This window comes from Poromitra crassiceps (assembly GCF_964638095.1).
Source record: "Poromitra crassiceps genome assembly, chromosome: 17".
NCBI classification, from domain to species: domain Eukaryota; kingdom Metazoa; phylum Chordata; class Actinopteri; order Beryciformes; family Melamphaidae; genus Poromitra; species Poromitra crassiceps.
The window spans coordinates 31,378,259-31,445,477 of record NC_139635.1 but is presented as its reverse complement, the minus strand read 5'-3'; the positions used below and the strand labels follow the sequence as shown (position 1 = coordinate 31,445,477).

The following is a 67,219-nucleotide window of genomic DNA, read 5'->3' as shown; positions in this document are numbered from 1 at the left end:
AGCATATCCTATTTTCAACACATGGGGACAGGAATACTAAATCAACTTAGGGCGGATTTGCTTCCCCTCGCAGAGTTGGTTATTTACATCACAGTCTTTGAGCGGTTACAAGTGCTGCTGCTGTGTGTTCTTTTAGAGGAGCTCCCAGTTCAAAAGGGAAAAAGCCACTTCTCCCACGACGATGCGCAAAAAAAAAAAAAAAGGCGCCGATCATCGGGAGGCAAAACGGTAATTACACCAGATTTCGCTGCATTCACTTGGGTCTCGTCGTGGGGAGAAACAGTGCGGGAGGGAAGAGGATGTATTGTTGAAACAGTGCTGTTTAAGAGAAGGGGGCCTGGTGGTGTGCTGAACAGAGCCAGTCACTTCTGCTCCATTTGAAGGTCGTTTAGAGAGAGAGAGAGAGAGAGAGAGAGAGAGAGAGATGAGAGAGAGAGAGAGGAGAGAGAGAGAGAGGCAGCGGCACCAGAGGAACGCTGCCTAGCGAGGGGAGTGACTGGTGATGGGGATCAGCAGCGACGCTGACTGACAGTCCCTACAGTGCCAGGAAGAAAAGAGACATCAAATACACTGGTGAGCAGGACGCCGTACACATACACACACCACCACCCCCCCCCCCCCGCCCCTCCCCTTTTCCTTAATTATATGCAAAGATGACATGAAGGTAGCACGGTGGGGGGGGGGGGGGGGGGGGGGGGAGGAAATGAAGGGAAAAGCTGCGTTCACATGAGAGGTAGGTTCAATTAAAAGTGCTAGCTAGAAATGCACTCATGCAATTTGTGTGCAACACCCTCCCACCCGCTGTGTGGACTTATATATCATGGCAGCTTTAGCCGAGCACCTCTTTGGACTCATCCATTATCTCTCGCCCCCGAAACCCCCGTCAGTGTGTGTGGCGTAGATGTATTGTGTAGTAATGTCGGCCGGGTACACAATGTACCATCACAGAGCAATAGAGCAGAGACAGTGAAGGGAACACTTCTAACCTTGATTAACCCTGAAGAATCGTGCGGGGCATATCTTTGAACTGCGACAAAAGAAGGCGGCCCGCGTTCGCCCTGATTTCGACATGGCTGAACAGCGCCCGCCCGAATATTGATGCACCTAACGCGAGGTGAACAGGGTCTAGTACAGGGCGGGGAGGGAAACGGGGTCTAGTACGGCACAGTGGGGGGTCATAGCCTGCGCAATCAGTGAAATGAGTGAACTATTTAACGGAGAAAAGGAAGAGGAGCAAGCACAACCTGCTTAGGGCTGAACCTATAGCCCGTCTCCCCTCCTTCTGGAGTCATAAAAGGAGGACATCATCAGCACAGCCTCTAGAGGGAGGCAGAGAGAGGAGAGTGAGGCAGGGGGCAGCACCTCTGTGCGGACAGAGAGCCGCGTACAGCTGCCTGCCGTACTGCAGTGATGAACAGCGCAGCACGCTGATCCCGGGCTCTCTCTCTCACTCGCTTTCTCTCTCCCTGCCTCTCATAAGGCTCTCTCTCTTTCGCTCGCTTTCTCTCTCTCTGCCTCTCATCAGGCTCTCTCTCTCTCTCTCTCTCCCGGCCCCATCAGGCTCTCTCTCTCTCTCTCTTTCTGCTCTCATCAGGCTCTCTCTCTCTCTTTCTCTCTGCCTCTCATCAGGCTCTCTCTCTCTCTCTCTCTGCCTCTCATCAGGCGCTCTCTCTCTCTCTCTCTCTCTCTCTGCCTCTCATCAGGCTCTCTCTCTCTCTCTCTCTCTCTCTCTCTGCCTCTCATCAGGCTCTCTCTCTCTCTCTCTCTGCCTCTCATCAGGCTCTCTCTCTCTCTCTCTCTCTCTCCCGGGCCGGCCCCCATCAGGCTCTCTCTCTCTCTCTCTTTCTGCCTCTCATCAGGCTCTCTCTCTCTCTTTCTCTCTGCCTCTCATCAGGCTCTCTCTCTTCTCTCTCTCTGCCTCTCATCAGGCGCTCTCTCTCTCTCTCTCTCTCTCTCTCTGCCTCTCATCAGGCTCTCTCTCTCTCTCTCTCTCTCTCTCTGCCTCTCATCAGGCTCTCTCTCCTCTCTCTCTCTGCCTCTCATCAGGCTCTCTCTCTCTCTCTCTCTCTCTCTCTCTGCCTCTCATCAGGCTCTCTCTCTCTCTCTCTCTGCCTCTCATCAGGCTCTCTCTCCTCTCTCTCTCTCTGCCTCTCATCAGGCTCTCTCTCTCTCTGCCTCATCAGGCTCTCTCTCTCTCTCTCTGCCTCTCATCAGGCTCTCTCTCTCTCTCTCTGCCTCTCATCAGGCTCTCTCTCCTCTCTATCTCTGCCTCTCATCAGGCTCTCTCTCCTCTCTCTCTGCCTCTCATCAGGCTCTCTCTCTCTCTCTCTCTGCCTCTCATCAGGCTCTCTCTCTCTCTCTCTCTCTCTGCCTCTCATCAGGCTCTCTCTCTCTCTCTCTCTCTCTCATCAGGCTCTCTCTCTCTCTCTCTCTCTCTGCCTCTCATCAGGCTCTCTCTCTCTCTCTCTGCCTCTCATCAGGCTCTCTCTCTCTCTCTCTCTCTGCCTCTCATCAGGCTCTCTCTCTCTCTCTCTCTCTGCCTCTCATCAGGCTCTCTCTCTCTCTCTCTCTCTCTCTGCCTCTCATCAGGCTCTCTCTCTCTCTCTCTCTGCCTCATCAGGCTCTCTCTCTCTCTCTCTGCCTCTCATCAGGCTCTCTCTCTCTCTGCCTCTCATCAGGCTCTCTCTCTCTCTCTCTCTGCCTCTCATCAGGCTCTCTCTCTCTCTCTCTCTCTCTCTGCCTCTCATCAGGCTCTCTCTCTCTCTCTCTCTGCCTCTCATCAGGCTCTCTCTCTCTCTCTCTCTGCCTCTCATCAGGCTCTCTCTCTCTCTCTCTGCCTCTCATCAGGCTCTCTCTCTCTCTCTCTGCCTCTCATCAGGCTCTCTCTCTCTCTCTCTCTCTCTGCCTCTCATCAGGCTCTCTCTCTCTCTCTCTCTGCCTCTCATCAGGCTCTCTCTCTCTCTCTCTCTGCCTCATCAGGCTCTCTCTCTCTCTCTCTCTCTGCCTCTCATCAGGCTCTCTCTCTCTCTCTCTCTCTCTCTCTCTCTGCCTCTCATCAGGCTCTCTCTCTCTCTCTCTCTCTCTCTCTCTCTCTCTCTCTCTCTGCCTCTCATCAGGCTCTCTCGCTCACTCTCTCTCTGCCTCTCATTGCACAGAACAGAGGCTTACGCACACACCTGCATTGCTTGCAGCTATCTCCAAGCACTTAATGCAGAGGAGCGCTGCTTAAATGTGATAGCAACCGCGCCCATTCCGCCTATTCTCACATTGGTAAAGTGTCGTCTTCTGTATAAAGAACTATTTGCTGGCGTAGTGTAGATGTATCATCTGTGGTGTGGTGCTCCCTCCGCCTGGCAGTTGAGACTTAAATAAGTGCATTAGTGTTCAGAGAAGACGTCGCCACATCAGATTGTTGCCTGAAACGATAACGTGAAATAGATCCCCCAACATACTCCTCACTCTCAAGTTCCTACAACACTGACTACACAGACAATCCTGGAACACACTTTCTTTGCTTAACCTACACCAGTTTCCACCAGAGCCAAGGGCAGGTGTCCCATGTAAAGCCTTTGTTCTTCTCCTCCCCACTGTTCCTCCTATTGGTGCATTAACTCACCATTTTGGGCAATCTGGATTGGCTGGAAATATCTCCTATATGTTGTACAACTGGGCCAATGAGTGCACACTCGCTACACTACTACCACATGGACTACTCTTTGAGGGCAGACTGGCGCCTCCTAGTGTCCGAGCCAGGCAGTGCAAGTGAACGGCCAAGGTGCTTGCTGGAGTGGAGAGAGCCCCTCCAGTACGAGTCTGGATTGACAGGCTCCCTTGCCACGCTGGGCGAAATGGGCGGACATTAATATTAATGCCCCACGCTGGCACACTGCTGCATTGCAGTTACGCTATTTGCTGTAAAGGCGGAAAAAAAGAGAATGAATGAAGAACCAATATATAAATCCTTGTTATATATATATATATATATATATATATATATATATTTTTTTTTTTATCTCTTGCGTAAGTGTTCGCACTGACTGAGAGCGAATGAGAAAAGGCGTGTGTGTAGTAGGGCCTTGAGGTAGGGCGTTTTGGGCGGGATGGAGAGAGAGAGAGAGAGAGAGAGAGAGAGAGAGAGAGAGAGAGAGAGAGGGGGGAGACTGGTCAGTTCAAACTGCAAGCCTTTTACTGTGCAAGAAGGTAGCGACTTGGCCTGGGAGTTAACACTGAGCCCACTGAGACAGAGAGGTATCTGCGATGTAGAGAGAGAGATATTTAGAGTGAAGCGCGGAGCTCATTATCGCACCTGAACCTTAAAACCAAAGCCATCACTCTCTGCTGCGTGTGAATGCAGGAAGGGCGTTGCAGCTGAGGAGAGGAGAGAGAGAGCAGAGAGGAGGAGGGAGCGGGAGAGGAGGAGGAGGAGGAGAAACGGCGAGAGAAGGGGAGACATGATGGAACTGGGTCACCCTGTGAGAGATCTCAGGAGTCCCTCAGGAGAGCTACACCGGGGCCTGTTGTCTTGGGCTGCAATTTGTCATTGACCGGGAGGACGCACGCTGACGCCCTGAGCTCTGCGTACGTGTCGGTGGGAGTCGTGCGTGCGTGCGTGTGTGTGTGTGTGTGTGTGTGTGTGTGTCAGTGTGCGGGGAAAACGTTGTGTGTGTGTGTGTGTGTGTGTTTTTCTAAGGGGTCGACAGGGCCCTTCTGCTGCCCTCGCCTGGCTGACAGCCATCTGTGTGGTGTGGTCAGTGGCTGTTACTGCAACAGGGGAAGCTGAGAGTCGGGGGACAGTAGCGTGCGTAGGACAGGGCAGAGCGGGAACAGTCCAACATCCAGCAGAGATTAATGGCTGCGCACAAACATATGGTTACTCTGATGTAGGAGACGTGTTTGGCATACATCGGCCCATTAACTAAGCAGAGCCAACGCTTCAGCGGAAGAACAGGAGATCCAAATGATGCATTTTGAAATTAGCCGGCAAAGGCACCACCTGCCTTTGGGGAGAATAAAAAGGCAGAGTAAAAAAAACTGATGCTGATCCTTATGAGTCTTGGTGAAAGATCCGACGTGGTCAAACGTGCAGAGCACAGCTCGTGGTCGTGGGCTTTGTGCCGTCCCGGATTGGAACAGCTTTTCCAGCTGACACGACGCCGGACGATACATGAGGTGTCAGTCTCATCGGAGGCGGGATCAATACCTTCAGGCCTTTTGAAATAGTGAAGCCTGCTGGAACCCAACAAATCATTCACACATGCACATGGCGGACCCTCCCCCCCCTCCCCAGAATGAAAGCCCCACCTCCCACTGTGTGCAGGGAGGCCCTCTTCATCATGTGAGAGGGGTTTGGATTGGAAGGGACAGAGCAGGTCCCTAACTCAGTGGCTTGTTGTGGGTTGGGGGGGGGGGGGGGTCAAAGTCGTAAAACTGCTCAGGATTTCAATGAGCTTAACCAAACGTGCTGCTGTGAATTAAAACTCAGGCTTACTTACACACGGTGCCTCCTCTCTGCATCGTGCGTGAAGATGAAATTGCGCAGAGAGGACGTGGCAGAAACAGTTTGCGTAGTCTTATAAACCCTATGCAGATCAAATAGGGTGAAATTTCAGATGTCTAAAAGTCCATCCTGGCCCATCGCCCCCCCACGCCCCAGCAGCACTGGGTCACTGCTCGGGCTGTGTCCGGGCCCGGTCCCCACAGCGGCCATCGGCGGTCGTGCGGGGGCAGAGTAAATAAACGGCTGGTAGCATGTTAGCGTCCAGGCCAGCAGCAGTGTGCAGCAGAGAGGGGCTGTAGCATGTAGCGTCCAGGCCAGCAGCAGCAGTGCAGCAGAGAGGGGCTGTGGACAAGAAGCTACATGTAACTGGCCCCGCTCGATAAAAGCGCCTTTCATTATTAGCATGCCGTGAAGAGAATAATTTCCTCCACAATGTGACCTTCCCCTGCCTTTGTCTACCTGAGGCCCCTGAGTGAGCACGCTGTTTTTTATTAAGCATTATTTGCATAAACTGGGGCGAGAGGGAGAAGTGAGTGACTTGTGCATTTTCTATGCTGTTTTTTGGTTAGCGGCGGTGTACGCTACAATGCTAAGCTATTGCTCGTGGATGGAAGGTTTGCTCAGGAGACAGGTGCAGGTGCATTTTCAAACATCTCAGGTACATTCCTCTGTCCGTTTTGGGGGGGGGGGGGGGGGGGGGGTGTCGGTGTGGGCCCTGTAACGCCTCAGCTTTAATTAGCCTTAAATCACCTGGCATTATGGGCTGTCCTGATTCCTGGCGATTTTGTGAAGATAGAGGCAGGCAGACAGTGAGAGGAGCCCAATGGCACGTTAATGTCCCATTGGTTCTAGATGACCCAATTATTTTCCCCACACGCTCATCTTCCTTTGCACTTTATTCCCCTCAGCACCTTGAAAAAGGCTCATTCTCATTTCCTCACCGCCATAATAGTCATAATATACATCCTTTTAGCGCGGGAAGTGAAGACTGGGAGGGGAAGGCAAGGACATACAGATTACATTGGAATTGAGAGAGACGACTAAATCACGCGTGCCGTATATATAACAATTAGTCAATAGCATCGTTACACTCCGTCTGTGTAACAACCATGTAATTACGGGACTGCGTTTGTCATACAGGCCTGGATAGTCACAACATCGTCATGTAATAGCTTCTAAATGAGTCTTTACTCTAATAACTACCTCTAATTGAAATATGAGGCCAGTTGCATAAAGAAAAGCTTGAAGTGAAATTCACCTTCTGTCTATATAAGAATGGACTTATTGGTATCACTAGTACCTAAGACGGACACACTTACATACACTAACAGGAATCCACCTTGAAAGGTTAAAAAAGAAAAGAAAAAATAGAAATTTGATGATAGTATTTTATCAATATATAATAACACATAGTATCTTGTCATTTTTTCATAGGAATGAGCCAAAATGATAATTGATGTGATATTTGACGTAGCTAACTGGCCCTTATAGGCTGCCAGATGACGGCAGTGGTGATTTGAGGCATAGCCGTTCCCAGGTGTAACGGCGCCTGAACGAGCCCTTATCCACGCCGCTGCAGCAGCCGACTTTTCCTTTCGTCGCCGACTCTGACTCATCATGTTTGGAGTTACGGAGCATTTTTTTCCCTCATCACAAACTTCCCTTCTCTGTGGAGCATAGAAACATCGTGCTCTGCTCCTGCCTGCTGCTCTTAACTGGCAGCGTTTACACACACAGGCGGTAAACAGAAGCCAGGGATTGACCCGGGGGGGGGGGGAGGGGCTTTGAGAATTCAGCCTGCCACACTGTCAACATATGGCCAGAGGACCTGAGAGAGAGAGAGAGAGAGAGGGTCCTCCTCCCATCATCGACAGTCTCACTGTAAAATCTGCCACTCTCCATCTCCCTGCACTCCCTTGGCCCAACCCTCCCGCTTCACTGTCCCCCACACACACACACAACACTCTCCATCTCCCTGCACTCCCTTGGCCCACCCTCCCGCTTCACTGTCCCCCACACACACACACAACACTCTTTGCACTCCTCTGCCTGGATCCTCTCTCTCTGTAGGTGTGCAAAAAATAATACGCCATCAGAATTCTCCACCAAAGTAATTGGCAGCAACGAGATCCAAAAGGGAGACTCCCAGGTTGCCGTGCAGCAGCTGCTGAGTCTGACTTCTTCGTCCGCCTTCTTCGCGCACGCGTCGAGGAGGAGGAGGAGGAGGAGGAGGAGGAGGAGGAGGAGGAGGAGGAGGAGGAGGCTGCGACGGAAAGAGCCTATTGGTAATTAAAAGGCGGTGTTTGCACAGAGAAATAATGGGGAGCAAAGGGCCTTGTATCAGCTATTGTCTCCCCTCAGCGCTGGAATAACAGGCCGGATGCCCCCAGAGCAGCACACCAAATGTCTAACAGCCAACTTGTTCATGGCAGGGGAGTGGAGCTTGTAGGAACGTACAATACAGTCAAAGGTTTATAGAAACATGACCGCAGCCCACGCACATCTCCATTGGACTACAGATGGTACGACCAGGAAGCTACCGTGACCAATAATAATGTAAATTTTTTTCTTTTCTTGTGTACTATGGAATTTGCCGTTTTCTTCAAGCTTGTTGGCGTGTGCAAGCACAAACACACACACACACACGCACGCACACACACACCCTTATCCTCTCTGACCGGTCATACGGATTTGCATAGGAGGCCATTGACTTCACAGCGTCCGAACGGGTTACCGCGGTAACCTGGCCTGCATTATTCAACAGCTACGCCTGGTTTAGATGCGAACATGGGCCCGCTGTGTACGAGAGGGCTACTACTAATATACTGGACCGACACATATAGGCAAACTGCTATCTAAAGCTGCAGTGTAACATGTCCCCTTGGTTCTTGTGTGAACGCATTACGCACACACACTAACTGACGCTGTATGCAGTCATGACAGCCAGGAAATACTCGGCACGCTTCCCCCCCCCGTGTTTCACAACAACACAAAGTGCCATCGCTGATGCTAAAGTAGCATCAGACGCACAGATAAATCCCAGCACTTGTTCCCATACATCAAGTAAACAGATAAACTACATTTGTTTTTAAATGGGAGTGGGAAATATGAAACATGCCTGACAGCTGTGTGGCGGAGGTATATTACCTTGCTCCGTCATATTTATTACCTGCATTGCCGAGGCACTTAAAGTGCCACAAATAAATCTGCCTCTTTCTAGGTTTGGTAAGTGGAGCGAAAACGTAACATCGCTGCTTCTAGCGAGCAGGGTTTTCACCATGCAGGCTTCTCTCATTGTATCTGCCATGCTATAGTCACTTTCCCAAAAGCTCTTTATGTCCTTGAGTCCGTCAGTATGTTACCCCTCCCTCCCTCTCTCTCTCTCTCTCTCTCCATTGCTGGTTTGCTCTCCCTCTCTCCATCCATACTTCCCTCGCTCCGCTTCCCCCCCCTCCCCGCCCTCTCTCTCACTGCATGTGCTATAGCAGCACAGCGCTTCAGCGTGCCACAGACAGACAGACAGAGCATTACAGCACGGTCGGGCTTATCTATTGGCTGGGAGCCACTGCTGGGCCGGCCCTCGTTGGGAAGCGCGGGCGCTCCGATTGGTCACGGGGGGATTGGGGGCTTGTATCAGCTTGTCCTCTGGCTGATCTGTTGGACTGGGCCCAGCTCGTAGAGGAGGTGGGCACTAGGAGGGGCTGCCGGTGGACTGTGGGGGATGTTTCAATTATGTCATTCTGCACGCTACGGCAAACCGGTCCGCGGCCTCGCCGAAGGGGGGCTGATCACTGAGCTACATCTTTCAACGGTTTGGCCCCTTCAAACTGTCATTTAAGTCGAATACGCTACTGCAACATGGCAAGTCTAATTGGAAAAACTGAAGATAATATCAGACAGATGGTATTAGGAGAGACATTGTCCTGACACCATGTTCTAATGATATTGCCCAAAATAAGGATAAACGCCTCCCGTTGCGGCCTATAGAACAGTATCAAGACATTGGCCCACAGAACTCAATAAGCATAGCTCATCTGAATTCCAAAGGTTACTTGGACGTATCTGTGCAATCACTTATCTTTTAATGAATTACAGCAGAGCACTTATCCCTTTGACGAAGCGTATCATCTCTAGCATCCCACCATCAGGAATTAGCCTATATGACTCTGTAAAGAGGACACGATCATACACACAGCAGATCAACATTCTGTGTGGCGTGTGTGTGTGTCTGTCTGCATGTGAACTAGGGCTGCACGATATGAGGAAAAGCTGCGATGTGCGATAACACTGTTCAATATTGCGATGACGATATGACCTGCGATAAATAAAAAAAATGCTATAAACAAAAATATTAATGGGTAGGGGTGCTCCGATCCGGCTAAGCCACGATCCGATCCGATTCCGATTCCTGGGGTCACGATCCGATTCCAGAATCGATTCTCGATTCCAGAATCGAGAATCGATTCTCAATTATGTAGTTTTATATTGTAATAACACACAAAGGTACCGTAAATTCCGGACTATAAGCCGCACCTGCAAAGTTGACTATTTTTTTCTTATATAAGCCGCACCGGACTATAAGCCGCGGGTGTTTTAATGGGTTTTTTTTTTTTTTTGTGTTTTAATGTTTAATTACCATATGTAAGGGTTCATGCACAGAGGGGATTGTCGGGAAAGAGATGGCTGTTTGAGGAAGCTCCCATTTATTAACATTTCAACAAAACAACATAACACAACACCACCTGTGTTGTTTTTTACAGTGCACACAGTGTCATACAGTGTGGTGAAAAGAGGGCAAGAGAGGAAATTAAAACTTATTATAGTTATATAGGATTTATAGTTAGAAAGAGTGCTAAAAAAGAGAGATTTTTTTTTTTTTTTTTTTGAAAAAATCCATAGATAAGCCGCACCGTTATATAAGCCGCAGTGGCCAAAAAAGCCCAAAAAACGGGAAAAAAGGTGCGGCTTATAGTCCGGAATTTACGGTAAATCTAAGACAAAAAATGACAAATGTATTAATGCTGAACTTCAAATTCAACTTCTGAAGTATTACAGTGAGGGCCTAAATTCATTTTGCAATATGAGTGTGTGTTAATTTAAGCATACGTATCAGTAAGTGGCACGGGATTCTCAAAGCCTGTGTTGAGGGTCATACGAACAAAAATGCACTCTTGAAGCTAAAAAAAAATCCAAAACCAACAAGTTAATTATTTACATTTTTACTTCAATGTAGAACAGTCATTTCTTACACATGAGATTACTTTTAGCCTTTTAGTCATAACGATTATTGAAAGATATTCCATATTCCAGACTGAAATGTTATAACAGAAGTGGAGTATTGGCCAGAATGACATGAACATTTGGACACTTATTCAGCTGGTATCTTGCATGTTGCGTTCAGGTGCACTGTAATTTTTTTTATTTTTTTTTATGGCGATAACACGTGACTTTTGCGATGTGTTCATCGCGCATTTTCATATCGCGATGACGATGAAAATACGATTAATCGTGCAGCCCTAATGTGAACATATGGCAACGAGGAGGAAGTCCTACATTGTCCTCATCAAACACACACCTTCCCTGTCGCCTCGCTTTAATGTATCGGCAGTGTCTTCCTGTAGCCGTCTGTCCTCAACTGTCCTCTGTCCTCACCTGTTCTAACTTGTCAAATCAGGGGAACAGCGCCACCTGTACAGGAATATGTATGCATGAGAGGAGGCACTTAGCTGAATGGCCAATTGCGCATAACCGTAAACAGTCATTTGTAAATGTGAAGGGGTGTAGGAGTGTGTGCAGGGCCGGGTGATGTGGGGGTGGGAAGAATCATATTTCAGTATTTTTAGGCTGAATGGCAATATATATATATATATATATATATATATATATATATATATATATATATATATACACACATATATATATACACATATATATATATAATAATAATAATACATTTTATTTATATAGCGCTTTTCAAGACACTCAAAGTCGCTTTACAGATTAAGATTAGTAACATTATTACTAGTTTGAAAAGTAATAAAGGCACACTTCAATATTATACAATACATATACGGTACATTTGTTGTTATATGTACAGGAATTACCAGCGAGATTAAGATTAGTAACATACTAAAAATCTTGCGGGCTACACGACGCGCTTGATTCCTAGGCTCGCCCACTGCGTTCTATCATCGCCCACCCTGCACTCGCATACACAGCTCAGCTGGTGCGTAGCCTTCGCATCACATCATCAGTGACATCACACAATTGCTTGAGTGACATCACTGATGATGTCTGACACATTGTGACATCGTCAGCGACATCACAATTGCTCAAGTTACATCACTGATGACATCACTTCCAGTTGAGTGACATCAATTCCAGGACAAAGATTTAGGCAAACAAACAGAGCCTACTTACTCCCTTTTATGATGATGATGATGCTGGTATAGATAAGTGGGTAAAGGCAAATAAACAGCTAGAGCAGTGTGGTAAGTTCAGAAAATGACATCACTTCACTGTAATGCAGCCCTTAAAAGCAGGAAAAGACAACACTCGCGCGATCGAAAGTCGAAGACGATATCAAGTCTCATCTCACAATATGGATATAAGATGTGAGATGAGACTAGCGCATGTGTGCGCTAACTTGCGCACACACTGGGCCCTGCCTGCCTGCCTGCATGGGTATTAGTCTAGTTTGTGAGTCACTTAACAGCAGCAAACACACACACACACACACACACATGCGGCTGCAGCAGGAACAGATCAGAGGAGCTTCCCCTGCAGTGAGGCTGGAGGGAACAATGGGGCTGCTGGATCACAGAGCCGCGCTGCTGCTGCTGCTGCTGCCACCGGCTTCCCCCTCCAGCACCCAGGTAGCTCGGCCCATTCATAAATCACTTTTATTCCGGCTAGCGCTCAACAACCTCAGCCCCTTCAAATGATGCACAGTGTAAAGGGATGAGGAGGAGGGAGGAGGGATGGAGGAGGGAGGAGAGGAGAAGAACTGACAAGGGAACCATAAAGTAAGCAGGGAGGAGAGCCAGGCTGATGGAAGAGACGAGGAGCATGGAGATTTACTCCAAAAGCACAAACTGGACTCATTAGACGTGGCGTTAATCCCTCTATGAAGTTGACTGGCGGGCGGGCAGATAGACTCCAAGCCTTCTGCAGACAGTCTGGAAGCTCAAAGACAGAAAGCTTCATCACCATCTGAAGCTCGCACACAGAATTCCCTATACAGAACATTGCACTCGCTCTTTGGGGTTTTCGAGAGGAAGGCTGCCTCTCAAGTCAAACAAATGGTCGAGACGTGCTCAGCGTCGCGCTTTATCGTTTAGACTCAGCGCTCGGTCTCCATCCGCTTTGCTCGACTAGAGAGGGAGAACTTTCTGCTGGCTTTCCTCATTCAAACTTGGTGGAAACAATTTGAGAGTTTAAAAAGTGGAGAGTCTTTAGGTTGGCCGTTTTGTGCAGAAGGTGCGGTGACATGAAGAAGTCGTGTGCTTGTAAACGGATGACATGGAATCAAAGAATGTAACGTGTACAAAGTGACTCGCTGTATCTCCAGTGGAGAGCATCACTTCCTGTCACGTGACAAAGGGGCGTAGGCTTGTTAGCGGACGTTCAAGCGACTACTTTTGACAAGAAGTTTCCCGGCGATTGATGGGCGGAGATCTCTCATTGGCTGGACTACTTTATCATAATGAAAATGCTCAAATGATCCACCTATATTAGTCCTTGGCCTTGCCGAGAATTAAAATGACTTGAACAATGACTTCAGATAGCCCAACTTATTTTCAAATATTAACCATTCTGAAATAATGGCTAGAAAAAGTATCATCATTATCATCAGTGGAGCTGCTCAGTGGCCAGCAGATCAGACGGGGCTTCTGTGGCTCAGGAGGTAGATAGAGCGCGTCGTCCACTAACCAGAAAGGTCGGTGGTTCGATCCCCGGCTCCTCCAGTCCGCATGTCGAAGTGTCCTTGGGCAAGACACTGAACCCCAAATTGCTCCCGATGGCTGTGCCAGCACCCTGCGTGGCAGCTGGCTGCCTTCGGTGTGTGAATGGGTGAATGTAGGCACATTGTAAAGCACTTTGGATAAAAGCGCTATATAAATGCAGTCCATTTACCATTAGACTGTGGTTGTACTGGGCAGCTTCCAGGCATGAATGTGTGTGAATGTGAACAGGGCGCTACTGAAAAAGAGAGCATTGCTCTCAGTGAGACTCCCCCTGTATAAATAAAGGTAAAAGAAATCATCATCATCATCATCATCATCATCATCATCATCATCATACAAAGGGAGGAAGTGGGCTCTGTGTCTCCGTTTCAATTTTTGTCCCACATTGTGAGATTTGTGATGATTTTGGTCAGTGATGATGTCACAATGTCTATGACATGCGAAGTCGAGCAATGTTGAGCGATGCCACTCGACCCGAGCACTCCGTGATGTGATCAGTGATGGTCACTCGAGCAACTGTGATGTCATCAGTGAGTGATGTCATCAGTGATGCGAAATTGGGCAATTGTGCGCTGCCAATAGGGCAGGCAAGGCCACGCCAAGGCCGAGGCCTGGGAAGCGTAGCGCGCGATATGCCTTCAAATCGACACTGTTGTGCGAGTGTAACTAAGTTTGTAAAAGTGACCCCAGAAATATTGGGATGGGGGAACAGACGTTTCTATTCAGCTAATTAAATGATACATTTGTTGCCCTCCCACAACACATCTGGGCAATACAAAGCAACATGAAGACATACAGTACATCGACACATGGACTGATTTCATTCTAATCTTTTGTGAATGAGATAGCAGAGTCTTGAGCAGGACTCAGGGGGAAAACAAGCAGCCCCGCCCCTTCATCCAGTGAAACAAAGCACATCATCCATTAGTGGCCCCTTCTCTTATTGATCGATTAACTGCTCAGCTAAACATTCAGCCTCGTACTATTCATCATGGAGGGAGGATGGAAGCCGTGCTGCGCATGGTGCTGCGGGCTTTCAGGCTGTAATTGAGATTAAACTGGTGGGTTGGGTGGTTGGAACGGGCAGGGCAGAAACCCAGAAGGGACGCACGCAACATAGGAGGGCGCCACCAACATCAACACAGATTGTTACAGGGAAGAAAGTTTGTAACAGCTTTTAAAACATTTTGATGGTACACTGACTTCTAACAGGGAGAATGGTGGCTATTGTTCCCACTCTGCGCCCTGAACGCCTGTGTTACTGCACCATGGAAGTTGCCTGGATGTAACTCCCGTTTCCTGCTGCAGCTCCTTCATATTAAACGCTTCCCGCTGATGGGCGTCCGGGTAGTGTAGCGGTAGATTCCCTGCCTACCAACACGAGGGTCGCAGGTTCGCGGCCCCGTGTTACTGCCGGCTTGGTCGGACGTCCGTACAGGCACAATAGAGAGCCGCAGTAACGAGTCCGGAAATCATCGATGCTACCAGCCCTGGTTCTTCACAGTTTTCGCCTATGGGAGTTTTGAATGGGTTTTTGGCGCGATGCTTCTAATAAGCTCTCTGGGCAACGCTGGCTTAATCAAACGCGAACCAGTGTTTAGTAATATCATCTTCACACACGAGGACCACTTTTACGAGTTTTGAAGCTTTTACGTGCCGTTAAAAGGACGGCTAGCTAGCAAACGGCTAAATGAGACTACACTTTTGAGTCGATGGGGATATATACGTCAATAACGTCACCACTTCAAAGCACGAACACAGAAATTCTCTTTCCCTCACCTGGTTCAGCCCGTTCATCCCGGGGTAATCAGTGCACACATCAACAACAGTCCAGGTTGAGTGCTGACGTGACGTGGAAGCCTATGCGACAGTGTGTAGTTCTGGATTAGCTTAGCTCGAGCATTTTACTTCTAGGGCTCGCATTTACGCTACAAAACTCATGAAAGTGGTCCTCATGTGTGAAGATGATCCAACGGACTCTGGTTCGCGTTTGATTAATCTTGCGTTGCCCAGAGACCGTATTTGAAGCATCGCGGCAAAAACCCATTCAAAAATCCCATAGACAGAAACAGTGAAGAACCAGGAAGTTCGGGACTTCCGCATTCTGCCTACAAAAATACGTCATCCCTGCGGCTCTCTATTGGCTGCATCTGTGGGTGGGAAGCAGGAATGACGGTATGTGTCCTGATCGCTGCACTAGCGCCTCCTCTGGTTGGTCGGGGCGCCTGTTCGGGGAGAAAGGGAACTGGTGGGAATAGCGTGATGCTCCCCACGTGCTACGTCCTCCCAGTGAAGCTCCACACTGTCAGGTGGAATGCACATGTATCGGAGGAAGCATGTGTGTGCCTACGGCTCTCCCCAGATCGGCAGAGGGGGTGGGCTGCGACCGGGGCAGCAGGGGGAATTGGCCAAGTACAATTGGGGGGGAAATCAGAAAACATAATAATAAAGAAGCTTTCCGCTGACAAACTAACAGGACTTTTATTGTGAAGTGCGTATAGGAAGTGGAATGTGTTTATCACTAGCTAGGATGACAACGGTGACAACATTATTTGGGGTTATGAGCAATTTATTTTTTCTCTCCCAGCAAATCACTTTATCACAAAAATAAACACTGCAGGATGGTCAACAAAGTAAGAGGACACGCAGAACCGGTAAAATAAGGCTGATATCTGAACGTACAAACAGGGAACTAAGTAGCATAGCATAGGTAGCACCTGTAATTACCAGTTGTGGCAGCAGAGGCCGCTGTTGCTGCTGCTCAACACAAAGCGACATATAGGGGCTTTAACTCAACCCACTATGTAGCGAATAAACACACAAAGCACTCGGCGCAAAGTGCCACTGTGAGGAAATGATGGCTCGCTGGAACGTTAATGGCCAGTTTAATTTCGAGCGGTCTGCAGAAGTAGAGACTGTGCAGGAGCCCGATAACAGGTGGACGACGTTCACGGCTGCCATTTACGCCGCTGCAATTCTGCACTTTCATTGGCCGTGTAAGGTCAAGTTTTGAGCAGACACATTAGCCTGGAATCCATTTCAGCTGGCAAATGGTCAAATCTTGTAACAGTCGTAAAGATAATGTAATCGAATGGCTATAAATTGCAGTGGCAATACATTAATTGAATTGCGTTGCTTAAATCTGCGCTGAATTCTCCCCGCCCATAAAAAGGCTTGGAGTAACCGTGAGTAGTGGGGGGGAGGAAGGGGGGGTATGGCAGTGAAGGCATATCCAATCTACCGCCAGAGAATGACATGAAGACGCTATCCTGTCTGGTGAGAATGCACGTTATGTTGTATCTAGGGTGCTTGTGAGCACCATTTCCTCCATTACGAGAAAACCGCTATAGTCGGGTTTCCATATGACGGCTTAAGAGAGGACATAACAGTATATTGGTGACGTGCGAAGCCATTAACGTACACATCCTGGGGCACTGTGCAGTTAGGATGCAGGTGGGGTGTGGGCGAGAGGGACTCGTGCGCTGTCACCGAGGTATAAGAGGAGGAGAGAGAGAGAGAGAGAGAGAGAGAGAGAGAGAGAGAGAGGGCACAGAGGACATTGCTGGCGTACAGTATAGATGTTCCCCGTGATGATGAGAGCGACTAATTAAACAGATTGTTCAGTGGCCGTGCCGCCTCGGGAAAGCTTGAAAAAGACACTCGAAAATTAATGTCGGCCCCAAAAAAGGAGCGACATCGGCCAGAACCGATCGGAGCCTCAGAGGTGAGGTAGCCACTTCACTTCACAGTGCCAAAAAGGAAAAAATAAAAAATAAATAAAGAGAAAACCAGAACAATATTTCAAACCGCCTCGACACCCTGCTCACTTCTTCTACACTAGACGTTCACTCACGCCCTCTCCTCCATTTCTCAAAGACGCACTTATTCTATGTATAGAGTGCAGCTAGACGGAAGCTCCACCATAAGCAGTGTGTTCCAGCTCTATTTTAGAAGAGCAGAATGAGAGAGACGGGGTGTGTGTGTGTGTGTGTGTGTGTGTGGGGGGGGGGGGGGGGGGGTCAAAAGGACATGGAGTGTGAGGGGGTGGTAGTGGAGGAGGCGGTGGTGTCGGTGGTGGTGGATGTAAAACAGGGGGAGGGGAGGGGAGGGGAGGGGGGGGGAATCAAGAATACACAAGTGGAACCATGAGAGACCACTTTATTTGGAGCTACTAAAAATAGCGCGGCAAATGGTAGCAGGGGCTAGCCGGGCGCTAACGCTCCTCTCTCCTTCCAGGCCGGTGGAATCGATAGGCAGGGAGCCGTAGGGGAAGGCTTCCTGGAGCCTGTGGCCAACAGCTGCTGAAGGGTGGGGGCTGGGGGTGGGGGTGGGGGTGGGGGTGGGGGTATGGAACAGGGATGGGTGGGGTGGGGTGAAGCAGGGAGAAGAGCAGAGCGGAGCACTGCTTGACTAAATATGGTCAGCGAGGTGGTGGAGAGACAAGACACAGGAGCGGCCCAGCAACAGGGGCCGACGGCATGTTTCAAATGCTTGGCTGCCCAGAAACAGTGCTAACCGTTTAGCTTAGCTCTCACTGCGCGGGCAGGGAAGCCACTGGGCTGGCTGGCCTCTCGTCAATGTCCTCTGCCCACTCGGTGGCACAAGCGGGGGGGGGGGGGGGGGGACCCCTTCCTTGATCTTCTCCCACTAAGATGGTGACCGCTTTTGCTGCGCTGGCAGAAAGGAATAAGCATGAGGAGTCTAGAGAGATACCAAAAAGATCCGAAAGAAATCACAGCATCCTCTCTGCCTCTAGTGTCTGGCAATGGTCATCAAATTTGTATCGAACCGCAAGGGGCTATTAAAAGTACAGCTGTCTGCTCCCGTGGTGGAACAGCCACCCCCCCTCCCCCTCCTCGTTTTCCTTCTTCTCATGCCTCTGTCACAATTGTGCTCTCAAACATTCCGTAAAAACTCCCTCTTCTAAGCTGCTGTATAAAGTTCCACTGAATAATAAACATGCATTTTAGGAGCGGGAGAGCGCTCGGGGGCTGTGTGTGTTGTCGGAATACGAAGGAGGCGAGGGTGTGTGGAAGGCTTTCTGCCTCCTCCAGAGACCAGGGCATCCTCCCATCTCCCCCCTCAGAACACACATGATGGAGAGACCAGGGCATCCTCCCATCTCCCCCCCTCAGAACACACATGATGGAGAGGAGAGACCAGGGCATCCTCCCATCTCCCCCTCAGAACACACATGATGGAGAGACCAGGGCATCCTCCCATCTCCCCCTCAGAACACACATGATGGAGAGACCAGGGCATCCTCCCATCTCCCCCCTCAGAACACACATGATGGAGAGACCAGGGCATCCTCCCATCTCCCCCTCAGAACACACATGATGGAGAGACCAGGGCATCCTCCCATCTCCCCCCTCAGAACACACATGATGGAGACCAGGGCATCCTCCCATCTCCCCCCCTCAGAACACACATGATGGAGAGACCAGGGCATCCTCCCATCTCCCCCTCAGAACACACATGATGGAGACCAGGGCATCCTCCCATCTCCCCCCTCAGAACACACATGATGGAGAGACCAGGGCATCCTCCCATCTCCCCCCCTCAGAACACACATGATGGAGAGACCAGGGCATCCTCCCATCTCCCCCTCAGAACACACATGATGGAGAGACCAGGGCATCCTCCCATCTCCCCCTCAGAACACACATGATGGAGACCAGGGCATCCTCCCATCTCCCCCCTCAGAACACACATGATGGAGAGACCAGGGCATCCTCCCATCTCCCCCCCTCAGAACACACATGATGGAGACCAGGGCATCCTCCCATCTCCCCCCTCAGAACACACATGATGGAGAGACCAGGGCATCCTCCCATCTCCCCCCCTCAGAACACACATGATGGAGACCAGGGCATCCTCCCATCTCCCCCTCAGAACACACATGATGGAGAGACCAGGGCATCCTCCCATCTCCCCCCCTCAGAACACACATGATGGAGACCAGGGCATCCTCCCATCTCCCCCCTCAGAACACACATGATGGAGAGACCAGGGCATCCTCCCATCTCCCCCCCTCAGAACACACATGATGGAGACCAGGGCATCCTCCCATCTCCCCCCTCAGAACACACATGATGGAGACCAGGGCATCCTCCCATCTCCCCCCTCAGGGAGAACACACATGATGGAGACCAGGGCATCCTCCCATCTCCCCCCTCAGAACACACATGATGGAGACCAGGGCATCCTCCCATCTCCCCCTCAGAACACACATGATGGAGAGACCAGGGCATCCTCCCATCTCCCCCCTCAGAACACACATGATGGAGAGACCAGGGCATCCTCCCATCTCCCCCCTCAGAACAGACATGATGGAGAGACCAGGGCATCCTCCCATCTCCCCCCTCAGGGAGAACACACATGATGGAGACCAGGGCATCCTCCCATCTCCCCCCCCCCTCAGAACACACATGATGGAGAGACCAGGGCATCCTCCCATCTCCCCCCTCAGAACACACATGATGGAGAGACCAGGGCATCCTCCCATCTCCCCCCTCAGAACACACATGATGGAGACCAGGGCATCCTCCCATCTCCCCCCTCAGAACACACATGATGGAGACCAGGGCATCCTCCCATCTCCCCCCTCAGAACACACATGATGGAGACCAGGGCATCCTCCCATCTCCCCCCTCAGAACACACATGATGGAGAGACCAGGGCATCCTCCCATCTCCCCCCTCAGAACACACATGATGGAGAGACCAGGGCATCCTCCCATCTCCCCCCTCAGAGAGAACACACATGATGGAGAGACCAGGGCATCCTCCCATCTCCCCCCTCAGAACACACATGATGGAGAGGAGAGTGCTGCAGAGTTCCCCTCCCTCCTCCCCGCCTTCTCTACCCTCTCTCTCTCTCTCTCTCTCTCTCTGCCTCCCTTTTTCAAACGGCATGTCAGCTCAACGTCTTCCCCTTCTAAAGGTATGGCTTGTGTTTGTGTGGGAATGTGTGTGTGTGTGTGTGTGTGTGTGTGTGCGCACGCGTTTCTCTCCTCCCCTCCCTGACTCTGGCACTCAACCCCCCACCACCACCACCCCCCCCAATCGGAGAAGCTGATTCAGCGAGTCAGGCGTGCACCCAGCGCTACGCGATGGCTGCAGCAGCTGGAGCGCTCTCTAGGTCATTACGGCTCTCTTGACTACGGGAAGAGGAGGAGAGGAGAGGAGAGGAGGAGAGGAGGAGAGGAGAGGGGGAGAGGAGAGGAGAGGAGGAGAGGAGAGGAGAGGAGAAGAGGAGAGGAGAGGAGAGGAGAGGGGGAGCGGCCCCACATAAGAAACTGATCTGACAGGTAATATATGCTCTTCCTCTTGCTTTGGGACGGGAGTTTACCCACCGACTGGCCCTGACTCTCTCTGACTCTCTCTCTCTCTCTCTCTCTCTCTCTCTCTCTCTCTCTCTCTCTCTCTCTCTCTCTCTCTCTCTCTCTCTCTCTCTCTCTCTCTCTCTCTCTCTCTCTCTCGATGCGATCGGTTATTAACCGCATGGCTCGCCCGACAGTCGTGTAGTCGGCAGGGGGGAGTGGAATGTAGCGTTCTGCAGCAGCAGCAGCAGCAGCGAGCGGCACCGGGACAGAACTTAACCAGGGAACACCTCTGGGCTCTCCCCCCCCCCCCCCCCCCTCTCTCTCTCTCTCTCTCTCTCTCTCTCTCCTTTTCCTCTATTTGGTTCTTCTCGTCTTTGTGGGGGGAAAGTATGAAGAGGAAGACAGAAGATGCAGGTGGAGGTGAAGAGGGAGAAGGCAGGCTGGGGAGTTGCTATGGTCCACATGGATTTTAGCCTGGCTTCTTTTTTTTGCACCCTCCACTCTATCTCTCTCATCTTGTTCTCTCTCTCTCTCTCGCTCCCTCCCTCCCTCTCTATCTATCTCGTGTCTCTCTCTCTCTCGTGTTCCTGGCACTGGCCGGACATGCTGCAGCAGCACAGCTCTTTGGCTCATTAGGCTCCATGGTAGCAGCCCTGCCGCTATCTAATGACGGACTCGTTAAGTCAAACCCGCACTGGTGTGGAGAGAGAGAGGGAGAGAGAGAGAGATGAGAGCGAGAGAGAGAGACCTTCCCTTCTGCACAGCTCGCCCTCTGCGTCGGACACCCCTCCAAGCTCCTTCTCTCTGTGTGCGTGCGTGGCCGTTACAAAAGGATACAATCATTACTGGGACTTTTTTTTTTTACACGTTGTCTTTTTTCTTTTTTTAAACGCCTTTTTTGGGGCTCTTTTCTGAAACCGGTGCGTTTTTTGAAGTGAAGTGTGAAGGTGTGTGTGTGTGTGTGGGGGGGGGGGGGGGGGGGTCACGTGTCTTTCTTAACTGACGGGAGGTAAGTTTGAGGACATGTCGCACTTTGAAGTCGGAGAGGACGGCCCGGACGGGGCGGAAGGACGGAATGTCGGGATGACGAAGCATCGGCGTAACGGACGCGGGCGGGCCGGGAGTTCTGACCGGTTTGACGGCACACAGCTGTGAGAAGTGTATTAACACAGATGTAGAGGTGTGTGTGTGGGGGGGGGGGGGGGTGTTGGCTGAGTAGATGTGTGTCACTGGCTGAAGCCATAGCTCTTAGGATAGGGTAGTAACCCACTTCCTCTCTCTCTGTAATGGTTTGCTATAGGATAGATATGCAGGGCATGCAGGGCACACAGACAGTGCTGCAGTGCTATATCGCCCCAAAGCAGAACAGACACCACACGGCCACCCGGCTCATTCGCTCGCTCGCCCCCCCCAACCTCTCCAGCCCCGCTGTCGGGCGGGGAGGAATTTCACCCCCCCCCCCCCTCTCTCTCTCTCTCTCTCTCTCCTGTTTGCTCGCCCTCTCGGGTGGCTGTGACATTTCCTAAATGGGACGTCACACCTTTAGAACCGGGCCGGCGTCCACCTGCCAACCCCCCTATCTCTGTGCTGCTGAGAACAACTGTCAGCTCCGCTCCAACTTCCCCTCATCGCTATTCTAAACCCTTCTCCGCTAAACACGTTGCACCACCTCCCCCCCCCCCCCCCCCTTCCCATTTATACAGTTATACACCGCCCATACTCCAACACCACCTAACAGCAACACCCGTCCCCATTCATTCTCTCTTTACACCCGTTGCCTCAGCGTTCAGCCTGTTCGTTGGCAAAGCGGTGTGCAGTGTTTGACTTGTGGAATGTGTTGGTCTGGGGCAAAGATTCATTAGAGACCTACTGAACATTTCACACCGCCATGCAAATTTGATCTATTCCGCCCACTGTCCAAGAGAACAGCTGCCCTCACGGTTAAACACAGACAGGTGAAGCTACATCAGGGAAAGAGGGGGAGAGGAAATAGTGAACTGTGTGTTGGGGGGAGAGGGAGGGAGGGAGAGAGAGAGAGAGAGAGAGAGAGAGAGGAAGGGGGGGGGGGTGCTGAGTGGGCATTAGCGCCTGCATGTGACCTATGGCCTGCCTCTACGCCTAAAGCCCAAAGCCTGCTCACAATAGCTTCCTGTTCCACTTGGATCACCCTCGTTTTCAAACATCAGCAGGCGCTCCAACAGGCCACTGGGGACAGCGCTGACACAGGAGAGACACATGCGAGGGGACAGACAGGCGAGAGGGAGGGACCTTCTGCTAGAAGTGAGACCCCCCCCCCCACCCCACCCCACCCCCCTGTAAGTAGGAAGGAGGAAGCGTAGATATTTCAGGAGAGAGAGATGATGATGGTGAGGGAGACAGACTGAGAGAGAAGTGGGTGGAGAGAGAGAGAGAGAGAGAGAGAGAGAGGGGTGAGAATGTGTAGTATGTCAGTAGGGCCATGAGGCTTGTAGGGTGCACCCTTGATCCCGGGACACTGCAACCGATCCTGGGCAGAAGACGAAGGTGCAGGAGGGGGCACGCGACGCAAGGACGCTCCGTCAAGGAGAAAACTCCTCTCGTCTTTGCTGCTGCTGCTCCTGACCAACCTTTAAATCAACCTCCTGCCCGCTTTTTTTCCCCCTGGAAGAAGAAAAAGGACCACCCCTGTCTAACTGCTGTAAAAAGGGAGGCTGTATTCCTCCCCCCCACCCCCTTTCCTGATCCTCATGGTTTCTCCCAGTTCTCTAGAGGACAGCGGGGGTCACTGGGACAGCCGGCTATGATATGGACTGCAACACTTCTGATATGTTCGGGGGGGGGGGGGTGGTGGGGGGGTCTGGACTGGTGGTTCAGCCTTACATGGCAACTAAAGGAAAAGCCTTGAAGCGTTGAACTGAATTTACACTCAAAGTCACCTTACGGTGCAGACTGCCATACTTGGGAGAGAGAACAGAACGGTGAGGGGGAAACTTCCCCTGACCTTGGAGAAAGGTGAGAAAAGGTTGTATCTGAGATGACCTCCTTGGTGTACGTACTTCTCTATGTGCCCATATGAACATATGACAGCTATGGAATGTAAAGAAGTATGTATTCCTGGTGAGGTGTGAGTCCTCGCACTGGGAACATGATTGTGTCTGAGGATACGTCTCACGCTATGGAGATGGTACATATGGCTGTGATCATGCTGTGAGTGAAAATAGCAGGCACAGTGGAGCGAGAGAGAGAGAGAGAGAGAGAGAGAGAGAGAGTGTGTGCGTGTGTGTGTGTGTGTGTGTGTGTGTGTGAGTGTGTGTGTGAGTGGTAGGGCTCATACATTAGCTATACTGTCTCTGGGCAGTCTCACACTGCAGCAGTAATCGCTGTAGGGAACTTGCTGCCTTCTCAAACTGGCTGACTTGGCCAATAGAAAGCTCTCCTCCAGGAGGTGTCCAACACTTCTTAGGACAATTATGTAGGTTACCATAAAAAGACGGCCGTCGTGTGTTTCCGTCTTGCTCTGTTTAACTGATGGCGCTAAGCGGTGGTGAATTTAGCATGGCACCTCCGCTAACAGTCGCCCTGCGACATCGCCATACCAAACGGGGGCCCTGCTCTCATTATTGGCCGATTTGACTGCATTAACAGCCCCTTGAAATGCGGGCCAGCTGCAACTTTAGCCTTAACTTCAGCTGCCGGAGCCGAGCGGAGCCCCTGACCATGAATAGGCTAATCTGCTCCGATGGTCCCACACGGCTCAGGCCGGCAGGGGGAAGAAGGGGAGGTGAATTGGGCCAAAACTCTGCCGTCGCTGCTGCTGCTGCTGCTGCCTGTGCCCCCCCCCCCCCTCCTCCTCCCCTCCCTCCCTCTCGTGCTACTGAAAGAGCTGCAGAGAGTTGCTGAGGAGGCAGATCAGTGCTGCTGCTGCCACAAGCTGGCTGTAGCCCAGTGCTGTATCATATGGCTGCCGTGTTAACCATCCTGTGTGTCTAACTATGACCCACTACCCCCCCCCCTCCTCCTCCTCCCCCCCTCCATCAACCCCACTGCCCCCTCACTCTCCCCCCCCTCCCTCCCCCCCCCCCCCCTCTGTTTCCCCTTGATTCCTGCTCTCATTGTTCACGTTTGCTATGCTTGCCAAATGCTTTGCCGGCCCGCACGCCAGTCAGATTAGGCCATCGAAAAGTGACAATGCAGGATCAGGGTCCACTCTGGCCTGTCAGCTGATTGTGATTGTGTGGACTGCTTCAAACAAATAAAGGCAACAGAGGCAGGGACAGAGGGGACAGAGAGAGAGAGAGAGAGAGAGAGAGAGAGGGGTGGGGTGGGGGGGGGGGGGGTTGCATGGCCAGCTATTCATATCTAGCACTTTCACCTTTTCTAAATACCTTTCACTCTGTCGCTGTCACCGTCCCCGGACCACATGGACAAGGTCAGGCCAGCACCAGTTTAGGCGAGCGTTTACCCTCTTTTAACACATTTGCGTTCGATGCACTGCTTCGCTTGAGCTCTCCCCCCCCCCCCAATTGCATTTTTGGCTCCAGTTTTGAAAAGATTTTTTTTTAACATTGAATAAATCAGACTTTTAATCGGACAAAATAGCCTGTGTGGGCGATGCGATAATTATTTGACGTCTGCATGGACAAATTAGCTAATTAGTGGCTCCACAAAATTGATTTACATTTACACCAGTGATTTCGCCTACGACTGACAAACCGTGTAAGGCTGATCTATGAAACTGTCAAACCCAAACACCTATATCTTGCTATATCTATATAAAATTATATGATATATTATAATACATCTATATAAAACTGTTCCTTCAAAACCGCTCTCTTCTGTTCAACGGCGATGTTATTTGCTAGAGAGGCTGCAGGATGGGTTCTGTCAGGCCAGTGCAGTGGAGCAGTGGAAAAGCAGACGCATGCTGCCACTTTAGTACTACAGCCCTGTTCTAATCAAATATACAACACTTCATTCTGAATGGATTCATATGCCAAGTCTACTGCTGATGTCTTCCATTCACCGTGGATGAGACAAGTGCCAAGCGAAAGTAAGATGCTTCATGTCGACAGTCGGCACTCCTCATCTGGGCAAAGGTTAAAAAAAGAAAGAAAGATTTAAGTCCTAAACAGAAAGACGTGGGGGGTTTGTAACCTATGCGCGCGTGCGTCCCCTTTCCAACTTTCCATGCTTTGCTTGGGTAAAGTCCCAGCTGATGCGTGGAGGAGACCAAAATGGAGGCAGCACTGCATTTTTCACTGAGCTGAAGGCGAAGGGGCCTATATAGGCTTTGAAGGCGGAACCTTACAAGACGTGATTTGTAAAAAAAAGTGAACTATTTTGTCTCTTCAACAGACGCTAAACGGGATTAAAGCAGCCGGTAATATTAACTCAACTTGAAAACGGAGAAAAGGTCACCTCATTCAACCAAAAAGAGACTCCAATTAAAAAGTCCTATTCATGAATAAGAAATATGAGGATGAGCGCTCTTTGAAAGACACTTAGGGCTCTTATTTCTCCATTTGGGCCCATCGGCATGTGTCTCTCCGTTTGTTTGTCTGATTCTCTTGGCTGCCAAGACATTGGTTGTGACTGGGTTGTGTGTGTGTGTGTGTGTGTGTGTGTGTGTGTGTGTGTGTGTGTGTGTGTGTGTGTGTGTGTGTGTGTGTGTATTTAAGGTGTGTGCGTGTGCATGGCTTGCACTGCATGGTCCTCCTCGGCCCTTGGGCAGCAGTGACCTGCTGTCTGTGTGTGTGTGTGTGTGTGTGTGTGTGTGTGTGTGTGTGTGTGTGTGTGTGTGTATTTAAGGTGTGTGCGTGTGCATGGCTTGCACTGCATGGTCCTCCTCGGCCCTTGGGCAGCAGTGACCTGCTGTCTGTGTGTGTGAGTGACACACACAGCAGATGCTGACATTATCAAACGCTCGCTTGCCTGTCGTCTCTGCTTTTGCCCTGTTATGGCGAGGTGAGCAGCCCCGGCCACCTGACTCTGCTCTGAGAGACTGTGTGTGTGTGTGTGTGTGTGTGTGTGTGTGTGTGTGTGTGTGTGTGTGTTTGTGTGCGTGCGCGCGCGCGCGTGTGTTTAAGAGCAAGCATGTGTGTGTGTGCATGTTACAAATAGACCTGCCTCTGGTGTGCCATATCAAGGCTGGCCCTGCATTGACCTCCAGCCTGTCGACCAGCAGCAGCTCAGTAGATCCCTCAGCTGTCCCCCGGCCGCTCGGAGAGAAACTGGCCCGTGTGCCTCGGTACACAACAGAACCCAGTCGATAATTAGAACAGCTGACTTTGCATCCAATCCCTCTCTCGCAAAAATAGTACCGAGAAACATTAGCGATGATGAAAGAGAGACGCCGTGAGGACCGAGGGGGGGGGACAGAAACAACAAGCCATAAACGGCGTTTATTCTACTGTGCATGAAAGCAAAGAGACATAAAACAATCTGGCCCCCACTCAGTCATTGTTTATATTGTCGTCGCATCTAAAAAAATACGTCTCGAGGACTTCAATGAGCGTTCTTAATTTAACGTAGTGACTTGACAGCGCAGAGTGCTGCCGCTGGAGTGTGAGTGGGCAGAGAGAGAGAGAGAGAGAGAGGGAGAGAGAGAGAGAGAGAGAGAGACAGAGAGAGAGAGAGAGAGAGAGAGAGAGAGAGAGAGAGAGAGAGAGACAGAGAGAGAGAGAGACAGAGAGAGAGAGAGAGAGAGACAGAGAGAGAGAGAGAGAGAGAGAGAGAGAGAGAGAGAGAGTGGGCGTGCGTCTGTGTTTGTCTGACGGCCCGTCGTCGTCGTCTCGCTGACCGGAGAGCGGCGTGGCGCGGCGCTGGCGGCGGCGCTCATCTGTCACAGCCTGTAATTGCTACATGACTCCAGGACATTTGACTCAAGTGCACCGCCACCCATTATTATGATCCTTTTCTCAGGGAGCCATTTCTCTGCCGCTCTGGGAGGGAGGGGGGGCGGGGCTAGCGAGGAGAAAGAAAACTCAAACAGATAGCAAAGCAGGACAAATAGGCTGCCTGTGGGAGGCGGCAGAGGAGAGAAGTTAGCCGGGGTTAAACAACCACGGCACCTATGTGTTTTGCTGGTGTGGCGGACTATGGTGTGATGGAGTGTGTGTGTGTGTGTGTGTGTGTGTGTGTGTGTGTGTGTGTGAGAGATGTCCATTTCAGCGACCGGGTGGCGGCGGGGGGCCCGCGCCACACCTCGGCTGTCGACGAGACGGTTCCCCAAATGCGACATTTCCGTCCGCGAAAATGGCGACTCCACAATGCTTTGCTAAAGCTGGTAAAATGGAACCAAATCACCTCTCGAATGGATTTGGTCCCCTTCAACCAGCTGTAGCTATGCTTTGATGACGACGGGAGATCCCTGCCGCTGCCACGACTTCCCACATCTGTGTAACGACGCAATGATGACGACTTAGCCCGTGATGCTCTGCAACATCTGGAGAGGAGTTGATTGATTCTGTGTCAATGTGTTTCATGCTAAACCTGTCTCTCTCTCTCTTTATTTCTTTTTTTTTTGACTAATAAAAAGACCAATCCCAGCTTCAAACCTTTGCTATGGTCCCCGTTTTTTCTGAGTTGTGTTGCCTCTCTCTCTCTCTGCCCCCAGAGGGATTGATATTCTGACCACAGCATCAGCGGCTGCTTCCAAAATAGCAGGGGGGAGACATACTGTATGGCTGCTATTTCAGAAGCACAGCGCTCACACGTCTGTGTGAGAATGGGACGGCTGCCTAGCTAAGACACCTCCTAAACTGACTGTCACTGGATGAGAACAGTCAATTATACTGTGTGTGTGTGTGTGTGTGGGGGGTGGGGTGGAGGGGGGGGGGTTGGCAAAAAAGCAAGGGAGAGAGCCAATGCAGCATAGCAGGAAACAATGACATTGTAAAGCGATCTTAGCAAGAACTAAAGAGTGCTGCTACCGCCCCGCCCTATCTATCTATCTCTACAGCCATATGAAATACGCGATCGCGGAAACGCAGGCGGAATCGGGAAAAATGTAATCAACTGTAAAAGGTGGAATACTGCAGAATTTGCCATAATTGCCAATTCAACAGGCTAAACCGTAACAAGTTACATCGGCAGCAAGCAACGTACCATTCATGCTGTAGTGGTAGTAGCCATCTTAACTCTTCTTCTACTGTCACGTCTGTCAGTCATTCTACTGTCGTTCATTCACAGCATCTCGACAGCGACTACTTTATGATAGTGTCCCTAGTGGTGGACTAAAAACTCTGAAGTGAATGTTTTGTTCACAGTGGTTTTTTTCTTTACTTGAAGCACACAATGAGAAGCTTATAAGCACTTTACAAACACAAAGTTAAATAATTTGAATAGAATGTTTTGCAATTTGCACAGTCATCTACGGTACTGTATTTCTGACTTGAAGCACTTGTTAAAAATAGTGCACTGTTGTGTTGCAACATTAAATTGACTGTTATATCTTATTAAATTGTGGACATTTATTAATTCCCACTTATTAGACATTATTTCTGATGGTAAAATGAGCGTAAAAAGCAAAACCCAGAATTCAGAAGAATTAAAACGGATTTCATATTGCTCTACCTATCTAGCCCAATAGTATCGTTTATCATCTTTCAGTGGAATCATATCGTGATGATATGTCCATATTTTAATATCGTGACACATTTCTGCCATCTAAATTGATGATGAAAAGCAAATTTGACGTAATAACCCTTATTAAAAAATATTATTGAATTATTGAATGTGATTTTGCATATGAACAATGATACAGTATTGATAGAGACTAATCCTTATGATTATCATGATATTGATTTCAACCATATCGCCCAGCCCTAGGGGTAGATAATCAGTTGTGTGGTTAGTGTGCGTGTGTGCACACACACACACACACACACACACACACACACACACACACTTTGGCCCCTTTCCCCAACTGCCTCCTGTAGTGAGGTTGGACAAGGCAGGGTAGATAAGAGCCAGATGTTCTAGAGGACCGCTCACAGACAGTTTACAGTCTCACACACTCACTCACTGCTGCATGCCGGAGCAGACCCTCACAGACAGCTACAGTCTCACACACACACACACACACTCACTCACTGCTGCCTGCCGCAGTATCAAACTAAACTCCCCCTCCCCTCCCCTCCCCTCCCTCCTCTTCCGTCTCGCTCCACCTCCCTCTTCCTAATTTGGGCGTCACTTAGCCTAAGCCTGTGTCAAACTGACCTGCTCTCTCACTCAGACAACACCAAACCATAGCTAGAGGCAACACGACAAAATGTTGCATGGAGTTCAACTTCAAACAACGATCTGAGATCACTATTTGTACATCCGATTATTCAAACTCATTCGTGGACAGGGCGGGGGTGGAGAATCAGAATCAGAATTAGAATTATTTTCTTTGCCAAGGCATGTTTTCACATACTAGGAAATTGTCTTGGTGTGGTTGGTGCTCATGTAACATTGATAAGAGCAAATATACGAGGCATAAACAAATAAAATATAAAGAATCTAAAAATACGATAAAATATTATGAAAGGATTCAGATATTAACAGATATATAGACAGTATCAACAGATATAAACAGTATCAACAGATACAGACAGTCTTGACAGCGAGGTGAGGTAGCCTAAGTTTGCTCTTTACAAAATATGTACTGGGTGGGTGCATCAAAGGTAGCAGCAGCAATGAGCTTTGTGTCAACATGGTTTTACAGATCTTGACAGAGTAATAAGATAATGTACAAGTGAAATATGTACAATGAGCAGTGGTTTCAAACTCCAGTCCTCACGACACCCTAAGTACTGCTGGTTTTCATTCTAGCTTTCATTCAGTCTAGGGATCTGCAGTAGATTGACACTTTTCAAGACGTTTTTAACGCATCTGTCGAGACGTTTTAATGCCACACGAGCCCTAAGTGGTCACAGCATTAAGGATACAGTAAAGCGGAATGTGGGAGTAAAACCCAGGCAGTCTTGATGGGTGAGATGAAGAAGTCCACCACCCGTGTGTTAACAATGGGAGGGCCACAGTAGCACAGAACAACAATGTGATGACAAATGTCTATGATGATGCTCATAGTGCATGGCTAGATTTCTTACACACCGTGTAGTCGCCTTCGCAGTTATTTACGTCAATGCAACCCACGCCTGGGAAGACTTTGCGAGGTAACAGTGGAGTGACTGGCGATCGACGACACTTGCAAACCCACACTGATATAGTATGGTTATTTTGTGCACCAAGCCAGTAAAATATTACTGACTATTGTTAAAATGATAAAAGACAAATATTTAAGACCTCTGGGGGCATTCATTTTCAGACTTTTTAATGCCATTTAAGGCTTTAATTTTCCCACAAAAGTGATGTAATGCTTTCTCATAGCTTTTAATGACCCGCAGATAACCTGTTGGAGGGCTGATTTAGAGCAGGGAGGCCAGGTGAATGCGATTAAATACCTGGCAGGGTAGAGAACCAGCAGCACTCTGGGTCTCAAGGAGTCGGGAACCCTTGGTCTAGATAGAGCAGTGGGCTTCAGTACCCCCTTTCCCTGATTTCTGAATCCAAGTACCCCCTTTAGCCGACTACAACATTTTGCTTAGAAAACTCAAAGGGAAAACTATAGCATACTGTATGATGCAATGAATAAATGATAACCCACCATTTGAAGAATATGGATTATAAAAATGGAGTGAAAGAGTTGCAATTAGTGCCTCCTGAGCAGATTTAGTTTATTTTATTTTCACGATTTACCCTCACATTTTCCCATTTCTCTGTAGTACCTCCACATACCCCTAGGGGTATGCGTTCCCCAGTGTGGGAACCACTGGTCTAGAGCAGGGCTGGCCAACCCGAGGCTCGTGTGCCAGATGCGGCTCTTCAATTCACATCAAATTGTGTGTGTGTGTGTGTGTGTTTTTAATACTGCCTGTTACAGGCCATGCTTATGTATACACTGCTCCAGTGTGAGAGCCAATCACATCAAACCAATTAACCAATCATATACCTTGGAAATGGAAAGGCAGCTAAAAGGCAGCTAACCCTAAGCAATAATCACCTTGTAAATGTGGGGGGGGGGGGGGTGATTGTGATTTCGCTGTTGAGCGTTCCGACCTGGTACCGACATTTTCTTTTAAGGCAAGATCACTTTAAAAATGGGAGGAAAATGTAAAAGTATGCACAAATATGAAGACGAACACAAAGACATTTTTAGAACAGTGGGAGATTTACTATTTGTTTTTATGTAATTCAGTCATTCTGCCTGATATGCCAGACGTCATTAGCACATTTCAAGGTTTCAAATCTACAGCGCCATTTCAGCTCACTCCATGCTAACGTCGAACAGGAATTGCCTAAAGGAAGCACAAATGAAACACCTTGAAAAGTCGAGCAGAAGCACAGACTCAGTTCTTCCGATCATTGGTCAAGCTGTCAGAGACAGTGACACTTGCATTATATCAGGTGGCGTGGTACACTGTGCTAAAAGCCACGTTAGCTTATTGGTTAAATAAGAAAAAGTTGAATGTGACTTCCGGTTGAAATGAGAACAGCCTGATACATGATGTGGCTCTTTGCAGTACCACAGCCATTTCATCTCTGACTGGGTGGCCACCCATGGTCTAGACTAGAGGATGAAGGCGTTCGGCGAATCAAAACGCCTTCGTAGACGTCAGGTGTTTGATTATTGTAATCCTCACATCACCTTCAAAGAGACATTTCTCGTTCTACATTTGGAAAAATGGCCTTGTGTTTGACCAATAACTACGACACCTTATGTAGACTAGCACAATTGCGGTAGCCCAATCAAGCCTTTCCGATTCAGCTAATTGAGTGAGCGAGAGAGGGTGATAAACTCCTAATTCAGCTAATCTGAGTGAGCGAGAGAGGGTGATAAACCCCTAATTCAGCTAATCTGAGTGAGCGAGAGAGGGTGATAAACTCATAATTCAGCTAATCTGAGTGAGCGAGAGAGGGTGATAAACCCCTAATTCAGCTAATCTGAGTGAGCGAGAGAGGGTGATAAACCCCTAATTCAGCTAATCTGAGTGAGCGAGAGAGGGTGATAAACTCATAATTCAGCTAATCTGAGTGAGCGAGAGAGGGTGATAAACCCCTAATTCAGCTAATCTGAGTGAGCGAGAGAGGGTGATAATCTCCTAATTCAGATCATCTGAGTGAGCGAGAGAGGGTGATAATCTCCTAATTCAGATCATCTGAGTGAGCGAGAGAGGGTGATAAACCCCTAATTCAGCTAATCTGAGTGAGCGAGAGAGGGTGATAAACTCATAATTCAGCTAATCTGAGTGAGCGAGAGAGGGTGATAAACCCCTAATTCAGCTAATCTGAGTGAGCGAGAGGGTGATAAACCCCTAATTCAGATCATCTGAGTGAGCGAGAGAGGGTGATAAACTCATAATTCAGATCATCTGAGTGAGCGAGAGAGGGTGATAAACCCCTAATTCAGCTAATCTGAGTGAGCGAGAGAGGGTGATAAACTCATAATTCAGATCATCTGAGTGAGTGAGAGAGGGTGATAAACCCCTAATTCAGATCATCTGAGTGAGTGAGAGAGGGTGATAAACCCCTAATTCAGATCATCTGAGTGAGCGAGAGAGGGTGATAATCTCCTAATTCAGATCATCTGAGTGAGCGAGAGAGGGTGATAAACCCCTAATTCCATCAATGCCAGCAGCGGCCAACAGTGGAACACAGGCAGCGACGAGTCCCCAGAAATACAAACATTTGACCCATTTTGCACAGCTGTATGAGTACATCTCCACAGGCCCAACGACACTACTTTCTACCCAATTATGAGACCCGTTAGGACGACTACCATCACGGCGTCGCCTATTAGTTCTGGCACAGTGAACCATTAGATTGGGAAGAATACTCGTCGGCATTTCGGAAAACAAAGCGTGAACACGAGCGGCGCCCTGTGTACTCCAGGTGAGGCGATTAGCACGCGTGTTGCGGTATTGAAAGCAGGGTTGGGCGCCATATTAAAGAGAGAGGTGGGTAAATATTACAAGGGGGGACGGGGGGGGGGGGGGGGTACAAACATGTAAGAGGGTGCAGTCCGCCGCTGCAGGGCTTGTTTGGAGCCCGTTTATGAGTCACGGGCTATTAATCGTATTGTTTACAGTGCTGTAGCAGCTACTGGCTTCCAGCAGCCCGAGGGAGAGAGACACGGAGACGAGCCAGGCCCACGGGCTGCGGTAAACACGGCACAGACGGAGCACACGTTATGGACGTCCGAGGGAAAAACCTTTTCTTAAAGGAACACTCCGCCCATTTTCAACCAGCTTTGTATCATTAGAACATCAGTAGTATATCAGAAAACTGTAAACTGTTTTGAAGTCTGTCATTTAATTTGACAGTTATTGAGTGTTAAAGTGTGGACCAGTGACATCACTGGTCCACACTAACTCAAATTAATAACTCATTAACTCAAATCAACTCTCAATAACTGTCAAACTATTCATCATTCATCTAGTTTGACAGTTATTGAGAGTTGATTTGAGTTAATGAGTTATTAATTTGAGTTAGTGTGGACCAGTGATGTCACTGGTCCACACTTTAACACTCAATAAATGTAAAATTAAATGACAGACTTCAAAACAGTTTACAGTTTTCTGATATACTACTGATGTTCTAATGATACAAAGCTGGTTGAAAATGGGCAGAGTGTCCCTTTAACTTGTTACCGCTGGTTATTCCGGTGCTTTCAATTTACTGGCAATTGTAAAACTTAACGGGGCCTAATTTATGAGGAATTGTATTTATACACACGGGGCAACTGTGTGTGGGTGTCTGCCTGTGTGTGTGTGTGTGTGTGTGTGTGTGTGTGTGAGAGAGTAATGCCCCCAGATTAGCGGCTACCCCCTGCTGGTGGAGTTGATTCGTCTCCGTTTTTGGGACTCCACAGACAGGGCCAGACTCATCTGTCACCTACAGGGTTCCTCCTCTGTCTGCTCCTCCATCTTCTCTCCCCCACTGGAGGTCCCACAGACACATTACACACAGACACACCTGGGTCTCTGATGCGCTCTCGTCTCCGCTTGGGTTAAAAGAAAACTAGCATTTGATGTTGATAGCTTACATCGCTTATAAAAGGGAAAAGTGTGGCAGAACACAAGACAGTGCGAGTGTCCCCCCCCCCCCGCGCGCTTTACATGGAGTGGTCTAGTCGTAGTGTTGATGATCAGAAAAGAGAGATTAGATTGGTTTTAGCCAGGCTTCTAGCAAACTGCACAGCAGAACATTCTGTGCCGTTACTCAATCTAAACATGAGGAGGAGGAGTGGAACGGGATTGTTGTGAAGCAATGCTAATGACAATCGCTAGCAGTGTTGGGCAAGTTACTCAGGAAGTGTAATAAGTTACTTATTACAAAGGTAATAAAATTACTTATCACTTGGTATCAAAAGTAATTAGTTACATTAGTCATTACTTATTATCATACTGTGCCAGCAGCACTAGGGCTGGATGAATCATGACCAACATCTTCTGTATATCACAATATACTTCTACACATCATTTGATATGCTAATTATTACGATATTAGTCATTTAGTGTTTTAAGGCCAGGGGGAAAACTGCCAAGAACGCCCATTTACGTCACAATGGATGTCTGCACCTACAAGTCTGAAAAACTAGTGTACCAGCTACCAAGACTACATTCTGCACTGACTCTCAGCACCCTGGAATGAAAGGGCGCTGTGCAGAGTCAGTGACTGATGCTGTAAATAATGTATATTGAAAATATCGATATGAAATTGAATTTATGATAACGATTGATAGGACAGCGACCGATAATAATTTGATTGATTGTCCACCCTTAGCCAGCGCCGGAGAAAGTAATGCAGTAGTAACTTGAAGTCACTTGGATTAGTAACTCATATATAATGTCATTACTGTATAGGAAATTGTAATCCCATACACTACTGGTTACTGGGGAGAGTACAGGCTCAGCGCTGCTTCCGATCCAAGCACCTCTTCAGGACGTTTACCGGGGGTACTTCTCAGCTATACGATCCTACAGCAGGACTTCCTCGCACTAAATCCAAACAACCTCCTTGCCACTAAGAAGCACACCACTCAAACTACTTTTACGTCGACCCAGGGAGAGATGTTCAAGGGTTTTAGGACTCGGGCTGAATCTGGAGGACTCGGGCTGAAGCTGGAGGACTGTCTCCGCCGATACTGCGGGAGCTCGAGTGTGAAATAAAAGTAAATGGGCAGATTGGAGAAGGCTACATATATCTTCGTTCCTCTAAAGGCGAGGGGGGACAGAGCATGGACCGACGCAAGTGCCACACACACACACACACAGACGCACACACGCACGCATGCACACGCACACACACGTACACACACACACGTACACGCACACTACAAGAGGGGCCCTGCAATAGGAAATACTGACTCTAGTACTTTTCACCTCCAAGTCAATAACAGACTGAGGCCTGCGATATTACACACAAGAGGGTGCTATGTAAGTTCTACACTGAATTTTGGTGTTCTGGACTGGTCTGCACTTCACACTCTCTCACACACACACACACACACACACACACACACACACACACACACACACACACACTTTATATAAAACTATAACTGGACATACAGTATACTGTATATAGATATAAATTATGTAAAATACTACAGCGCAAGGAACAAATCACTTCAATACATTTCCGCTAGGGGTGTAATACAGTAATATGTGTATTTATAATTTATATTGAACCATACAAGGATTTAGGTTCAATATTGCCAACCGAAAGAATCACTGCTGAACAGTGGAAGTCTTCTATAAGGGCCTGTGTCCACCTAGCGTCTTTTCATCAGCTCCGGTGTCTATTTTCAGTTGTTTCCAATGGGGGGAGAGCGTATGCGGGCGCACACGGACGTCTAGAGAAAGTGCGCAGCGCCCAGCGTCTATTTTCAGAGCGCTCCGGCGTTTTTGTGCGCTGACTCCCAGCGCTTCCAGCTGAAAATATTTTAACTTTTCAGAAAGACGCTGGTGTCGGGTGCTCCTTTTCTGGCAACTAATCATACGGAGAAACTATCGCAACAGAGACAGAAAGGCTCAATTGTGGGAGCAGATTGGCTAGACACTTAATCTTTCTGGTGAGTGTTGTGATTACTGCTTTAAATAACGTAGCCTACCTGTGTTGTTGTTAGCTTGCTAGCTGTCAGCTATCAAGCTACTACCGCACTGAACTAACGTTAGTTTCAGACTGCTTCCTTGTATATTGTGCGCTGGGATCAGCGCTCTGCAGCGCACTCCCAGTGTTTAACAGTCGGAAAAAGACGCTAGGTGGACACAGGCCACAAGGATATCATGGTCAACTGAAAATGACGAAAGGTGTTAAAGAAACATTGTTGTAAATTGAAAAACAACAAACTAGACTGTGAAAATAAGACACCACTGAGTTGTATCAAACCAAACCAAACCAAACCAAACCAAACCGTGAAATTTGTGAACCTGTTACACACCTAATTTCCAGGTATTCCAGGTACAATATCAAGTGCAGGGGGACTACAGTCCAGATCACTGCATAAAAGGCTGTGTATCAGGGTGCTGGTTAGTGGATGTAGGCTGTGTATCAGGGTGCTGGCTAGCGGATGCAAGGCGGGGCTTCAGACAGACTGTAATGCAGGCTGTGTATCAGGGTGCTGGTTAGCGGATGTAGGCTGTGTATCAGGGTGCTGGTTAGTGGATGTAGGCTGTGTATCAGGGTGCTGGTTAGTGGATGTAGGCTGTGTATCAGGGTGCTGGTTAGTGGATTGTAGGCTGTGTATCAGGGTGCTGGTTAGTGAATGCAGGCTGTGTATCAGGGTGCTGGTTAGTGGATGCAGGCAGGGGCTTCAGACAGGCTGTAATGCAGGCTGTGTATCAGGGTGCTGGTTAGTGGATGCAGGCAGGGGCTTCAGACAGGCTGTAATGCAGGCTGTGTATCAGGGTGCTGGTTAGTGGATGCAGGCAGGGGCTTCAGACAGGCTGTAATGCAGGCTGTGTATCAGGGTGCTGGTTAGTGGATGCAGGCAGGGGCTTCAGACAGGCTGTAATGCAGGCTGTGCATCAGGGTGCTGGTTAGTGGATGCAGGCAGGGGCTTCAGACAGGCTGTAATGCAGGCTGTGTATCAGGGTGCTGGTTAGTGGATGCAGGCAGGGGCTTCAGACAGGCTGTAATGCAGGCTGTGTATCAGGGTGCTGGTTAGTGGATGCAGGCAGGGGCTTCAGACAGGCTGTAATGCAGGCTGTGTATCAGGGTGCTGGTTAGTGGATGCAGGCAGGGGCTTCAGACAGGCTGTAATGCAGGCTGTGTATCAGGGTGCTGGTTAGTGGATGCAGGCAGGGGCTTCAGACAGGCTGTAATGCAGGCTGTGTATCAGGGTGCTGGTTAGTGGATGCAGGCAGGGGCTTCAGACAGGCTGTAATGCAGGCTGTGTATCAGGGTGCTGGTTAGTGGATGCAGGCAGGGGCTTCAGACAGGCTGTAATGCAGGCTGTGCCAGAGGTGGAGGGCCATGCTTGTGGCAGGTGGCAGGTGCTCACCTGCCCTCTAACCCCAATTCCATTTGTCTCCATGCCAAAATAATGTGTGCCAGTGAATGGAACAAAAATGTGGCCTGGGACACACACACACACACACACACACACACACACACACACACACACACACACACACACACACACACACACACACACACACACACACACACACACACAAAGAGCTCAGCCAGGAAGGCAGCTGTTGACTTGGGGGAGGGGGGGTAAACAGAGTCTTTAATCCTGACCCTATCACACCAACGTCCATCACCTTAAGAGGCCCTGGATGATCAACCTGATACAGACAGCGGTCTCTCTGAGCCATCCCTAATATTCTCATGGAGGAGAGACCAGAATAAACCCGCCACAGAGTGGAGCTGCAACCAGGTGGAGACAGAAATAGCTGTGGCCAAGGACGAGGCAAACTGCTGCTGCTGTTGCCACGCAGGCCAGCCAGCCGCTACGGGCCAGGCGCTTTAGGCTAGCCTCTGCTAACACAGAACAATAGACGTGCGTAAGAGTCCAACCAAACAACTCATCAACTTCAAGGGCTATTAGCTACACGACAAAAGAGCAATCGCTGCATGACAGATGCTTTCAGGGCCTCAAAGGTAGGCTGTCAAATTCAAGTCCATCCCATCTGTTGGGGAGATGGATAAAGCTTATAGGCCTGCTTCAAACTTCAATGAATCTCAAAGTGCATTCAGTGCCAAAACAGATCTAAAACCAATATTCATGTAAAATGTGAACACTTGCAGAACACAACCACTGATCTTCCCTGAACCTTTGGGGGCCCATATCCCACAAAAGTCAAATGGACATTTGGCATTGAACAACTTTTGAATTTTAAATGGAATCTGTGGGGAAGAATTCCAAACGATTAGCCACATAATGCTACCATTCCATTATTATTTTATTGTACCTGTGTACCTAAAATGGCAGAGAAATTTGAGGAGAAATGCATGAAGACACACTGTGCTGTCACTCACCCTACAACCTACTAATCTCGCTCAAATTGCAAACAGAACTGTTGTCAGTTGATGACTGCAGTAGCGCATTAGCTTTTGCTTGATTGACAAGGTGACGCTGAATAAAATGCAGTTTGAATGAAACTTGTGTTATTCATTATGCATATACAGGCTTCCTGCATATTTTTCATATAAATTATTTCCACCCAATTTTGGTTGTTGTTTAATATAATCGATGTATGCTGATAATGGCCTGACAATATGATAATCCGGTAGGCCCAAAGAAGACTATTCTTCACAACAAATATGTGAAATGACCACATATTGTGAGATGCTATCTTTTCCCAGATGTTTGAGACCTGCACAGGAACCCTGCACTGCAATGGATGGTGGAAAAACCTAGTCCGTCTCCTAAGTCCCATCTTTACACAGCATTGTGGTGAGCCCAGAAGATGATCAACTAACAGATTAGCAGTACCAGATTAGTGCCACAGCACTGGCAATGGATGGTTGCCAGATGCAGAAGAGGAATTTGAGCTGTGGTTCTATAAGACGGGGGCTTGAAAACAATGAATCTCACCAGAAATGCAGGATGTTTGAAAAGGGTTCGACTTATTTTCAAAACATTCATATTGGTTGATAATAATGATGTTGTTGGTTATTATTGTCATGTGGTTTACAATTTCATTTTTTCAATCATTAAAGAGACGTTACTAAATGTCTGCCTGTGCGTTCTGAGATTGTTTCTTACATCATTTGTTTCACCATTTAATGAAAATGTCCGTGGCATGATCGCCAGAAGTGCACCCTGAAACAGTCTCAAGCCTGACTACTATTTATCTGTGAACTCTGAGGACAATAGAAGCATGCAAAGCTTTTATGGTAATATCTTAAAGATTAGGCATGTTGGGCTCTAATCATTTAATTTCATTTATTTATTTGCATTATTATTATTATTATTATTATTATTATTATTATTATTATTATTATTATTATTATTATAATAATAAATTTATTTAATCTAGGCTTTATTGGCAGCATGAAGGCAATTGTTGCGATGTGAAGGAATTCTGCCTCCACAGATTCCACCTAACTTCCTGGGCCCTGGTAGGACGTCAAGCGGAGGCGACAGCTGGCGGCGGCCGGGGGGTGTGTCTCCTACCTGGGGTTCCCTCGCAGCGCCGCGTGATGCAGGGCGTTGAAGCCGTTGTTGTTGGTGATGGTGACATCGGCACCGGCCTCCAGCAGCACTGAAAGCATGTCATCTCTCTTCTTACTGATGGCATCGTGCAGGGGCGTGTCACCCTCTGAATCCTGTGGGGGAGGGGAGGGACCTCTTGTCACTCTTGTCACCTCTCTACTGTCACTCAGGAATTCACAGCATCTATGTCAAGTCAAAAACGACTTCTCCACTATTACAACAAGCACATCTCCACACTAGAGCTGCAACCATTCATCTATTGGCTGTCAACTATTTAAATCAGGGGTGCCCAATACGTCGATCGCGATCGACCGGTCGATCGCGAAGGTAGTGTGGTAGATCGGGGGGAATTAATAATAAAATAAAATATAATGGAAGTACATGCAGTTGTTTATTTTAATTATGGATCATAATACAATGCAATTGTATTGTAAAGTGAGAAAAAATAAATCATGTATTGGGGGGAAAAAGTGATGCATCGATTTAAGATGCATCGATGTGTGTGCGTTTGCGATGTTGAAACTGGACTGGTAGATCTCGGGAGGCTGGCTACTTGAAAAGTAGATCTTGGGTCAAAAAAGTTTGGGCACCCCTGATTTAAATTAATCGCAGACTATTTTGATAAGCCATTAATCGGGTTGAGTAATTTTTAGGGGGTGGGGAGGAGACAAAATCCTCTGATTCGAGCTTCTATAATATAATATTTTCTGGTTTCTTTACTCCTCTATCTAATGTGAATATTTTCTGGTTTCTTTACTCCTCTATGACAGTAAACTGAATATCTTTGGGTTTTGGACAAAACAATTTGAGGACGTCTTCTTGGACTTTGGGAAACACTGATTGACATTTTCTGACGTTTTATAGACCAAAGAACAACAATCGACAATGAAAATAAGGGTTAGTTGCAGCCCTACTCCACACTGGATTCTGCATGCAAATCAATGCACACCATTGACATTTCTAACGTCATAACCTGTGCTGTGGAGCATTTCTGTGCAGGTGAAGAAAGAAATAAAAAGTCCACCTGGAGGCTCGGGTGGCAGCCAAAGTCCAGCAGGGTTTTGACCACTTGCAGGTGGCCCTTGTTGACAGCAATGTGTAGTGGCGTCTGCCGCCGCTTGTTCCTGGCGTTCAAGTCAGCCCCGCCCCTCTGCAGCACCTCAATGACAGAGCCCTCATCGCCAAAGGCTGCGTGGTGCACCGCCCGGTCGCCATCTTTGTCCTGAGGCAGTGACAAAGCAGCAGAATGACTCAGTGCTGAGACTGATTGGATTTCCTCAGTTTTTCCACTCATGATCCGAAAGACTGAAGTGTGTGTGTGTGTGTGTGTGTGTGTGTGTGTGTGTGTGTGTGTGTGTGTGTGTGTGTGTGTGTGTGTGTGTGTGTGTGTGTGTGTGTGTGTGTGTGTGTGTGTGTGTGTGTGTGTGTGGTTCTAATATCAATTTAATGGCATGAATATGCATGAATAAAGACAAGTATGAATACTGAGTAGGGGTGTAACAATACGTGCATTCGTATTAAAGCGTTTAGGTACGAGGCTTTAGGTTCAATACGTATTGCTAACCGAACAAATCTTTCACTGCTGAACAGTCAGTAAAACAGACGGAAAAGACGAAAGATGTGGGAAAAAAAAATTGCCTTAAATTGAAACAATGCAGCCAAAAACTGCACCTTATTGTATTTATATATGTTTTAACCCTTTTTGTAATTGTCTCACCTGCAACTGATTGGAGAAGGTGTGCCCTATAAAAAGGGTCACACCTCCTTATGTTGTACTGCACCCTGACGAAGGCACTTTCGCCGAAACATGTTGGTGTAACCATTAAAACACAGCAGAGGAGATTTTGAGTGTGCGACTTCTTTTCTTTATGTTACTTAAATTGAAACAAGAAAAAATAACTAGAATGTGAAAATAACAAAATAAATAAATTACAATAAATGAACATTTTTAAGATCAACAACATTTCTTTGGCATTTCTACTTTTTTTCCTGTATCGAAAACGTACCGAACCGTGACATCACTGTGCCGTAGCGAACCCGAACCGTGAGCGTTACAGCCCTAAATAAGAAGAGTTTCTTTAGCGGTACAAACCTCAGCCTCCAGGTCCACGCTGTGTTTGAGCAGCAGCTTGAGCACGTCCACGTGACCGTTCTGACTGGCCGCCTGCATGGCAGTGTGTCCAGCACACTGTCCGTTCACCTGCAAAGACCGGACGAGCCAGAGTGACAATGTGTTTGGGAAGGGGGGGGGGCGTTCGTCAACGCCATGTCGCATGTTTTTACTGATACCAACCCAACCAGCTGTTCACCTGAAGCACCACCAGATTAGCGAGTTTGTGTTTAAGTTGTGTGCGTGTGTTTAAGTTTGTGAGTATGTGTATGCGTGTGTGTACGCCTGTGTGTGTACGCCTGTGTGTGTGTGTGTTTCATCACCAACTGCAGCACTGCAATAACTCGGAGCATAAATATTAATGCGGACTCCTCTGGGAGTCTTGAGACGTCTCTTGTCCTGGCGGGCGGATCACTTGGCCAGGCTCCGTGTGCTCAGCTTTAAGCAAATAATTCCACTGAAAGGCGGTAGGGCACCTGGCCAGCCTTCACCACACTGACACACGCACACGCACACACACACACACACACACACACACACACACACTCTCTCTCTCTCTGAGTGAAGACAGTATTGCATCGCACATTCAGGAGGCTAGACCTAACCAGCTCTCATAAGCTGTGTGGAGCACAGGTCTCCGTCCCCCACAAATAGGTGTTTGGCCTGGCCTGTACAGTAGGTGTTTGGCCTGGCCTGTACAGTAGGTGTTTGGCCTGGCCTGTACAGTAGGTGTTTGGCCTGGCCTGTACAGTAGGTGTTTGGCCTGGCCTGTACAGTAGGTGTTTGGCCTGGCCTGTACAGTAGGTGTTTGGCCTGGCCTGTACAGTAGCCTGTGTCAGCACAGAATCTGTGGCCGTACAGAGTTGATAGACCTCCGCCTCCTGCTGAGGGTGAATCAGGCGTGCGCTGCAGTGCACACCAATGCCCCTTGGTGCCTCCTCTGGGCCCAGGCTTAATGCTTTTCAGATTGAGAGAGGCGCAGGAGTGGGAGGATCTCACTCCTCTCCGAGGAGACTCCCAGCCTCTTCTCCATACTGAGCGCAGAGCAGAGGCCGGGGCCAATTCAAATGCAATTATCAGTGTCGTTGGATAGATTTGATTTTTTTCAATACGTTTAATGGCTAAATGAACAGTAGCTAAGGTTTGTCTTTTCATACCACGGGAATATGTTTTCTTTTATATGGAAGAATGAAAGCTCATCTCGACAGCCCCTCCATCTCAACCAAACCTCCTCTGATACCAAAGCATGCTGGGTCGAGCACTCACGTCCACATCAGGTCTCTTGAGGATGTCTTCCACCTTGGCCAGGTCTCCATTGGCTGCTGCCTTGACCAGCTCCTCGTTGATGTCTCCAGACTCTTGGGTCTCAAACAGTTTCTTCAGCAGCTGGGACAGACGTTCTGGCCGGACAGGGATGGAACAACATCAGGAGAGACAGGGCCAGACAGCGAAAAGAAAACGTGTTGCGTCTTTGCGCGTCAGTAGTGTTCAATGTGTATAATGCTGCGTGTGCCTACCCCCGGAGGAGTTGGTGACAGCCGAGCCGGAGGGGGCGACCTTGGTGACGGCGGCGGGATTGTACGTCCACGAGGTGCCGCAAACCTCAACCTTCAGGTCACTGTCAGAGTAGATCTGCTGCACGCGGCCCACCTTGCCTAGGGTCTGTGGAGACAAACGACAAACTCATTAGTATGAGCGGGGCAGCTCGTCTCTGGGCTACGCATGTAACCGTGTCTTGTAACTGACTGGGACGGAGAGAGAGAGACACCGTGAGAAAGATGGAGAGAGAGAGAGTGAGGAAGAAAGAGAAAAGGAAACATAGATAGGAGGAAGGGATGAAAAGGGAGAAAATACCAGCTCAACAAAAGGAGGGGGGGGGAAGGCAAAAGATAAAGAAAAAACAAGACAAAAGATGATCACATGCTAATTTAAAGTTTTGTTCTCATTATTCATTCAGAGGACATCCACTTGTATGAGAGAGGAAAACAGAGTGTGAGAGAGAGAAAGAGAAAACGACAGAGAAAGAGAAACCGACAGAGACCCTCTATTAGCGAGACTATTCCTCATCTATACAGCCAATAACAGCATCCTCTCTGGGGCTTCAGAGGACACGACAAAATGCTTTCCCATTTCAAATCATATCATGGCGCTGCTGGGCTGGCTGCATGAGGAAGAGGGGCACTCTGAGTGTGTGGGGCTGGGCTGGCTGCATGAGGAAGAGGGGCACTCTGAGTGTGTGGGGCAGGGGCTGGCTGCATGAGGAAGGGGGGCACTTTTGAGTGTGTGGGGCTGGGCTGGCTGCATGAGGAAGGGGGGCACTTTTGAGTGTGTGGGGCTGGAGCTGGCTGCATGAGGAAGGGTGGCACTCTGAGCGTGTGGGGCTGGGCTGGCTGCATGAGGAAGGGTGGCACTCTGAGCGTGTGGGGCTGGGCTGGCTGCATGAGGAAGAGGGGCACTCTGAGTGTGTGGGGCAGGGGCTGGCTGCATGAGGAAGGGGGGCACTCTGAGTGTGTGGGGCTGGGCTGGCTGCATGAGGAAGAGGGGCACTCTGAGTGTGTGGGGCTGGAGCTGGCTGCATGAGGAAGAGGGGCACTCTGAGTGTGTGGAGCTGGGCTGGCTGCATGAGGAAGAGGGGCACTCTGAGTGTGTGGGGCTGGAGCTGGCTGCATGAGGAAGGGGGGCACTCTGAGTGTGTGGGGCTGGGCTGGCTGCATGAGGAAGAGGGGCACTCTGAGTGTGTGGGGCTGGGCTGGCTGCATGAGGAAGAGGGGCACTCTGAGTGTGTGGGGCTGGGCTGGCTGCATGAGGAAGAGGGGCACTCCGAGTGTGTGGGGCTGGAGCTGGCTGCATGAGGAAGAGGGGCACTCTGAGTGTGTGGGGCTGGAGCTGGCTGCATGAGGAAGGGGAGCACTTTGAGTGTGTGGGGCTGGGCTGGCTGCATGAGGAAGGGGGGCACTCTGAGTGTGTGGGGCTGGGCTGGCTGCATGAGGAAGGGGAGCACTTTGAGTGTGTGGGGCTGGGCTGGCTGCAGGAGGAAGGGGGGCACTCTGAGTGTGTGGGGCTGGGCTGGCTGCATGAGGAAGAGGGGCACTCTGAGCATGTGGGGCTGGGCTGGCTGCATGAGGAAGGGGGGCACTTTGAGTGTGTGGGGCTGGAGCTGGCTGCATGAGGAAGGGGGGCACTCTGAGTGTGTGGGGCTGGGCTGGCTGCAGGAGGAAGGGGGGCACTCTGAGTGTGTGGGGCTGGGCTCGCTGCAGGAGGAAGGGGGGCACTCTGAGCGTGTGGGGCTGGGCTGGCTGCATGAGGAGGGGGGGCACTTTTGAGTGTGTGGGGCTGGAGCTGGCTGCAGGAGGAAGGGGGGCACTCTGAGTGTGTGGGGCTGGAGCTGGCTGCAGGAGGAAGAGGGGCACTCTGAGTGTGTGGGGCTGGGCTGGCTGCAGGAGGAAGGGGGGCACTCTGAGTGTGTGGGGCTGGGCTGGCTGCAGGAGGAAGAGGGGCACTCTGAGTGTGTGGGGCTGGGCTGGCTGCAGGAGGAAGAGGGGCACTCTGAGTGTGTGGGGCTGGGCTAGCTGCAGGAGGAAGAGGGGCACTCTGAGTGTGTGGGGCTGGGCTCGCTGCATGAGGAAGGGGGGCACTTTGAGCGTGTGGGGCTGGGCTGGCTGCATGAGGAAGGGGAGCACTTTGAGTGTGTGGGGCTGGAGCTGGCTGCAGGAGGAAGGGGGGCACTCTGAGTGTGTGGGGCTGGAGCTGGCTGCAGGAGGAAGGGGGGCACTTTGAGTGTGTGGGGCTGGGCTGGCTGCATGAGGAAGGGGAGCACTTTGAGTGTGTGGGGCTGGAGCTGGCTGCAGGAGGAAGGGGGGCACTTTGAGCGTGTGGGGCTGGGCTGGCTGCATGAGGAAGGGGAGCACTTTGAGTGTGTGGGGCTGGAGCTGGCTGCAGGAGGAAGGGGGGCACTTTGAGTGTGTGGGGCTGGAGCTGGCTGCAGGAGGAAGGGGGGCACTCTGAGTGTGTGGGGCTGGGCTGGCTGCAGGAGGAAGGGGGGCACTCTGAGTGTGTGCGGCTGGGCTGGCTGCAGGAGGAAGGGGGGCACTTTGAGTGTGTGGGGCTGGAGCTGACGACGTCGTGGAGGATGCCATCAATAACAGCGCCTGCTGCAGTAGGAGCAGCAGCGGGCGGCGAACAGCCGTGGTTAGTGATCAAAGCTACAGCCCATCTCAGGGTTTTAAGGCTCATTAGCTGCTGAGGGGGGCTAGTTTGGCAGCGACAAGCGCCATATTGGAGTAGCCCGGCGTTACATAACCTAAGGCATATTTGGCTGCAATGAATAAACTTTGTAATAAGGGAAGAAAACTGTGGTGTTGCGATAGAACAGAAAAACAAATAGGCCGCATAAATGGCCATAATCCTAATCGTGTGCAGACTAATTTGGTGGGGAGGAATCTTTGTGACTGCGTTTCTGCATTTCAACGATATTGACATCACAGTCATTTCTACAGTAGACAGGCCACTGGCACAGTGAACAGTAGACACACAGGCGGTGAGACTCATTGGACCTAATTATTAAAACGTTCCTGCATACAAATGTTGTGCCGATGACAAAATCCAAATAGAAGCTCAGATTTGTTTTTTATTGATTTGTATTTGGGGGGGGGGGGGGTTATCTTGATGCCTGTGATTTTCTTCTATTATCTTTTGATTTCTGATTAATCAAAAGATTTAAAAAAAAACATCATTATTAAAGGTCGTGATATTTCTCTTTATCATGCAATGGCATCGGGGTTAAAGTGAAAGGACATTTCTATAAATAAAGCCCATTGTGTGGGTGGTTAAATGTGCACACATGGCAGGGTGTGCACATCTTGCCGTGGCTTACAGGCAGCATGGCCTCGGCCCACTCTCCATGGCCCCTCTGCAGCAGCTTGATGCGGTCGATATCGTAGCATATCTGGACCAGGTCTCCCACTAGGAACTGGGAAGTCCCTCCCTCCGCCCCGGCCGCCGCCTCGCCGCTACGCACCACGTTGGCCTTTGTTAGCACTGCTGGGTTGAACGTCCACCTGAGGATACAGACAAGAACTCGTTCAAGAAATGCAGACTAGGTCACTCGCTATTCAAATCTTACAATATCTAAACAAGTATAGATTCTGTGCAGTCCCGCACAGCATAGTCAAGGTTTTGCCGGGTACGGCTAGCTTTCTAAAAAAGTATACATTATATTTAAATGCAAACAGCAGCCATAATCCATGTCAGAGTGTGGTGATAAAAACATATATATCAGATGTTTGGCTAGATACGATTTTTCTTTTATCTTTTTTATATCGTTTTTCCAATACTATACATGCCAAAAAAGGAGATTAATGAGTAGTAAGACTGGGTAGTGGACACCGTTGTTCTTTGTGAATACAGAAGCAGACTAGACTGTGGATGTTGTGTGAAAATTTGCAGCTAAGGTGTGAAGATGAATAGGTTCATATAACAACAGAACTTTTACTTTCTTTTTGATAAATAAACTGTGATAATAAAGTGTTATAAACCATTATCTAGTTTGACCGTTCACATGAAGGGTTCATATATTTATTACATCGCCATGAGACGCATCAAATGGAGACCTAAATCACAACGCATAGGGAGCTACGCAGACGAGGAGCAGCGCTGCCAGGAAACACCAGGCCAACTTGCATTTTTCATCCGTCCCATTCAGTGGGAGCCAACCCATCTGAGGGAGTAGTGTGCCGTGTCCTTGGGCCTCACCTGTTCCCACTGGGGTACTGCACCACAATGTCGTGGTCCTCGTCTATGCCGCAGACCGTTCCAGTGGTGGTGAGGGTCTCGTACATGCCGTCGGTCCACCCCCCGTGGCCATGCTGCAGGGACTGGACAATCTCTAGGTCCAGGTCGATGTTGACCAGGTCTCCAATCTGAAGACCTCCGGGATTCCTGTTGCCATTCTGCTCACCTGGAAGATACGGGAGGGAAAGTGAAGTGTATTGCTAATAAAAGTGTATTAATATTTGTGGAGCGCTTAAGTTGTGAAAATAAAGTCGGTTGAAAAGATTCCATTTTCCATTCAATCTCAAGGGGTTTACTAGCATGAATGTGGAGAGACAATAACACTACAGCATGAAAGTATAAAATCAACATTGTTTTGAAGAGGAAAAATAAATGTGTCTACATCCAAGTATAATAATATAGTTCCCTCATATTCAAGCTATACAATTAAAGCCCATGTAGGCAGGTTTCACAAGGTGACATCTTGCTAGAATTCATATGTTGGAGAAACAAAATATGTACATCTCAGCAATATTGATTGCACCCTTGCTCTGGTAATTTACTTTCAATTGAAATGTGGAGGTTCAGGCATCTCTGTTTATTAGTCGTCCTGGTTTCTTTCAAACGTACCTACCGTGGATTTAAAAAAAACATATAGACACAAAACATAACGGTAGACTAAGGACTTGATACTTGGACATATTGCACCGATAACACTAGGGGTGGAGGGGAAAATCGATACAGCATAGTATCGTTATATTTTGCATGGCAATATGGTATCGATACGCGGACGCCAAGTATCAATCTTTTAACATCGCAATAATATCACATTGGGACTTAAGTATCGTGATAATATCATATTGTGGGGGCCTCTGGGGATTTCCCCCCCTAGATACTAGATGTGTAACATTTCTGCATGTGCAGGTGCAGCACTGCTGTATGGAATACACTTACACACTTGAAAAATCACTGGGATGTGTGAATAATGACACAATCAAACTTAAGGTGGCTTTTGCTGCAGTGTTGGATCTGTTGCCAAGCCCGGCCCCGTGCATCCCTGACCAATAAGCTACTAGAGAGAGACATTTCATTCCTGGAATTCTTGGAATACTGAAACTGCATGACCTGCGGGGTCTGCACTCGCCTCTTAAGGCAGCCGAGTGCCTGTGTGCTGCTGCCACCTAGTGGCCCGGCAAAGTCAACTGCAAAGGACGCTCTCCATAATGTCCTTGGAATTCACTGCACCAGAACGATAGGTGAGAAGAATTGGTGCATTAATGACGATGGACACAGATCACTGGCTTACTTACCGAGCACGGGACAGTGGTCTCGGTAAAACGACCCGCCTTTGGCATCCTGGACGCATTTCAGGTCCGACTTGAGGGAGACGAGAGGGAAGGAAAGGAGATAATTAGCTGGGGGGGTAATTCCATTCCAGAGAAGGAGCATGATCGTGAATTATGCCACTGAGAAGTCGCACACTTCAAGCTGCAATGGCTCTGTAGTAGCGTACTAGAATACTAACAATTGCAGTAGCCTAAGGGCGAGCAAGGACAAGGAAACATTACATTGCTGGAGAGCGAGAGCGTTCTGTGCTTTGTGATGAGTCAGATGTGCAGCTACTGTGGCAAGAGTTGGAGGGCAGAGATGATTACGAGGCAGTGCAGGCATTTCTCTGAACTGATGGGACCCTACCGTCTCCAGTGACACAAGGCTCAACCAATCTATGCTAATGTCCCCGGCCACCAGATTAGATTTTGAATTTAAAGCAGCTACGAGCAACTTTTTCGATTGTTATTAAACAGTATAATTACAATATTGATGCATCACATCTTACCTATAATAGTAGCTGAGACCAAAGCCGTGTGAATCAGAGATTGCTCCCTTAGGTGATTATTAAGTCTGTGTCTGTCTAAACTCGCGTCAACAGGGGGCTCTCTCTCTCTCTCTCTCCTTACCGCCGGACCGGCTAAACCCGGAAGTGAAACGCGGAAGTGAAACCCGGAAGTGAAATGCAGCTGCCTGCCTACGCCGTTCGCGCTGCCTAGCAACATAGCATAAACAATGTGAACGCCACGCATACTCTCGGGAACATCTCTCGTTATATTCTAACAGGTTTTTTGGAAGTTATTTTGTGGTTATGGCCGAAGTGGCTGCTGCAAACCGTTTCATTTCACTTCCTGATCTTCCCTGGCCACAGACAGACTAACACTGGCCGATTCACTCGGGGTTCAAGGGAGACTACTCTGCGTTGGTCTCGTCGACTATTAGAGGTAAGATGTGATGCATTGATATTAAATTTATACTGTTTAATAACAATCGAAAAAGTTGCTCGTAGCTGCTTTAAGATAAGATAAAATAAGATAATCCTTTATTCGTCCCACAAGGGGAAATTTCAGTGCTACAGCAGCAAGTGGACAGGGTTAAAAAAGAGACAGCAACATAATAGCACGTATGATCAACAACAGTAAAAACAGAATATAGCAATTACACAAGTAAAAATTGCATTAAAAAGTACAAAATTACATTAAAAGTGCTGGATAAATCCTGGCTTGCCTCTGGCCGGTGACACTTAGGAAAGACTAGGTGACAACCAAGTATAGTTTGGTGACGAGCTGGAGAGACAGTTGACGGCCGGAGAGACGGCAACCCGGTACGGGATGGGATTAGCACCCCATCTTGGCTCTCTCGTGAGGGAGAAATCCACAAACGCTACGGATTAGCCTCCTGAAAATCTGCGCAAGATCGGCGCGGCCTGGGGTCCTCCAGGCTAGAGCAAGGTGCTCGACGCAGGTAAATGACGTGCAGCGCACAGGCCCTCTTGGGGCGTCCTTGAGGCATCCCTTCAGCCTCTGGATTGCCTTTGACATAAGGGGGGTCTGGTGAGACGAAGGAGGAGCACGGCCGGGAGAAACCCACAGAGCCTAGATCCTCCATGCACCGAAGGGCCAATACTGCGGCGTAGCACTAGCTCTATTGCAGCGGATTGGGTTCTTTTTACCCCTCCCGCGGGCAACGTTGCAGATAGAGTAGTAAGGCTGATCCGTAGCGGCTTCTGGGACGTGAGTCGGGGTCTTAATTGGCCTCGGCTGGGTCTACTGGGCGAGGGTGTATGATGTTGACAGACCCGAAACACCTAACGACCCCAGATAACATCACTGATGACACGTCCTAGCGCATGCGGTAGCAGTGTATTTGAGAATGTAGAATCCTGGCTTGCCTCTGGCCGGTGACACTTAGGAAAGACTAGGTGACAACCAAGTATAGTTTGGTGACGAGCTGGAGAGACAGTTGACGGCCGGAGAGACGGCAACCCGGTACGGGATGGGATTAGCACCCCATCTTGGCTCTCTCGTGAGGGAGAAATCCACAAACGCTACGGATTAGCCTCCTGAAAATCTGCGCAAGATCGGCGCGGCCTGGGGTCCTCCAGGCTAGAGCAAGGTGCTCGACGCAGGTAAATGACGTGCAGCGCACAGGCCCTCTTGGGGCGTCCTTGAGGCATCCCTTCAGCCTCTGGATTGCCTTTGACATAAGGGGGGTCTGGTGAGACGAAGGAGGAGCACGGCCGGGAGAAACCCACAGAGCCTAGATCCTCCATGCACCGAAGGGCCAATACTGCGGCGTAGCACTAGCTCTATTGCAGCGGATTGGGTTCTTTTTACCCCTCCCGCGGGCAACGTTGCAGATAGAGTAGTAAGGCTGATCCGTAGCGGCTTCTGGGACGTGAGTCGGGGTCTTAATTGGCCTCGGCTGGGTCTACTGGGCGAGGGTGTATGATGTTGACAGACCCGAAACACCTAACGACCCCAGATAACATCACTGATGACACGTCCTAGCGCATGCGGTAGCAGTGTATTTGAGAATGTAGAATCCTGGCTTGCCTCTGGCCGGTGACACTTAGGAAAGACTAGGTGACAACCAAGTATAGTTTGGTGACGAGCTGGAGAGACAGTTGACGGCCGGAGAGACGGCAACCCGGTACGGGATGGGATTAGCACCCCATCTTGGCTCTCTCGTGAGGGAGAAATCCACAAACGCTACGGATTAGCCTCCTGAAAATCTGCGCAAGATCGGCGCGGCCTGGGGTCCTCCAGGCTAGAGCAAGGTGCTCGACGCAGGTAAATGACGTGCAGCGCACAGGCCCTCTTGGGGCGTCCTTGAGGCATCCCTTCAGCCTCTGGATTGCCTTTGACATAAGGGGGGTCTGGTGAGACGAAGGAGGAGCACGGCCGGGAGAAACCCACAGAGCCTAGATCCTCCATGCACCGAAGGGCCAATACTGCGGCGTAGCACTAGCTCTATTGCAGCGGATTGGGTTCTTTTTACCCCTCCCGCGGGCAACGTTGCAGATAGAGTAGTAAGGCTGATCCGTAGCGGCTTCTGGGACGTGAGTCGGGGTCTTAATTGGCCTCGGCTGGGTCTACTGGGCGAGGGTGTATGATGTTGACAGACCCGAAACACCTAACGACCCCAGATAACATCACTGATGACACGTCCTAGCGCATGCGGTAGCAGTGTATTTGAGAATGAATGATAAAAGTGCATTTAGTAGCCAATTGAGAGTGACACTATATGCACCAACTAGTCATTACAACATAGGGAAAGGTGTTTTCTTTGTCACGTACAGTCTGCTGCAGTGCCTTTGTACTTGTGCGTGGGGTTTTCCCCCCATTGTCTTAATCAAGACACAAAGCCAAGTTACAACTGTCAAGATGGGGGGTCTAATAATCCATGACTTGTTTAATCCAGAGGCAGATGCCGTCTACCTTTCCCTCAAAACCATTTAAATCTATTTAGAATAACAAAAGGACAAATCTGTTACACAGCCGAGGAACCCGATTGGCCCCCTTCGTAAAAGGCATGGCTGGTCTCCACCAATGAGAAAGATGCTTTTCGTTTGAGGCGCGTGTGTAGCTGCAGCCCCAACAACGCCAAGAGGATGCCCCCCCCCCCCCCCCGCCCCCCCTAAACTGACCTCCATGTTCACTCTCTTCCCCTCAACAGCAGAAAGGAACAGATTGCCTTTCTCATGTAGATACCCTGCTCTTCCAGCTGCCTGCACAATGGTGCCTCACACACGCTGGCTGCACTACTCTCACAAAGGCCTGGCAGCACAAGAAAGAGCCCTGGCCCTGTGGTCACAACACAAAAGCCACCTGACAGCTGATCTTTTGTAAGACTGTGTCTGTGTGTGTGTGTGTGTGTGTGTGTGTGTGTGTGTGTGTGTGTGTGTGTGTGTGTGTGTGTGTGTATGAGGGAGTGAGGGAGTGTGAGTGAGCGAGCGAGCGAGCGTCAGGCTGGAAGTTTGCTCACCATGCCCTCGAAGCCGACTCTGTACAGGTTTTTGGCCCCATTGTCCCACAGGACGTAGGCAGCGCTGTGAGGGCTGGCCGCACTCCAGTCCTGGATCTCTGTCACCTGTGGAGGAAGGGGACGCTTGAGATTAGGAAGACAGAAAACAAAACATAAAAACAAACAAACATTAAATCGAGGTAGTTAAAGGAACACTCCGCCGATTTTCAACCAGCGTTGTAGCATATCCAAAAGTAAAAAAAATAAATTACAGGCATTAATTTAGTTTGACAGTTATTGAGAGTTGATTTGAGTTCAGTTCATTGTGGACCAGTGATGTCATTTGTGCATGAATGACATCACTGGTCCACAACTTAACTCAAATCAACTCTCAATAACTGTCAAACTAAATGAATGCCTGTAAAACTGTTTACAGTTTTATGATATACAGTACTACTGATTTTGTAATGATACGAAGCTGATTGAAAATTGGCGGAGTGTTCCTTTAAGATGGAGTTTGCGTCAGAATTCTGTGGAAATTGTTAAGTCAACAAATGTTTTGGCATTTTGAAAAATCAAACTAATGTCTCGTAAGTAGAGACAGGTTTTTTTCCCTCTGCGGGAGGTTTCAAAGAGGTATTTTACAGGGTAAAACTCCATGATGTAATAATACTAATTGGTCAGAGTGCAGGGTGAGCTACTAAATGGCAACTTCAGCAAAGCAGGACGTAACACAGGTGTAACCAATAACATAACAAAGCCCCTGGCACTGGAACACCTAAATGGAATGGAACCATAATTAATTGGTACTGGTTACATCTGCTTTACCATCTCTGCTATAGGCCCTCTTCACATCAACTGTTTTGGTGGTGGTAAAGCAGGAAGTAAGACAGGTGTAACCAATAACATAACGAAGGCCCTGGCACTGGGACACCTAAAAGGAATGGAACCATAATGAATGGTATAGGTTACATCTGCTTTACTTCCTGCTTTGCCATCTCAAAACGGTTTCTGTAGAATTGGTCTATACATCTACCCAGTACGTAATGCAGCAATCTGCACTCTCAGAGTTTCAGCTTTATCTACCACGGCCACACAGACTGGGTGCAGTGAGAGAATAGCTGAAAGTCATTGGCACGCCCAAGTAGTTAATCTATAGGCTGCGCTGTGTGCAGTTCTGTATGCTGCACCATCACTGCGTTTACACCTAGAGGGAAGTTTCATTCCCTAACTACAGGGGAATATTAGCAGTGTGAATCGGCAGAGACTGAACAATTTGATTCTGTCTTGATTCTCATCGTATCGCAATTTTAGATTAAATAAACTCAACTTTTTATTGCCCCCCCCCTTCACCTGTTGGCTACAGTTTCCAAATCTCTAAGAACATTTTTATTACACCTCTGTGACCACTTGTTTGCAGCGAACTCCTACAAAGAATAGAGATGATCCAGAATATCATCAAGCACTGCCACACTGTGCACACAAGCACACCTAGCACAAAACTGTGCTTCTCCTAACGTGCTGCTATTTGTACTATACTATGACGACTTGTGTTATACCAGACTTGGCTCTAAGGACCAGCTCACAACCTGAGGGAAACAATGTGGTATGGACATAAAATAGACAATGGCAAAGGAATAGAGGCTTACAGCTTCAATTTGAAAAGATCCCTTGGCCGCTGTAGATATCAAACGTGTGAAAAGGATGATGAAGAGTAATATTTCTTATTTCTCTTATCAGATTTAGAACTGCAAACACCAATTCAAAAAGAGATAGTCAGGATTTGTACATTAAACAAATTTCACTCCACCTGAAGTAGCACACCACTTTCTCATAATATTGAGAAAGTCTCAGGAGCAGAGTAGTAGTACAGTAAATTAATTATTTAATTACCGGTTAAGTAAATACAGAATTCTAATCGTTAAGATTATTTTCAGGCCCTTTCCAGAGGTAATTGATTAATGAGCCTTAGGAGGTAATATTCACAGTAAACTAACGGCACATCTAAGCTGCAGGACATGTGGGCTAATAGCAGTTTTCTGGAGAGCATATTGCTTACAGCATCATAAAACAATAATGAGATATGCCATTAAATAACACAGCAAAATGAAGTCTTCAATTGCCTGCAGGGGCTCTTAAATTGAATACTTTGGGCTCTGGACCAGAGTACACAATAAAATGTACAAAATACAAGCAATTACTTTATAGCACTGTTGCAGTATAAATATAAATAGACTATGTTAAACAAATGCAACCTCATCCGACATTGTATTACCCTAATGATTGTATTTAAGCCTGGAATGAACTATAGCAAGGACGCCTGTCTATATTTTCAGTAAAGATGAATAAGAATGCGTGGGATGAAACCAAGGAATAAAGAAAGTTTTTCATTGACACAATCCACTAGTTCAGTGGTTTTCAAAGTGTGGGGCGCATGTCGACTGGGAAAAATCTGAGAGAATAAAATGCCCCTCAGATTCTGTAGCTCATTACAAAATACATATCGGTTTTCATTTTAACACATTGAATGCCAGCCATGTTTTCATTCCTGTAGGTAAGTTGTGCCAGGGGTGTTTTTGACGATTCTGGCTCATTTTAGAACAGCCGAGGATTCTTTTCTGTTAAGAATTCATGAACACCAATCATCTAAAAATAACTAATAGAATGTGTGCTTTCTCTGTCTAAAAGAGTTAGTTTGCAGAGTTAGTAGTTATGTAGATATTAGCCGTTGAGTACAGCATGGTTTCAGCGTCTGGAAATTTATTCAGAGATAAATGGCTTTTTGTGAAACAGTCACTTTAACCATTCATTTTTGGCATCAGTAAGACCGTCAGACATTCTAAACAATAGTTTTGAACAGTAATTTCCTCCATAACAACAGGAAACACCCCTCTCATTCAAACTCCTCCCTCCGTGTGTCTTCTCCTCCTTCCTCCTAACAGCGGGCGTGTCAGAAGCGCGTTGTGCTGCCTGCCTGTCTGTCTGCGTGCCTGCCTGCCTGCTTGCCTGCGTGCGGGGACGAGTCTGAAATGGATTACTGTAAAATCGCCAAGCCATTTCCTTGAATGGCTTGCTCCCGCGGTGTGTGTGTGTGTGTGTGTGTGTGTGTGTGTGTGTGTGTGTGTTCGCGCGTTGGTCCGCGGCTCTGGGGGGAAGAGATCTCTGTCCGTTCTGTGTGTGTGTCCGGGCTTCTGACTGTAAAATCGCCAAGCCATTTCCGCGGGAGGCGGCTGCTTTTGGGTCCCGTGGCTGTGGCTTCTCTCGGTCTCTGTCGCCACTTAGTGGTCGGTAAAATAGATTACACACATGCTCTTGCTCCAAATAGTTATCTCGAAGATGTAAAAGGGGTTGATTGATGTCCCACCGTCAAAAAAAAAAAATGTTTATGTAAGACGAGTTAGCTCGTCCTTGGCACTTAAGCGCTGGATTATGTAAGACGAGTTAGGTCGTCTCTGGCACTTAATGTGTTAAGTTCAGTTTTCACCAATGTGGAACTTTTTGTTGGCTATTTCTCTCAGAAAGTTGGTCCGACCTGCACCAAATTTGCACACAGCATATTATAGCTATTACACAAACCTTTGATACTAACTAACCACTTGGCTGAGATGCACAAACGTGTCAAAGAGCATGGTGCTTTCTTTCTTTTTTGGGGGAGCTTATGATTAGAATGAAAAAATACCCCCCCCCCCCCAAAAAAACAATATTTGTAAGAGGCCCCCAGGACAGAAATATGGAGAAAAAGGTGGCCTTCTAAATAGGTGTTCAACACCTGCTGTGACATCACTTGTTGCTGGACGTTCTGCTGGGGCTGACACACAGGCATGCAAAGTCATGGATAGTGAAAAAGGTGACAGATACCAGAACAGCCATAACACCACAGATAAATCAGAGTTATCAGACATGACTCGTCCTATTTGGGGATGAAAAAGGTGACTCTCACCTAAAGTAGTGGTTCTCAACATAATTATATTCACCTCAAGGACCTCTAAACTGAAAGAAACTAGACCACGGACCCCCATCTGATAAGAATTTAGCTTTTAGATGTTTTATTACAGAAAGTAACTAGTCCAAAATAGTCATACCTTCTGTCATTGTGTTACTTACAGTATGGATGGAATTATAGTGAAGTAAATAATGTATCCCCTTTTTTGCTGGGGACCCCTTCAAACCCCCTCAAGGACCCCTGGGGGTCCCCAGACCCCCCTTTGAGAACCACTGACCTAAAGGTGACTAGTGTGCATACCTGTGACATCACAGGTGTACAGATCAATTTCAGGAACAGTGCCCCCTGGTCTAGGCTAGGCTGCTGGCTCTTGATGTGGACATTGAGTGTATGTTTCCAGTGAGTGTAAGTGCCCTTAAAATGAGCCACCCCAACTGTACGGAAAGTAATGTATTAATCATTTTTCAGGCCAAGAAATCTGCTTCCAAAAGGAATGAAAGAGCATACAATTCAATGCTGCATCTGCTCTGAACAATTCAGAATGGCTGCCTGGGACCTTGACTAACTCTGAGGTCCAAAAGCATCATGGAGAATTGAGAGGGCAAGTGCCAGAGCAAAGAGACAAGATGACAGGCTGATGGCATTTTCCTCTCCCCCAGGCACTGGCTAAACTCCTTGCCTACTCTCATTGTATATTCAGCTCATGGTCAGAAGTAGTCAATATAAGCATACTACACATGTTTGAGCCTGGGGAGTAAACAGCACAGTTACAGGATCTCTCCTCCACCTGGTGTCCTACCTTTCCTCTCCTCCCGTTGCCTCCATCCTGGTCTTCCCACTGCCAGTCCACTCCTCTCACCACACGGCCACCGGTGAAGATCCCTCTGGCTGTGATTTTCTTTGACTTGCGGCGAGACTCCAAAAGCACTCTGCACAAAGAAACACAGGTTCCTCGTTGAAGATGCAATTCTTGTCATTTGGAATACTCGGGTGACTCTGTCAGAGATAAGAATATGCAACAGTATTCAACCAAAGAACACAACATGGCACTGGCTTAAGTTACTGGTGTCAACAAGAAGAAAGCACTGTTACGCTATTTTTATGACGGTATCATCAGTCATCCAGCCCACAATTCTCAAGAATCTCTTCTGCGAGAAATAAGCAAAACCACGAGCGGGGTGAAGAGGAACAGATCGAGTAAAAGTGCTTAGGTTTAGTTTGCACCATGATTGAACCTAGAAGCAAAGTGATAAAAAAAGATGCGATAAAAGTCATAAAATACAATGTTGGGAAAAAAGAAGAAAAACAAATTAAGTCATAGCTGGTGAACCCAAGGGGCTTACAAAAATATCTCACATAAAACCGAACTAAAGAAAGAAACAAACAAGTGACATGTTGAAAGGAGTACCCTACTAATACACTACTGTTCGAAGTTTAAAACAGTAAACAGTGCATCGTCTGTTAAAAAGATTAAAATGCTGTGATAAAGTTCAACTAGAACGACGAATTTGGTCATGGTGTTATTGAGATATGCCGTTACCAAGCTTGAAAATGGCGTTTGTGAGGTCACAGTGACCTTGACCTTTGACCAACAAAATCTAATCAGTTCATGCTTGAGTCCAAGTCGATATTTGAGGCAAATTTGATTAAATTCCGTCAAGGCGTTCCTGAGATATCGCGTTAAAGAGCTTGGAAATGGGGTTAGTGAGGTCACAATGACCTTGAACTTTGATCTTTAACCAGCAAAATCGAATCAGTTCATCCTTGAGTCCAAGTGGATGTTTGAGGAAAATTGGATGAAATTCCATCAAGGCATTCCTGAGATATCGCGTTAACGAGCATGAAACGCATGGTTGTGAGGTCACAGTGACCTTGAACTTTGACCTTTGACCACCAAAATCTAATCAGTTCATCCTTGAGTCCAAGTGGACGTTTGAGGCAAATTCGAAGAAATTCCATCAAGACATTCCTGAGATATCGCGTTAACAAGCTTGAAAATGGCGTTCGAGAGGTCACAGTGACCATGACTTTTGACCACCAAAATCTAATCGTTTCCTCCTTGCATGCAAGTCGACGGTTGAGCGAAATTGGAAGAAATTCCATGAAGCCGTTCTTGAGATATCGCGTTAACGAACTTGGGAATGGTGTTCGTGAGGTCACAGTGACCTTGAACTTTGACCACCAAAATCCCGTAAATTCCGGACTATAAGACGCACCGGTCTATAAGCCGCGGGACCAAAATTGACTATTTTTTTCTTCTATAAGCCGCACCGGTCTATAAGCCGCGGGTGTTTTGATGTTTAATTACCATATGAAAGGGTTCGTGCACAGAGAGGAATGTCGGGAAAGCGATGGCTGTTTGGGGAAGCTCCCATTTATTAACATTTCAACAAAACAAAACAAAAGTCAGGTCACTAATCCCCAGACAAAATCACACAACAATAGGCTATATGTGCAGCAAACCTGTAACCAGAGAAGTCAAGTCACTAATCCTCGTCTTCCTCTTCTTCCTGCGTACTGAAACCACCAAAGTCCTCATCTTCAGTGTCGGAAACGAACAGGTTCAGGGTGGCTTCGTCAACCACTCTCCTCTCTCCTTCATTGTCACTCAAAACCAACGAACTCCTCTTCATCACTGTCGGCATCGAACAGCCTCTGAAGCCTCTGACGGCCCTCAGCGCCAGCTGTGGCGGCATCCTCTTCATCCCGCAGCAGTCCAGCGTTTTGGAACCCGTTGGTGATTGTGGATGTTTTCACACTCCTATAATATTCCGTGCTGAGACAGTTCCTCCTGCTGCACCGTCCAACGCCTCACCATTGACTCATCGATGCCCAGGTTACGCGCGGCTGCTCTGTTTCCCTCTTTTAATGCGAGATTGACTGCTTTCAACTTGGAGGCTGCGTCGTGTGAATTTCTGCGTACCTTCCCCATGGTAAGTGAGAGTGTTGCTTCTACTGCTCGTTCTCATGCTGTCGAGAACGAGCAAAGCTTTTTTTTGGTGAAAGAATCCTCCAGGGCGCTTCTTGTTAACAGTCCGAGTGAGTGGCAGGTCGAACGTCAAAGGCACTTCATCCATATTTATGATCTGCTCCGGTTCGATGGAATATTCCTTGATCTTCCTTTGTGTGAATTCGCCGAAGTTTGTGATTTTCTCCTGGTAGTCGGGGGAGGGAGTTGATGGCAGAGTGGCCGTTTGCTTACCGTAATTACCATATGTAAGTGGTCACGCACAGAGGGGATTGTCGGGAAAGAGATGGCTGTTTGAGGAAGCTCCCATTTACCGTATTACCGTAACATTTCAACAAAACAACATAACACAACACCACCGTTGTTTATTTTTACAGTGCACACAGTGTCCGCGGTGTGGTGAAAAGAGGGCAAGAGAGGAAATTAAAACAGAAGTGGATTTATAGTTAGAAAGAGTGCTAAAAAAGAGAGATTTTATTTGTATTTTTTTTTTTTTTTTCTGAAAAAATCCATAGATAAGACGCACCGTTATATAAGCCGCAGGGGCCAAAAAACGGGAAAAAAGCCGCGGCTTATAGTCCGGAATTTACGGTAATCAGTTCATCCTCGAGTCCAAGTCGACGTTTGAGGCACATTTGCCTCATCGGACAGACGGCCAACCCAAATCCATAATGCCTGCGGCCTGGCTATCGCCGGCGGAGGCATAAGAAGATCACACGGTCATGAAAACTATTTACAAGATGTTTAAAATGGTTAAAAACAGTAATGAATGTAACGGTACAGCTCAAAGACAGTGAGGATGTGGCTGAGAGAACCACAGTACAACATGGAGCTAGAAAAGCAACCCCACACACAACTGTCGTCGATGCGTCCGAGTTGTGAGGGACAAATCATTATTGACCTCTTTTTCCTAGTCTCTCTAGTTTTCTGGCTGGGCACAGGCCTTTGTGCCAACAAAACTGTTTTAAACATGGGGAATTCACACCGGCATGCGCCGGGGACAGCAGTGTTGGAGAGGAGACACATTGAAATAAAGAGTTCATTGAGGAGAACACGTTGTCTTTCGTATTTTCTGCCATAGGCATTCATTTTGTATTAAAAAAAAAAAAATTTAAATTGAAAATTTTCTAAGTATTAATATGATCGATAATCGATAATTGATCGTTAATTTTCACCGATTATCGATTTTGGAAATTTTTCAAAATGAACATCCCTAATATATATATATATATATATATATATATATATATATATATATATATATATATATATATATATATACACACAGTACACACACCGGTATTATACAAAACCCTAATGTAAAAGAACAATATATAACAGTAACAATTCATAAGAGCTGATTGCGAAAGACTTATCAGTCCCTCCAGGTAGTCGCAATCTCGCGATCGCAGCAATCAACACAAATCCAACCAATCTCCACAACATTGATTTATATTCATATTCATCATTCCTGCGGCCCCCCAAAACTCCCCCGATCTCTCCACAAAAAAATGGCAACACAGGCTCCTCAGCTTGCAATTCCCGCCAGCCCCTGAGAAAAAAACATCACATACTGTTAAGTTGCCACTAGATAGGGTTGGGGGGAATTGCAATCCTGCAATCCACGCCAGCTCCCGCAACCCCACCGCAACAACAACAACAAAATCACACAAAACCCTGCAAACTGGATGGCAATTCTCAGGAAAAGCCTCTGCGAAACCAAGCACCCTGATGGCAGAAACAAAGGCACCCTGATTGCAACAATCACAGACAGCCCAGACAGACACAGCATGGCCTCACCCACAGATGACGTCGCCGACACCATCACTCACTGATGACATGTTGGCATCACCACATTTTGACTTTCTAATGCTCTCCGGAATACTATTTCTGCTCCTTTCTTTTTTTTTACTGTAGTCATATGCAATCACACATTGGAGTGTATAATATATCATGACATATAATGTTGAAGAATTGCAATATTTGTGTGATAATATCACACTTTGAACTTACTGACAATTCCTACCCATGCTATCCATAACCATCATGGCACTGGCAATGCAAATGAAGAGCGCCTGGTCAGGTAGTCAGATGGTAATTTCCACCAAACTGAATTTACTCTTACCACTTTCATACCAACGACCAGGGTCGGACCAGGGTTACTTGACCCATGTTCAACTCTTCTTTTGTCAATTCACACCAAGGCAGTCAACACAGGTTAATCCCTGGCCATGACAATTCAGATAGGACCCAACATCCCAACATGGGAGAGATGCATAACAATTAGCATATCGATTAGCATAACAAATAGCAACCCGGATGGTGCCAGTCAGTCACATTGAAATGAACCCTTCTCCGACTCTGGTCCGACCCGCCATGCCGAGTCTGGCAACCGGGGTTAACCCTTTCATACCCCCAACTCAACCTGGATGGACCCTTGGTGTGAAAGGGGTATTTGACGACGCTATTAATCGTAACCGCTAAACTTCCGGAGGACAGCTACAAGTCTAACCGTTCAAAAAGGTAAAGGCTAATAATAAACTATCCGGCAGATCTCTAACCATCTAACATCAATGTGGTCCTTGATGGTAGACGTAGCAGCTGGACAGTGCAAGTCTAACCAATGCAAACAGCTTGTGGCCTCCAGCCACTCCCTCGTCTGCAGCATAACAAAACAGCCCACCATACCGTCAGAGGAGTGCGAGCAGGGGACACCTCCAGCACCCATTGTGTGCTACCATGCAATGACTGTCTCGGGGGAAATGAAGTCTCGCTCAGTTGAAAAGACTGCCAGCTGTTGGACCATGCGTTCATCCAGTGAACCTCACAATGGAGTTTGGTTGAAATAGACTCCAAATAGATGAAGCCCCATCATCACAATTACTGACACTGTGGTGCGCAACGATACAATTTAATGTCCAATTTTACTTAATCATCTTATTCACACAAACATAATACTAAATACACTGGGTTCATTAAATTAAAGAACTGGCTTTTTTCCGCCACAACTAACATGCCTTGATCTCTGTGTAGAACATCTTTGAAAGTGTAAAATAATTGGGCTATATCTTGGCTGTTTACATAACTGTGAATATGTCCAGACTATGACTTAGTATGTCTACTGTTGTTCCAGTTAAATGCATGAAATAAGTGCTGGGAATCCTCTCTGCTCCTCCCTACGGCTGTGCAACAGTCTCTGACACAGAGGACGACTGTCACCAAGAGACTCATTCTGTAGGAATGGGAGTCCCCATCTCCACCTTCTTTTCAGCTGTGGTTGACGGAGATGATCTCAGTTATACGGATGGAGAGACTCAGGTTCCTGAGGACCAATTCACTTAAAAGATTCTCAACTATCTGGGACCCATTTCTGGCCTACTTTGACGAGGTTAAAAGCGACAAGTGACTCGCCCAGCTGATTTCTCATGGGCCCCTTGCGTGGGATCCCATGCACAACATCTCTTACAAGCACATAAGCACCTCACGCTGCTGGTAGCACCTCACGCTGCTGGTAGCACCTCACGCTGCTGGTAGCACCTCAGGCTGCTGGTAACACCTCACGCTGCTGGTAGCACCACGTTGTAAGATTGGAATGTTGATCATATATGTATGCCTTTTCTTTCTTTTCTTTTCCTGTGTCTGAGCTTGTTCATTTTTATTTTTAAGAGAAAATGAAAAATAAAATATTGGGGGGAAAAAAGCATGAAATAAAGTCTGTGGTTAACAAACGTTTATGGGAGTGGTAATTTCCTGCTTTCTTCAGCAGGATAATCTTCACAAACGTGGACCACTTTTATGACTTTTGAAACGTAAATGCGTTTTTTTACGTGATTTTCAGAAAACGTTTCAAAAGTCATAAATGTGGTCCCCGTTTGTGAAGATGATCCTGCTGAACACACCACTCCCATAAACCTTATTTCATGCATTTAAGATAAATACACATTCTAAAACACCATAGCCTTTTCCCCTGATGATGATCCAACATGTCCGGGACTTCCGCCTTCCAACTACAAAAATATGTCATTCCTGCGGTACTCTATTTACCATACATGCAATAAATATGTTTAAAATGTCAGCTTTGTGGCTTAGCCAAAACACTGCAACTCGATCTGAAAGCGAGGCTGAGCTGTTGCCTGGCAACAGAGGGCTAGGAGCAGTAGCCACATGTTGTGTCTGCCTGTGAGGCAGAGCTCAGAAAATGCCTCTCAAATGTCACATGCACAGAAAGCAACACAAAGTCAAACTAACGGAGAAGCGTTTGCCATTATATATCCACCTTGATTGTTTGCATGATCATTTAGATGGGGCTAACGTGAAGGATCATGATGACAGGGTGGAGCTGGAGTAACTAACCTCTCACTGCCCGGGGTGGTGATCCTGTAGAACCGGTGTCTCAAATGATGCTTGTCTCCATGGTAACATGTTGTGCAGAGATCGTAGTTGGTACACTCAGCACACTTCCAGCGAATCCCGATGATGGGCTGTTGACGGCAGGTGTCACACATGGTCCCATCATGCTTGATGCCTGAGAAGTAGTAGGTAAGAAACAGTAGGTAAGTACTAGACAGAGTTGTTATCAAATTTGGATTATAATATAGTGCTTAAGTATCTGTTTAGATATGCAGATCAGAGCTTATACATGGTTCTGGTGCAAATAAAAACACAAATAAGAACAATTATGTGAAAATGGTGGTGGTGAATTGCTTTTAACATTGAGTGTGTTTACATGCACACTAATAAACTGTTTATTATCAGATTTCTAGAGTTACCTGATTATCAAGTGGTCATGTAAACAGCATCCTTGAATTGTCAGGTTTATTCATTGCATGCATTCAAGAGTATCTGTGTATGGGTTTACCTAAGAGTACACCGTACATGTCTTTACAACACCTATAGGCCTACATCTCTGACAAGTTGTTAGTGATCTGAATCACATTTCAATTGTCAAAGATTTGCCACAAGCCACAATGATACATGATAGCCACTGCTAATTTAATGCAACTGCTTCTGTCTGGGACAGCATCCATTCCATCACATTATACAGTCAAAATAAGTCAAAATGTATGCAAACAAAGCCAGAATCAATATCTCGCACAGATAACTTTGTTGCACAGTTAAACACCAAACAAAAGGTAATGATCAAAGGGAGCTACCTGTGGGAGCACTGTCAAATATCCTCACGTCGTATGCACCAGAACAGCGGTAGTTGGCAGCCGTCCCGTTATCCCAGACAACCACCACCTCCTCTGGACTTTCGAAACTCCTGACGGTGCCAACATGCCCCTCTCCTCCATCCTGCTTCCCCCATTTCCAATCGGGTCCGCGGATCACTCTCGCCCCAACTCCTTCCATCATCACGCGGTTATTCCTGCCGGTGGTCATTGTAGAAACGATCTCGCAATGCCACAACAAACTGTATTAGTTAGCCAGCTAGTATGCTAGCAAGCTACCGGTGCGCCGGATGGACAATTTGCGAGCAAGTCCCAACAGGGGAGACTGGGACAAGCCACAAAAGCTAGCTTGCTATGGCAGCTAGCTACCCAAGAAGGCTGTTGAGCAGTACGGAGTTTCTTCCCTAAACTAGTCGCTAACAATGCGCCAGCGTCTCCTTTACGTAGCGTTATTGTTTATCCAAATGACAAACGTTAATCACCCAACGAGCCTAGGAAGTAGCCACATTGCTAGCTAGCGAAATGTTAGACAAGCTGTCTAGTCTCTCCTCCACTCCACACATAAAGAATGCCACCTCTTCAACTTAGCGAGCTAGCTAGCGGAGTAGCTAGCTAATGTTACGCTAGCAAGCTAATCCTTTTCCAGGTTAACAAATCCTTCTTGTTGGGGCAAAATGTAGTCCCTTTTGTGGTAGCCTATCCTTATTGCTGTTGCATAATGTATTGGAAATCTATCCAAGATGTTTTCTTTGTCAGATGGCTCCCTGGAGTCAACTCAGAATAAACGCGTCGCCATTATTGTCAATCATCGTTCAGACGAACGACGAGCTAGTAAAGCACGGAGGTAAACGACGACGCACGAAGACATTGGGTTTGGGGGAAAAAACGGTTTGTTTGTCTCGTGGCGTCACTTGACTGACAGCCGGGTGGGCGGAGCAAACACAGCAGAGACAAACCCTTTACAGTCAGTCTATGGACAAACCCCAAGCTGGTATCAACAAATTAAATGACTGATTACCTGCTACAGTCAGCGAGATAGTTTAATATTTTCATTTTCAGAATGAAAACAATGAGATACGAACAAGAACCGTAGTAATCCCATCAACCCATCAATTCCATATCCTTATGGAATGTACTGATTCATCCAGTGCATTGATACAAATATGTATCACTAACCTACAGAACATGAAAGCTTATTGACAACACATTTTAGAAGACACGGTGACCGCTACAAACTAGGCCAACCTTTGTTTTAATATGTTTTATTCGATTGCACATCTAATTCCATGATGTGTAAAATTATACCTAACATTTTCAAATGTTTTTTGTTTTTGTTTTGTTTTTAAATGTGGTTGACAGACACCACTTTTGCAATTTTGGACTAGATCAGCTATATCTACAGGGTCCCATTGTGCAGTCTGCCAGTCACACAACATCCACCAAGACATGATGAAATTAAATACAAGATTTTATTGCTCA

General features: G+C 48.0%; 1 protein-coding gene across 1 annotated transcript; it reads right to left on the bottom strand.

Annotated features, from left to right (window-relative positions):
- Nucleotides 1–34,704: 34,704 nt before the first annotated feature.
- On the bottom strand, nucleotides 34,705–66,533 carry LOC310792340 (E3 ubiquitin-protein ligase mib1-like; the record flags this gene model as incomplete). Its single annotated transcript, XM_083654062.1, has 13 exons — nucleotides 65,723–66,533; nucleotides 64,923–65,094; nucleotides 58,401–58,530; nucleotides 53,680–53,784; nucleotides 49,674–49,740; nucleotides 48,346–48,550; nucleotides 47,468–47,651; nucleotides 44,112–44,256; nucleotides 43,861–43,994; nucleotides 42,577–42,684; nucleotides 41,509–41,706; nucleotides 40,446–40,597; nucleotides 34,705–34,753 (listed from the first exon to the last, which is right to left on the bottom strand). Exons 1-13 carry the CDS (start codon nucleotides 65,949–65,951, stop codon nucleotides 34,705–34,707), a joined length of 1,878 nt encoding a protein of 625 aa, XP_083510188.1. The 5' UTR covers nucleotides 65,952–66,533.
- Between the last annotated feature and the right edge of the window lie 686 nt (nucleotides 66,534–67,219).